Source organism: Schistocerca nitens, chromosome 4, assembly GCF_023898315.1.
Source record: "Schistocerca nitens isolate TAMUIC-IGC-003100 chromosome 4, iqSchNite1.1, whole genome shotgun sequence".
NCBI classification, from domain to species: domain Eukaryota; kingdom Metazoa; phylum Arthropoda; class Insecta; order Orthoptera; family Acrididae; genus Schistocerca; species Schistocerca nitens.
Genome location: NC_064617.1, coordinates 568,780,228 through 568,852,316, shown reverse-complemented (window position 1 = coordinate 568,852,316; position 72,089 = coordinate 568,780,228).

Below are 72,089 nucleotides of genomic sequence, written 5' to 3'. Positions count from 1 at the left end.
ACTTCTACAAATAAATTCATAAATCTTTGTCAGCATGACCGGGAAGGATTCATGATTCACATCCGTAGTAGTTGATGTTCAAAAACATAACAAAATAAATTTTTTACATGTGGAATTTCATTATTTTTTCACTTACTGTTGGCTGAATTTGTTGCTATAGGTACACTTTTCTTCATAAGTCATAGAGATTCTTCGATGAATATTGCGCAGCATACAAACCATACTTACAGGTGTATGAAACTCTAGATTTATTTAATTTATGAAAAAATGAATGAGCTGTTGCATTGTAAACTCCCCCCCCCCCCCCCCCCCCCGGGGGGCCGACCCGACAGCAGTAACCCTAGGTTCGGTGTGGGGCGGTAGTGGGGTGAGTGGACTGCTGTAGGTTTGCGATCACTGGGGGCTACGGCAGGGACGAAGTCTCTCCGTCGTTTCTAGGTCCACAGTTCAATACATACATACATAAGATCAAATAATGCAGAAGGAAATGGCTAATAATCCATCAGAATTCCTAAAATCATTTGGGGAAGTGGCAACAAAACCACTACTCTCGTTGCTGTGTAATATATGAAACTGACGGTATTCCATCAGACTTTCGGAAACACGTCATCCACAGAATTGCAAAGATTGCAAGAGCTGATCAGCGCGAGAATGATCTTACAATCAGCTTAACAGCTCCTCATCAAAGTTGCTGTTAAAAAATAATATACAAAAGAATAGAAAAGAAAGTAGAGGATCTGTTAGATGACAATCATTTTGGCTTTAGGAAAGGTAAGGGCAACACAGAGGTGACATTGTGGTTGCGGGTTTTCAATCAATAGTGAATGAAATGATGTGGCCCTCTACCACGTACCCTCCGATTCAGTCTTGCAATATTAAACATTTTGGCTCGTTTCGTTGTTTAGGGGCTGGGATACGTAGCTGCTGCATTACAGGTCAAATACTGCTGATACGATAATAATACACACATTAATCGAACGGTAGAAGGTTTCTATTACTCGGCAATTGCGAATTATGAATGTAACATATAAATTTATAAATGAAAGATTGCAATTAAATAAAATCTGCAGGTACTACTTAACGTCTTTAAATGATGAGTACGACAGTACTTTTGAGAATGCGATATATTTATGCAAAACATTTATTGGTGTTGATGGTCCAGCAATTAAAGAAAATATAAGTTGAATAACAGGGAAACAAAAATTCCTACCTCACATAATTAGTTATGAACAACAACACAGCTCGCGAGATATTCACTTCTGAACGCATACTACGAGTTCACTGCACAAGCCACGGAAATCACACAAGAGCACAGGTCGGCATTCCGACATATTTCTATCCTCCGCACCACGCGCAAACTGCTCCACTGTCCGAGTCTTTCCGCCGACTCGACGTCGCGCCTTCACGTCCAGCACTTTACGTGCCCTCTGCTGTACCGTCCAGCACTCACAGAACTACCTTCCATCCAGTCTCCCCATTCACGAGCGCTGTGATTGGCTAGAGCGCTCGCGCCATGTCTTCATGCCAACGCGCCCACACAAACATAATGAAACACATTCGAAGTACTGGATTTACATTTAAATAACTTGAAATTAAATAAATATTCCTACTGTTCGACCATAAACACGGTGTTACGCATTATTAGATACATAAACAAATTAAATAAATGTATATCAAAGGAATAGAACAATAGGTAGGCCAGTAGCCTAATGTCTCTGTGCTTTCTAAAACACAGTAAATATTTAACCAATTTCTTCATGAATAGTATATATCGGATATAAACAAAGACATAGATGAATAAATCTATTTATAAGGATGCTGCTACTGTTATTTCATGTAACTGTGGAGTACTTACGGTCTGACGCGATCGATAGTAATCGGCCACTTTGATCTCCAATAACTCATGTACTATTCAAGTTACATGCCTGTATTACATACCAATTTAGGTTTACACTAATAGCTTTCTAAAGATACGTCGATCGACGAAATCGGATGAAGCGTTTACATTTTGTAAATTCGTTGCTGGGTATTACTTGTATAATTTACCGTCAGATACTAAAGTTTAAACTAATAAAGATATTGAAAATCTGATAACATCGTCGTGCAAATAATAGTAATGTACATGTTTCTTTTTGAGCTATCATGATTCTTCTGGCTGATATTAATTTCTATACGAACTGTGAAACGTCTGCCATGATGGTTTCACAACGTCCGCCACCTTTGGCACTCTCGGCATACAAGTCTCTTTCATTGACACAGCGTCACCATGCAATTCCCAGCCACGCGGCTGGACCATGCACTGGGGCTACCCCTCTCGTCCAGCTAACGTTCGCCACCACGTGTTTGCTGTTGGGCCCCGGCTTTGACGAGCGTCCTGTGCGGCCGCTCCAACTCCGAACATACAATATTTCCAAGGCGCCACAACTCGCCCGTTGCCTCACATGGTTGGTAATGGGAGCAAGACTGAAGAAAAACCAAGACCTGCTCGTAGGATTTGAGACTTGTAAAAAGCGAACGACAGTCGCAGATGGTACAAGATGTTCCAAATTCTGAGAAAAATTGGGGTAAGCTATAAGGAAAGACAGGTAATGCGCAGTACGTACAAGAACCAAATAGAAACAGTAAGACTGGAAGATCAAGAGCGACGTGCTCGGACTAAACAGGGTGTAAGCCAGGGATGTTGCCTTTCACCCCCTTTTTTTCAATATATACAACAAAGAAACAACTATAGAAATGAAAGAAAGTACAATAGTTGGATTGAAATGCATTTTAAAGAATATCAGTGATAACATTCGCTGATGAGGTTGCTATCACCAGTGAAAGTGGAGAAAAATTGCAGGATGTGTTAAATGTGAATAGTATCCTAATGTTTACAGAACATGTATCGAAGAAAGACGAAAGTAGTGAGAAGTAGCAGAAATGAGAACAGCGAGAAATTTCACATCAGAATTGGGACCCCGAAATGAACAAAGTTACGGAATTCTGGTAGCTAGGCACAAAGATAACCCATGATGGACGGAGGCTTAAGAGAAGTCTACTAGTATCAAACATGATGAAGAAATTGATGAGCATATACGTTTGGAGCATAGTATAGTATGGTAGTGAAACACTGACTGGGAAAAACGGGACAGGAAAGAACTGAAGCACTTAAGATATGGTGTTACAGAAGAATGCTGAAAATTAGATGAACTGATAAGGTAAGGAGAAGATTCTCCGCAGAATCGGTGAGGAAACGAGTACAAGGAAAACACTGACCAGATCATGCAACCTCTGTTAAGATATCTGGGAACAGCTTCCTTGGTACTACAGGGAGCGGCAGAGGAAGATAGAGATAGGTAATACACCCAGAAAATAAACACGGACGTAGTGTGCAATTGCTACTTTGGGATGAGAGTGTTGGCATATTAGAGAAATCCGTGGCGGGTCACATCAAACCAGTCAGAGATGACTTGAATCAAAAAAAAGTCTGCCTCAGTGGATACTTAAAATAAAGCTAAAATTACAGTTGCAGTTTATTAACAGTAAGAACTCTGCAAAGCCGGTCGCTGTGGCCGAGCGGTTCTTAGCGCTTCAGTCCGGAACCGTGCTGCTGCTGCGGTCGGAGGTTCGAATCCTGCCTCGGGCATGGATATGTGTGATGTCCTTAGGTTAGTTAGGTTTAAGTAGTTCTAAGTTCTAGGGGACTGATGACCTCAGATGTTAAGTCCCATAGTGCTCAGAGCCATTTGAACCATTTGAACTCAGCAAATAATGTCCACCGTAGCTACGGGAGAGTGGGGTAGACGCAAACACTTAATGGAGACTGGAATAAAGTGAAACCAAATACAGTTACAATACTATTTATTACTACAACTTTACTAACAATTTTGCAAAATCAGCGTAGATAAATTTTCAATAAAAAATCAACAGAAAAACAAAACATTGATGTCCGGGGCTACCCTCAGAGCGTGGGTTAGTTACGGTTGGTGTGTAGGTAATCTCGCACATAGTCTAATCATCACGTAAGTCATAGATAAGTGCTGGTGACGTACTTTCACCAATCGTGCAGTTTTCGTGGGTACATAAATTACATTATCAACATTTTATTCGATCTTCAGTGGGGGAATCTTCATACTTTCCTTCACAAAATATGCAATAATACTAATTCTTCGTTGCAGCTTCTTCATTGACCTTTTTCTTCTTGAGTGTTATGTCCTTTTCTAGAACCCTCATCTAAATTTTATCATATGCAAATGCTTGAAAATTCTGCACATCTGTCCTATCTTTAGTGGAACCTACTGTCTGTTCATTTTCTTTCATCTGCCCTTATTGTTTTCTTTCTTCTTTTTCTCTAAAATATCTTTCACAGGAGATCTGGTTATTACAGCTAAATGTTGTTTTCTGACATTTTATTTACGTTTCGGATGCGGCCATTTGGGAACATTAGACCTAACAATGTCTTCAAGTGGAACTGATTTGTCTAAAACAGCTACAGGGGTTACTGGCCTCTGCTGCACATTTAATGTCGATACAAAAGTGATACCTACGCAGCAAACGTCACTGCTCTTTGCACATTTGATGTCAATGATACCCGTGCATCAGCTGCCACTGATGTCACATCTACGAAATGTTCATCAAATTTAGTTGTTTCTATTGGCCAATTACCAGCTGCCCGGGAACCGTTTGCTGCTCTCTTTACATTGCATATGCGACTTAAGGCTCTTGTGCAATGTTCGACAGCGTCGTACCGTGTAATTCGTCGGCCTACATTTGAAGTCATGTACAAGTCGCATTCTCTGTTGTCAGATCCAGTGGTTGCACCCGATGTGATCTATATGGTGTAAGGGATGACAATATTATTCCTTTCTGGTGACAAAGCATATAACAGGCCAGACTAACGTGACGTTCATGATTGTCTAGAATAAGAAGAACTGGTTCTGCAACTGTTGGCTTAACATATGAGATCAAGTGGTGTATCCACTCTACGAATAGGTTCTCGTTCATCCAGTCGGAATCGCTTACTGCTGTTATCATATCAGAATTGCCTCCACACATTAACTGACCATTCATTAGCTTCCTCTTAAAAATAAAAAACAGAGGAACAGACACGTACTTCCCTGAAGCACTAAACGCGCAAGCAATTGTTGTTTTAGTGCCTCTTTCACCACTTGCTATGGGCCCTTGTTTCTGTCCCTTGATGCCAAAATCCTTGTATTTCTTTGGACATTAGAAATTCCGTCTCGTCACCATTGTAAATACGATTAGTATCAAAGTAGTGTTTTCTTGCGAAGTTTGCAAGTTGCTGAAGAACATTTTCACTTCCCTTTTCATTATAAGCTGTAATTCTGTTGATAGAAGTAGACTCGGGTTACCGTAGCGAAATATTAGGAAGCCTTCTTTTAAATCTGTAGAACCAGTCTTTTCCTGTCATTTCGGACGTTTTGTCACAATTATACTTCATATTATTTGCGTCACCAAATTAGAAAGATAGACTCCGCTGCATCTCTATGGTTAACCCATCAAACAGTGAACAGCATTTTAAGATATGTTTTTCTAATTCGCTTTCTTGTTGTTCCGAAAATATAGCCTTACGTCCAGGTTTTGGTTGCTGTGTAACGTCTTTCTTGACATGTTCTTGTATAGTACCTTCTGGAAGATTGGAACTAGCAGTTACTTCTCCTAGTGAATGTGTTTTGTTCTTGACATCCTTAATGACTCTCTGTGAGTAGACTGATCAGTATTTGGTCTCCGTCTTTCTTGGGTAGTGATGGTGGTGGTAAGCTCCTATGGCACCAAACTTCCGAGGTCATCGGTCCGAAGGCTGACATACTACTTAATCTAACTTTAACTTACGGTAAGGACAACACTCACACCAATGCCCGAGGGAGAACTCGAACCTCCGACGGGGGAAGACGTGCGAACCGCAGCAAGGCGCCCCAGACCACGCGGCTACTCGGTAATTTCTTGACATGTAAAACAGATGTAAGTAATTGTGTAGGGCCGGCCGAAGTGGCCGTGCGGTTCTGGGCGCTTCAGTCTGGAACCGCGAGACCGCTACGGTCGCAGGTTCGAATCCTGCCTCGGGCATGGATGTTTGTGATGTCCTTAGGTTAGTTAGGTTTAACTAGTTCTAAGTTCTAGGGGACTAATGACGTCAGCAGTTGAGTCCAATAGTGCTCAGAGCCATTTGAACCAATTGTGTAGGGGTAATTACGGACGGTCTGGATTACACCACCCAAACGTCCGAGATTAGCCAACTCATACGATAAAGGAAAACAATATTTTTATTTGAGGTTACAATCGCATTATGCACGTGGCGACTACGTAAAAGGATTGTTTAATTCGACGTTATTTCTCAAAAAACGGTAACGCTTTTCTGTGTTATACCTAAAATATTATACACCCATTCAAATTTACTCATAGGTTGCATGAAATTTTAAAAAAAATTATGAAGTAAACGTACGCAGTACAGCGAGAGCGCCTTCAGTTCACAGGTGTTCGTTCGGCGATGCGGTGAGGTCCGACTCACCACTACGCGGCTGGGAATATCTTCCATCCTCCTCTATCACAGCAATTACCCACCGTCCATGATTCCCACACCCTCTCCTATTTATTGCACACCTGATAACAGGGAGCGAAAGGCTATTTACAATTTGTACAGAAACCAGATGGCAGTTATAAGAGTCGAGGGACATGAAAGGGAAGCAGCGGTTGGGAAGGGAGTGAGACAGGGTTGTAGCCTCTCCCCGATGTTGTTCAATCTGTATGTTGAGCAACCAGTAAAGGAAGCAAAAGAAAAATTCGGAGTAGGTATTAAAATCCACGGAGAAGAAATAAAACTTTGAGATTCGCCGATGACATTGTAATTCTGTCAGAGACAGCAAAGGACTTGGAAGAGCAGTTGAACGGAATGGACAGTGTCTTGAAAGGAGGATATAAGATGAACATCAACAAAAGCAAAACGAGGATAATGGAATGTAGTCGAATAAAGTCGGGTGATGCTGAGGGAATTAGATTAGGATATGAGACACTTAAAGTAGTAAAGGAGTTTTGCTATTTGGGGACCAAAATAACTGATTATGGTCGAAGTAGAGAGGATATAAAGTGTAGACTGGCAATGGCAAGAAAATCGTTTCTGAAGAAGAGAAATTTGTTAACATCGAGTATAAAGTGTCAGGAAGTCGTTTCTGAAAGTGTATGTATGGAGTTGTGCCATGTATGGAAGTGAAACATGGACGATAAATAGTTTGGACAAGAAGAGAATAGAAGCTTGCAAAATGTGGTGCTACAGAAGAATGCTGAAGATTAGATGGGGAGATCACATAACTAATGAGGAGGTACTGAATTGGATTGTGGAGAAGAGGAGTTTGTAGCACAATTTGACTAGAAGAAGGGATCGGTTGGTAGGACATGTTCTGAGGCATCAAGGGATCACCAATTTAGTACTGGAGGGCAGCGTGGAGGGTAAAAATCGTAGAGGAAGACCAAGAGATGAATACACTAAGCAGATTCAGAGGGGTGTAGGCTGCAGTACGTACTGGGAGATGAAGAAGCTTGCACAGCATAGAGTAGCGTGGAGAGCTGCATCAAACCAGTCTCAGGACTGAAGACCACAACAACAACAACTGATAACATGAAGACTAGTGACACCGACGTTAGCTGTCAACTGAAAGTCGACGTGTAGAATTATTTGCATAACAGCTTGCTTGAATTCCGTGGACAATGCTTGCGCGACTTGGAGTGGCCACTGCTCTCGGTTCGCAGTGACTGGCGACCAGACGCACGCAGCTCGGCTTGTTCCCGCGATCTGCCAAGCCTTGCCCTCGATGTCTGGACATATGAAACAGGCAAACGACATATTCTTTCGTAGTAACTTACACATAAACAATTCTAATAATAAACACTATGCATATGCAGTTTCATCAATAAAATCGACACAAATAAACGAGATTCACCATACATTCAGTCAGCTTCGCTGATAATCTGGTGTCCGTATAAATTTGCAACACTACAATTCGAATCGCCACTACAACATATTCTCAACAAGAAGAAGATTGAAAAACGAAATGTCATCGCCATCTGCTGCTATCATTTTTAAGGAAAATTATTTTATGCGAATTATCGATAATGAAAGATTTTGAAGCTGGTTGGAGAGATATGCGGAATGAATTTTAATCAATAGCAATCGATTTATAGCTTACGTTCTTTCTTACCTGCCCTCGATTCCTTCCCCCTCCCCAAAATGCTACTCATGGAGCGTATTGCTGCTATAACTACTCTCGCCGTCAAAGGTACGTTTCCACGTTTGGATTTTGGTAAAGAAACTATGGCATACGCCTCATACGAGATTCAAGCGATCCTAGTGCCGGAAACTTCGAATTTAGTACACATGAAACTTGAACTCCTCCAATACGTTTAACTAATCTTTGCTTAAATAATGTATCAAAGCACAAAACAAGGTTCAAAGGGCTCTGAGCACTATGGGACTTAACAGCTATCGGCATCAGTCCCCTAGAACGTAGAACTACTTAAACCTAACTAACCTAAGGACATCACACAACACCCAGTCATCACGAGGCAGAGAAAATCCCTGACCCCGCCGGGAATCGAACCAGGGAACCCGGGGGTGGGAAGCGAGAACGCTACCGCACGACCACGAGCTGCGGACGATCAAAGCACATGTAGTTATTGGTATAGTGTTACTAACCCTCTCTACCGGGTATCGTCAAAATAAGGTGCTTTAACATCTTTCATCACTAATAGCCTCAAGACGAAGACTCCATGTTTATCGGAGACGTTGATAAGCTGCAGAAAGGGAAATGAAGTGTGGAGGTGTCGCCGTTGGAAGTTGATGCTCATAGATACCACGAGCGTCTCTTCATTGCCCCTCGGTTTACAGTAACAGTTCAAACATTTGGAAATTCATGCCCATGTACCTGAACGCTCATGTAAATTAGAATCGATAAGCTAAGCTGAAGGCTCAGAAATAGAAATGTAATTAACTACTGTTTGGCTAAGGCCCGTTTCCTGCTACGATCAACGTTCTGCATGGATGCGCTAACCCATAAACGACAGCTTAAAATTTATTTGATCCTCAGTGAAAAACGTTTAACCTGCCGTTCATCGAAGGATGTCCTGTGATCTTCTGAATCAACATTTGTTCACGTATAGACATAAATGGAAAACTACATGTGAAACGTCCCCTTAGAAAAATTATACTTGGCTGTGCTTAAACTGACACACAATATTTTTTAGCGCAACGCAATCTGACTTTCAATAATCCCTACAAGAGAATGGCCCTGACTAAATTAACCTATACGTTTCACAAATCACTTACCTCACAAAAATCTTCGTTACTCAAACTACTGCAATACAGCGAGCGCCCCTACTGCCAGCTAAATAAAAGATTCAAACTACTGAAGGCACTAACTACTGATAGGCATAGTTAGCAAATGAAAGATTTTGATAGAGAACAAAAATGTATTTACCTTAATAGTGTTCAAAAGTCATAAATATATATAGCAGTTCATGACATCCTTTCTTACAAATGAACTGTTTCTGATGGACACACGTCCAGATCACCCGCTCTCAAAAATCCCCCGTCTCACTTCCCCACATCCACCACTGCTGGCGGCTCAACTCCAACTGCGCAACGCTACGCGCTGTTAACAGCCAACACCCCAACACTACAATGGCAGACAACAATGCAAACTAGCCACAGACTGCACACAGCACAGCCAGTGATTTTCATACAGAGCGCTACGTGGCGTTACCAATAAGAAAACCTAAACAGCCTACTTGCACATGTTGTCTGATAATCAGTCATTTTGACTAGATATTAGCATCAAATACTATCACTATTTGGTATGATTCAAGTGCATGCATATTATATTTAAGTCCGGAACTTTTCTGTGGTAGTTTTAAATTTAGAAATTGAGCAGATTTTTTCTTTTGTTTAATATCGTTTACTGCGTCCCAATTACACTCTCAACAGCTGAGTGCTACAAGTAACTTCAGTTAAGAGTTTGTTAGACGCACTAATTTCTTTCACAAAACAAACTTCTTTCCTTCCATGTTTCACTGACACGATCGCAATTAAGCTGATGAGTTTCTTATGCTCTCAGAATTCAACACTTGTTTCGCAGTAGGTTAATTAATCCGTCGGTACCAGAAAGTTGCTTTAGTTTTGATCGAAAATCTTGGCTTTAAGTTCTGATAGTTGAAACAAAAACCTCATTTCACCCCCTCGCTGGATACAGCTACATTATCTAATACCCAGCACCTCTGGCTTCTTTCGTCACACCTAGTGTAATGGCGCTAATTTCAAGATGTAAACCATCGTATACTCAGTTTAATTACAAAGGTGACAACAAATATTTTGCCCATTCGTTTTATCAAAACGCTCTCTGTGAAAAACTGAAATCACACGGTATTATGTATTTTTTTTAAAACGATGCTTTATCTCTTTAAATCAACAAACATACTGTACCAGTTTCTGGATTGTTGCAAGGGGAATCAGTAATTAAACAGAGGTAAATTATTAAATCCGAATACAAAACCGCGATGTTGACATTACTGGTGCGTGACGCGTCGTTCTACATAGCAAATTATGCCTGCTTTCCACGACCATACGCTGTCTGTTTATCAGATCACTACTTTTATGTTTCCAGTCACAGTTGCTTGGTATCATAGTTAGGCATAGCGCATTTGGTTACTGTCGAGCACATGAATTGACGAAAATTATGGGACACCTACAACTATCGTGTCGGACCTCCATTTGACCAGCTTAGTGCTGAAACTCAGTGTGGCAGGGACTCAACAAGTCGTTGGAAGTCCCCTGCAGAAATATTGAGCCGTGCTGCCTCTATAGCCGTGCATAATTGCAAAAGCGTTCCCGGTGCAGTATTTGGTGCACAAACTCACCTCTCGATTCTGTCCCATAAATTTTCGATGGGATTCATGTCAGGCGATTGGGTGGCCGTCATTGGCCTGAATGTTCAAATCAGTGGCGAACAATTGTGGCCCGGTGAGATGGCCCAGTGTCATCCGTAAAAGTTCTATCGTTGTTTGGGAACATGAAGTCCACAAATGGCTGCAAATTGTCTCAGTAGTCGAATACAACGATATCTAGTCAATGATCGGTTCGGTTGGACAGAAGACAGCCCACACCATTATGGAACCACCAACATCTTGACAACATGAGTCCTCGGCTTCATGAGGTCAGCGCCGCGCTCGAACTCCATCAGCTATTACCAATTACCAATTGAAATCGGAACTCATCTGACCATCCCACGGTCATTCAGTCGTCAGGCGTGTGCTGTTAGCAAAGGCACACTCGCAAGGGCCGTCTGCCCCCATAGCCCATTAATGCCGATTTTCGCCGCAGTGTAGTAACAGATACGTTCGTCGTGCGTCCCACATTGATTTCAGGCAGTGTAGCTTCTCCGTTAGTTATGACCATTCTACGAAAACGGCGCTGCTCTCGGCCGTTCACTGAAGGTCGCCGGCCACTACGTTGTCCATGACGTGCGCTAATGACTGAAATTTGGTATTCTCGCCTTACTGTGTACCTGGAAATATTGAATTCCCTAACGATTTCCGAAATGGAATACCGCTTGTGACTGGCTCCAACTACTGCTCGGCGTTCAGAGTCTGTTAATTGCCGCCGTGCTTCCATAATCACGGCGGACACCTTTTCACATGAGTCATTTGAATCCAAATGACAGCTCCGCCAATATTCGGCCCTGTTATACTTTGTATATGCGATACTGCCGCCATCTGTATTTGTGCATATCGGTATCCCGTGACTTCCGTCAACGCAGTGTATTTCGTTTTGACCAGACGCTAGATAAACCGCCGTTTCCACTATGTCCCACTACGGAACATAATACTAACAATCTGTTAAATGTAACTACTAACGTCAGGATACACATGCTCATATTTTTCCCTTACGACATATAAGTGTAATTATTGCATATGTTTTCAAGAGAGCCAGTACAACTTAATTTACCACAATTTCCTATTAAAGATGACACAAAGCGAAACAAAATGTGTACCACGCTTCCTCGAATCAATAGTTTATAAATTTTAAGTTTCGTTACGACAAATGATAATGTCTGTTACAACCCATCAAAGTTGTGGTTTTGAGGGGGTCTCCTCTTTGCGATACATAGACTCATACAAATGAATTGGTTACGGTGACAGTCTTTAGTTGTAGATGACTGGCATCGTTATCGAAATGATAACTTTCAGAATTTCTAACTAAGACATGACAGCTCATGACAGAGGTGTATTCTTGACAATGAAGAAAACTTGATCCGAAGTATTGGAGTACAGTGGAGCCCACCTTAATGTTAAGTGTGTTCCCACTGATGCATTTGGTTGATGCAAAAGTAGTGAAAAACATATAATACGGTTAACTATTAAACGACGTAGAGACAAACAAAAAGTGGTCCATTCTCTGGGTCATGTGCAAATTTCGACAGTATCTCTATGAAAGGCCATTCACAGCTGTTACAGACCATCATTCACTTTCTTGGCTGACAGGTCTTAAGGATCCAACAGGACGACTCGGCAGGTGGGCACTACGTCCTCATGAGTATGTTTTCAAGAGAGCCAGTACAACTTAACTATCTACTTACTAAAGTGGAAGCAAACACCAAGATGCCGACTGTCTCTCAAGAAACCCTGTGCAAGACCATCAAGATTTTGATCAAGGTAGTGACTGTCTCGCTGCACTCCAGGATCTCTCTGCTGAGCAGAAGAAGGACCCCAAGATATCTCAAATTATGCTTGCCTTAAATCGGTCAGAGGATGCGAAAGGACAACTTAAGGTAGTTAATGGATTACTTTACAAGGAAAACTCATCCGTTTGGAAAGAGGTGGCTACCAGTGATTCCTAAACACATGTACTTAGATGACCTACAGAAATTCCATGACCCACCTAAGGCCGGACATTTAGGTTTTATTAAGACCTACGACAGAATCCGCAATAGATTTTTCTGGCCAGGTTGATTTAGGATGTCCGTCACTATGTGTCGCACTGTCGAGAGTGCCAGAGGAGAAAGGCAGTTCCTCAGAAACCACCTGGCCGACTCATACCAATTGGGATTGACCTCCTACGACGATTTTCAACGTCTGCTACTGGCAATAGATGGATTATTGTTTGCATTGACAATCTGACACGCTATGCCACTACAAAAGCCGTGAAAACAGCCGAAGAATCCGAGGTAGCCAAATTCATCGTGGAAGACATTGTACTAAAACACGGTGCCCCATGGTTGTTTATTACGGATCGAGGGAAAGTTTTTCAATCCAATCTTGTGACAGATAAACCATCGGTGCAACATTACTCATCATATGACGATTGCCTACCATCCGCAAACCAACTGGCTTACTGAACGCATTAATAACACTTTGGGCGACATGCTATCAATTTTCGTCAATGCTGAGCAGAGCAACTGGGGTGAGGCACTACCTTTCGCGCCGTTTGCCTACAACACCGCCAAACAAGGCACCACAGGAATTACGCCATTTTTCCGGTGTATGCGACTGAGGCGACTACGACGATGGACACTGTAATATTTTTTTTCATAATGTGGTGCCACGGTCATAATATATATCTTTAAAGTCAGTACCGCCACTAGATTGTTTTTATGTGCAATGTTACATTTACACGATCATGATTTCGGCTTCAAAGTGCCATTATCAAGTGTTTTAATGGTTTACAGTGCCTAAGATAGCAGACTGTCGTATTTAAAATACACTATTACACACATTGTCTATGGGTCAGTATTTACCCTTAGACAATGTGTCTCTTTCATCATACAGACCAAGTACAGAGTCAGTCGTCAGGGCTTTTCGCAGCACATCGGAAGAATATTGTTGAGCACAACCACAGATGAATTTAGCATCAGCTTTTAACAACTCTTGGAGTGGCCTGGCTTTGATTCAAAAGTCTTTGATAAAACGACGGTAATAAGAATATAATCCGAGGAAGCTTCTAACATCTCTAATACTTTTACGAATAGGAAATTCCGCTAAAGATCTCACCTTTTCTGGATCTGGCCGCACATCTTCGTTTGACACAAGGTGTCCAAGTATTTTGATGTCTTCTGCTCCAAAGAGACACTTCCTTGGATTAAGTTTCGGTCCACCTTGTTGGAGAAACTTACGAATGACCCTCAGCCTTTTTATATGTTCATCAAATGTCTCGGAGAACACTATAACGTCATATAAATAACAAAGGCACATTGTCCACTTCAGATGACGTAGAAGACTATCCATCATCCGTTCAAAAGTTGCTGGTGCATTACACAAACCAAACGGCATTACCTTAAACTCATACAGGCCCTCAGGGGAGATGAATGCAGTTATCTCACGATCAGTCTCATCTACTTCGATTTGCCAGTATTCCGAGTACATGCCCATGCTTGAGGAAAACTTAGGCCCCTTCAGATAATCTAGTGTATCGTCAATTCGTGGAAGCGGGTAAACGTCCTTTACAGTTATCTTATTAAGCTTCCTGTAATCAACACAAAAGCGCCAACTGCTCTCTTTCTTCCTGACGAGGACCTTAGGTGACGACCATGGGCTCTGCGAACGCTGAATAATGTAATTCTTCATCATTTCCTCTACTTTATCGCGAATTATTCGACGTTCCGTTGCTGACACACGGAATGCTCTCTGGCTTATTGGTTGATGATCTCCAGTGCTAATTCGGTGCTTCACCGCCGATTTGTCTAATTTGCTCTTCATCTGCGGATTGAAGCATTCAGAAACTCTTGAAGAATGGCAAGTAGCTTCTTCTGTTGTTGCTTAGTGAGAACCGGTGATAGTCGAGCTAGAAGATCTTGTCTCGTAGTGGTAGGGCTAATTTCGCCCACAGACTCGGCATGGGAGGTTTCAATGACGCCCAGCTGTTCTGCAATTAACGGCTCATCGATTGCTACGCACATGCGTCTTGGAAGGATCTGCGTTCCTTGGCGACAGTAAACTATCCACAATTCACCGAATCCGTTCTTAAGCGAGACGACAGAGGCTAGGATGACCAAGTTATTCTTCAGTGGTATGATTCTCTTGCATTCCACCACAAAATCCATGGGTTGATGCGTGGCATGACACTTGACAGTTACCTTTCTAGCGCTGACTGCAGAAATGATCACTTCATGCAGCGCACATAGTCTCCACACACTCGGATACCCATCATCCTACCCACAGTATCTCATCTCGTCTAGCATAATTTTCGAGCGACCACAATTTATAATTGCCTGAGAAGCTTTCAAAAAGTCCCATCCGAGAATGACGTCATGACTACACTCTTGTAAGACCATAAATTCTAAGGGCTGTATATGGCCACTTATACCCACACGAATCACACATCTTTCTGTAGGTTTTACATATTTCCCATGAGCCGCCTTCAGCGCAGATGTTTTGCTGTCGACGAATACGGTTTTATGCAACTGGTGACGGTACTTCTCCGAAATGACTGAATATGATCCTCCAGAGTCCACAAGAGCTCGGGCTGGTCGGCCATCCATGAGGATATCGACGTAGTTTCCTATCATTTTTGTAGTGATCGACGGCTTAGGATTTTTGTCTTCGGCGGTCTCAACTCCAGGGAAGGTCGCATCCCTTAGTTTTCCAGGTTGCGGCGGCTAGGTGATCGGCTGGAGATTCTCAACGGCTATGGAGACCTAGATCGGTTTGTTGGGGAGCGTCCTCTCCAGCGGCTAGCTTGCAGCGATGGTGACCTACGTCGTCCTGCACCCACATCTTCGTGTTCATCTTCGTTGTCCAGGAGCTGGCGTCGGCTAAGATCGGTATGCTGTCTTTGGGCGCGGGCGTCATCAAATATCCGCCGCCTTTCTCGACAATAGCGCACCACATATCTCGGTCGTCCGCAGTGGAAACATATTGGTTGGTTATCCTGGGTCCTCCAGACGTCAGTCTTCCTTGGTGCCCAAACAGGTTCCACATTCGGCATTGTAGGAACGTAACTTCACCTGGGTCTCGACTTTTTCACCGTTTTAATGGGAAATGAAGGACGAGAGATTGGGTTCAATGTCTGTTACACTTCCTCCCTTATGACCTCTTGAAGCTTCCAGTTTTATTTTTTTGCTCGCTGTGCAATCCAAGTTCCTTCTGAACTTCCTCCCTCACTATCTGACGAAGAACACCTGTGAAATCAGTTGCTTCCTCCATCACAGACATCGATACGACGTTTGGAAGCCGTTCAAACTTTTTGTGTGTAATTCTTCTCTGATGAATTGTCTCGAAATCTTGGCACCATTTTATGAAGTCGTCTGCTGTCGAAGCCTCCTTCAGGAGTAAGGCTTGATACATGTCCTGAGCAACACCCTTCATGAGATTTCCATCTTATCTTCCTCCTTCATTCTACGATCCACTATTTTACACAGCTCCAAGACGTCTTGAATGTAGGATGCTGTAGTTTCTCCCGGACGCTGTGCCCTGCACTTTAATTTATCTTCAGCCTTGCACTTTTGTCGTTGTGTGTCGCCAAAATACTTGCCCAGTTCCGCCTGGAATACTTCCCAGCTTGTGAACTTCTCCTCGAAGTTGGCAGTGCCCTCCAAGTAGAAAAATACGAGTACGTGAGCCAATCACACGGTGTCATCCCATTTGATAAATTTGGCTATACGCTCATATACCTTCAGCTACTTGTTTGGATCTTGGCCTTTGCCACCAGAGAATCGGAATGATGTCTTATGTGGTGGCACACAGTTGCTGTCATCGTAACGTCCACTTCTTCGTCTGTCTCCGGTAGACTGCGATCTGACTCGAACTCGGGTTTCTCGCTACGTAAACGGCGGCCCTGTCGCGGCCTGATGGGAGCCACTGTGTCGTCGATAATGTTCCAATGCCCAGCGTCTCCATCAGAATAATGTCACGTAGAAGAAGGTGTAATTTGATGAATGACGAACACTAACTTCTCTTAACGAAGGATTCTTCAGCACTTGCACATACAAGAGCGCGGAGCGAACTGCATCAGGTCGGAACACATCAAGTATATATACAGCTATAGTACGTTCCAGTACAATGATTCTTATGGATATTTCTCGAATGTACTCGAACCGAATATAGAAATCAAAACTGTACAACCCCGATGAGTTTTGAACTGACGACCCTACATGCTACAGTTCAGTAGCATAACCACTACAACCCGGTGATACTCAGCTGCTTTGCGACAATGTTGAAAAGTAATACGCCTTAAACTTAATGTGCCGAGAAGTAGTAACAAGGGTGCAAGGGTGCAAGGTCTACAAGAGGTGCCAAACAGGTGTACTGAGGAAGAACTTCGGTCTTGCCAAACACGCCTTATAGCTCCTGGCTTTATTACATTCACCAATAAAGCAGACTACTGATTCACTCTTAATCGGCGACAGTTCCATGTGGCAAGCATCAGACGATCTACTTTACTTAAGATGAGCCACCAGGACGCGGCTGGTAGAGGCACCAGATTGCCGGCCAATCCAGACGCCTTGCTATGACGGAAGTACCGCCGCCACAAAAAGCAAACAAGCCTCTGCTTCGGGCCCAGGGAACAGGAACGTGCCGCCTGCCACCCAAGCTACCCTGCCAATGCACATCAAAGGGAACAGCAATCTATGCGAATAAGGCTACACACAAGAATGTCTAAGGACTATAAACTCTGAACCAATCCCACAAGCGACTACCGATACAAGTTACAAGTTTAAAACTCCTTAAACTTACTCTTATTCAGAAGCTAAAACATCAGCACCTGCTGATGCAATAACTCAAGCATACACATCCACAAGGTTTGCTTTGCGACCCACACAAATTATGTTACATTTTAATTCCGTCCGCGGAGCTTGTACACTTGCACGGAATATGGCCTCGAAAACAAACTGCGATCAGTAACACTGACCGATGATTATACACTAAATCACTCGTAGACGTATTAATGTAACAGGTTCTATTCCACATAACATAGCCGTGGCCTTACAATACCAAGTATTCGAACATAAGAAAACAAAACTTAAATCCACTAAGATGTGAAAAAGCCGTGACTTGCAGGATTCGAACCAGGGTGTTATTGCGATTAATTCATACTGGCGGTCGTCGAGGTGCCGTAAAATTTAAGTTTGCAGAGTAGGTGGGGAACTTGCCAACCAGGCTGCCCATAACGATCATAGGTCTTCCCGCAACTCGCCCCTACCAGTCGGTAAGCGAGCCGGCGAGGCTTGCCCCCCGACTGATTTAACCATTCGCGCTTCTCGAGACACGCAACTGAAGCTGGAGTCTCCCAAAAGCAAAAACTTGCCAACGATATGCCCTCCAGCCAACTGACTCTCCAGGCCCCGCCAAATCAACAACACACACACCTCGACCAAAGATCTTAGCTTGCGACTCAGGATCAAATCAATATAGGCTACCCAAGCAGTTGGTAGCGCCAATGGAATGCCATGCCGCCAAAATTAGAACCGCCACGGATCAGTATTATCCTTAATTTTGTGGGGTATGAAGTAAGCTGTAAACTGTGCAGTTACACGGTCCAGTCACATTAATGTGACCACTACCTATGTTCGACGACTACATGCAATAACCACTCGGTAGATGGCAGCACTAGCACTAGTCGTGGAGGGTATGTAAAGCATTTCAGGGGAGAGGAGTAGGGGTCAGAGCGGGCGTTGGGGTTGGGGGGGGGGGACGTGTAAAACAGTGCAGTCGTTGTCATAATGCAGAAATGGAGACATTTTTCTGGACCGAAATAGCGTGATCGTAGGCTTTCGAGCCAACGGTGGAAGCATTTCAGAAACGGCTGCGTTTTTAAACTGATCGTATGGCACTGTACTTAAGGTATACTGTGCATGACAAAATGGTGTTGTCCAAAATCAGCGCGTAGGCAACTGTCATCTACTACAGGCCACAGATGAGAAAGGTGAACCACAGCTAAGGAGATGTGTATGGCAGAACAGAGGTGCAACTGTTGAGCAACTAACAGCCCAGATGAAGCAAGGGCTATTAATCGTATCTCCTCAGCGACAGTTCTGCGACTATTGTCATGTATGGACCTTCGCAGCAAGCGACTGGTTCCTGCACCCATACTGACTGCATTTCATCGGAGCCGTAGGCTGCAGTTTGCACGCCAGTACCACAATTGGACGGCCACCAAGTGATAAATGGCGTCCTTTGCAGATGGTAGATGGCCGTTAGCAGTTACGACGAGAAGCGTATGAGAGCAAACACACTGCTACAATCATTGGAAGGCTTTAGGCCACGGCTGGGAGAGTTGTTGTCTGGGCAATGTTCACGTGGTATTCCCTCGGTGATCTCGTCATTCTGGAAGGCACAGTAAATCAACAGATTTATCCTTGCGGACCAAGTCAAAGCCCAAGTGCAGTTTGTTTTCCCTCGGCGCGATGTCATGAAACAGGAGGACAATGCAACGTTTCACACAGCTCGCAGTGTACGTCCGTGTTTCGGAGAGCTCCCAGGTGAGTCAACCGTACTCTCCTGGCCACCAAACTCCAAGTATGTAAAACCAATAGAGAGTCCGGGGGACCACCTCGATCTGGCTGTATGTTGCACGGACCCTCAACCGACAAACCTAGCACAGTTGGCCACGTCAGTGGAGTCGGCCTGGCTTAATATACCTGTCAGCACCGTTCAGAACCTCACTGACACTCTTCAAGCACGTCTTATCGCTGCAAAAGGTGGTTATTAAGGCTTTTGACAGGGGGACCCATTAATGTGACTGTACAGTATAATACGGCTGCTTGTAGCAATGACTGGACTGCTCCATATCAATAGTTAGCAACATTGATGGTTGCAGTTACAAAAGTGATAATGAATGGACATCGATAAAAGAAGGATATTTTACATCAGTAGTAGCCTCAGCCTAGGAACAGCGTCATGTGTGTCGTTTCGTAGAATTTGCAAAATGAAACAATATTTCTGCTATGCGGTATGGAGTTTCTTTAGTGTTCGGAGAGTAGCGCTAACTAGTTCACGATCATAGTCTGCGCCGTAATGTTGTTTGCTCCAGCGCAAGTAGGTTAAGGAAGCGTGCGACAGACTTTGGTATGTAAGCTAAGTTCAACTCTCAAATGACAGCAGTTTAAACTTCTGTCTCTCTGGTGGACACTAATTATTTTTCGCAACAGAGCCTTAATCAGGAATTCTAGTCTTTCCATGTGTTAGACTGTTCTTTGCATTAAATGGTAGCGACGTCCTTCCTTTTCTTCACAAACCGCTTGTCTCTCAAGAGTGCCGCTGTAAATCCTCACAGAAGTTAAGATCTGATCTCCTTTTCTCTCAGACTTGTTATCGCACTCAGACTTTAGCTTACCAAGGTGTTCATTGCTGTGTATGCGTAAAAGAAATGTGAAGACCTCCGATAAAGGGGTCAGTTCATCAAGAAACTGGGATGAATCACCATTTTAAAAATAAAAATCAGATGCTGCCTGTCCAGAAAGGCATTCCTGTCTTTTCTGTAGCGGTTGAAACTTCTAAATATTAATTTTTTAACTTAAACTGAAATAACTGAGTGAAACTGAGTGCAAGTGAACCTTCTAAAGCTGTTGAGTGCAACTGAACATACTGTCACTTTACTTGTCTTTATCGTTAGAACACTGACCTACAGAATTTTCCCTGACAAAACCAGCTCAAAATTATTCTATTCATTAATGACATAAATATACAAATGCAACACAATCTCACTATTAATTAACACAAAAGAATAGCCCTGATTTAGAAGGATTCCTAACAATTACCCATAAATTTCATAACTCACTTACCTCACAGAAAATCTTCATGATACGAACTACAGCAAATACAACAAGTATACAGCCAGCTAAATAAAAAAGTTCTAACTGCTGTAGGCTCTAACTACTAATAGGCATTTGGTTAGCAAAGGAAAGATTTTGTTACAGAGCAAACAATGTATTTACTATATTTTACCTTAATCATGTGACATCCAGTTCCAAAAATTATATAATCGTCAACAATTCCATTACCCACATTTTACAATCCATGTCCAACCAATATTAAAACTCCATAACGGACACATGTCAAGACCGTCCACTCGCGCTAACACTTCAGACCTCTAACCTACATCACTGCTAACTATTACCATCTAATAGCAAGTCCGACCAGCCACAGAGTCTCTTACAGAGGGCGCACAGCGGTGTGTGTGATATTAATGCAGAGCGCTGCCAACATAGAAACAGGCTACTTACATAGCCCACCTGCTCCCCACAAAAAATTTCTGCAGTGGCAAAGACTAATTTGTTAAAAAAAATTATATTAACAATATCAAACAGATCGGATGCCCACAATTAGTAATATCCTGTTGGTCAATAAAGCAAAATTCTCCTCCCAATCCCTAAAGAGAGTCCTAATCATTCAACAGAAGAGAAGACTATGACAGCTTTATGCACAAAGTCTGAGCAGTAAAAGAACATGCGTACATAAGTAATGGACCTCCTTGCAGTCTTGAAGAAGTAGTGTTGTCCTCCCAATGGAAACACAGTGCTGACTCTTGATGTGAAGACATGAAGCTTGGTAATGGGCCACAACAGAGGAGAACCACAGCAGACTCAGTCAAAGTCGTGATAAATATTGGTAGAATTGAGGTCACCACAGAGCAGACCTACAGTATTCCTTGTAGAAGGTTGTAGTAGTAATGTGCTACAAAAGGTGTAGATCCACTGTAGTCCTTGTAGAGATTATGGTAGTGATGGGCACCACAGGTGCAGACCCACTGTAGTCCTTGTAGACATGGGCAGTAACCATCCATTGAGACTGTGCAAAAATCACAATTGAAGAGCCTTGAGCATATTATAGCAAGGTGATGAATCACCACTTGTGCACTCACAGACTTTTTGTAATATCCTTAGAACCAGCAATGCTGTTAACCAGTCCCTTGCTGAATTATCAACATACGTGCAAGCACTAACACAGTCGTGTAACCTATGAGATTTTATGCACATAGTACGACCAACAGAAAAATGTGTGCAGTGAAATGAATCTGTACTACACTCCTGGAAATTGAAATAAGAACACCGTGAATACATTGTCCCAGGAAGGGGAAACTTTATCGACACATTCCTGGGGTCAGATACATCACATGATCACACTGACAGAACCACAGGCACATAGACACAGGCAACAGAGCATGCACAATGTCGGCACTAGTACAGTGTATATCCCCCTTTCGCAGCAATGCAGGCTGCTATTCTCCCATGGAGACGATCGTAGAGATGCTGGATGTAGTCCTGTGGAACGGCTTGCCATGCCATTTCCACCTGGCGCCTCAGTTGGACCAGCGTTCGTGCTGGACGTGCAGACCGCGTGAGACGACGCTTCATCCAGTCCCAAACATGCTCAATGGGGGACAGATCCGGAGATCTTGCTGGCCAGGGTAGTTGACTTACACCTTCTACAGCACGTTGGGTGGCACGGGAATCATGCGGACGTGCATTGTCCTGTTGGAACAGCAAGTTCCCTTGCCGGTCTAGGAATGGTAGAACGATGGGTTCGATGACGGTTTGGATGTACCGTGCACTATTCAGTGTCCCCTCGACGATCACCAGTGGTGTACGGCCAGTGTAGGAGATCGCTCCCCACACCATGATGCCGGGTGTTGGCCCTGTGTGCCTCGGTCGTATGCAGTCCTGATTGTGGCGCTCACCTGCACGGCGCCAAACACGCATACGACCATCATTGCCACCAAGGCAGAAGCGACTCTCATCGCTGAAGACGACACGTCTCCATTCGTCCCTCCATTCACGCCTGTCGCGACACCACTGGAGGCGGGCTGCACGATGTTGGGGCGTGAGCGGAAGACGGCCTAACGGTGTGCGGGACCGTAGCCCAGCTTCATGGAGACGGTTGCGAATGGTCCTCGCCGATACCCCAGGAGCAACAGTGTCCCTAATTTGCTGGGAAGTGGCGGTGCGGTCCCCTATGGCACTGCGTAGGATCCTACGGTCTTGGCGTGCATCCGTGCGTCGCTGCGGTCCGGTCCCAGGTCGACGGGCACGTGCACCTTCCGCCGACCACTGCGACAACATCGATGTACTGTGGAGACCTGACGCCCCACGTGTTGAGCAATTCGGCGGTACGTCCACCCGGCCTCCCGCATGCCCACTATACGCCCTCGCTCAAAGTCCGTCAACTGCACATACGGTTTACGTCCACGCTGTCGCGGTATGCTACCAGTGTTAAAGACTGCGATGGAGCTCCGTATGCCACGGCAAACTGGCTGACACTGACGGCGGCGGTGCACAAATGCTGCGCAGCTAGCGCCATTCGACGGCCAACACCGCGGTTCCTGGTGTGTCCGCTGTGCCGTGCATGTGATCATTGCTTGTACAGCCCTCTCGCAGTGTCCGGAGCAAGTATGGTGGGTCTGACACACCGGTGTCAATGTGTTCTTTTTTCCATTTCCAGGAGTGTATTTACTTACCTCGAAGAACTGGTGTCTATACAACTACAATTTTACAGCATAAGAATACAATTGCAAATGTAAAGAAATCATCATTACAGTAAAGAACATGATACTACAAATAACATTTGTAGTAACACAGTGTGGGGCGGTGGGTGGGCTAATTGTTATTAAGTGTTCCTATTATTTATTTAATGCTTTTGTTTGCCATTCTCAACACTGGCTCTCTAACTACAATATTGGCAACCAGAAAGTGATTAGCAAAACGTGAAGCCTGTAATAAGAATAAGGATTCCTAGTGCCCACTTCATCTGAGAAATACATTTATAGCTACAGCTTATAGCTCTGAGGGATTAGGAGATTGTCTGGTATTCATAATCAAAAACCATTCTCTCTAAAATGTTCACTATATTCTGAAAGTCACAGACCAAAAAGAATCCACACAATCCAACTACCAGAGCAGTTCAGAGTCTAATGCGCTGATGCAACTATAACTGTTCAAATTAAATGTTTAAGTGAATGCTCGCCATAATTTGATGATAATGTTCATCAAACGCCACGCTAAATAATGGTAGAATGTCTGTCCCGCGACGGCACGTGAAAATACGACATACGCAAACTGAAGATAGATCATTAAAGTCATCCCAGAATTAACACTTCACTCGAACACGATTTCATGGTTACGCGTATCCCGAGTAACTTATTACGGCATCCGAGGCTGTTTATAGCAATGATACCGACGCGACGCGACTCCCGGCACAGGTGGTGCGCTAATCAGCGTCTGGAGAGAAATGGGGCCTTTTTCTCTCATGCAGCGTTCTTATACATAAAGCCGCGGTGCGGACGGCTAAGGGAACGCCTGATCAAATCCGCTCTCCCGACTAGCCGCTGGGCTAGTAATGCACCACTTCAAGTTATCGAATAAATCATTGCTTCCTTTGCTGATGGCCGATGAAGCTTTCAATTTAAATGTGCAATCAGCACACAGGTAAGTAATCATAATAAAAGTCTGACGTGGCTAAGTCAAATATTTTGGGCGAGAGAATTAATTTAATTACACTACACGCAGTAGACGAGCTCTGAACTTGCCCTTTTTGGAGATACGCTATCGCTATAGTTTTATAGTTATACAGTTGAAACTTCTCACATCTTTATGATTATAGCGGATCTCCCTTCTACTTAAATTCAAACATCCTAGCTTTATTTATTCGCCTACTTAATCTATCTTGCTTCCTTAATTTCTAAGACAAAGCCCAGAAAATCATGAATTTCAACTAAAATTTTAATTTGTGAGATCCAGAAACTGCTTCTACTAAATTATTATGAAAAAGGAATCTAAATATAAACTTTTAAGTTTCTAGCTCTTTTCTGTTGCGCCAATGATTTTTACAGAATAACGTCCAAATTTCGAAAATGTTTAAAGTTATTGAACTGATATTCAACACATATTGATTCAAAGCGCATAAGCGACATTGCAGGTTGGGGCAGGTGGAGAAATCGGCTGTGGCAGAGCACACACTGAATGAGACCGACACGTAATAAAATTCGCCGACACGGAAGTTCTGGCTGTAGAGAAGCACTATCACACGCGCTTGTTCAGAGAAGCTGTAGAAATACAAAAACACACGAACAGTTTGAACAAGAAAGAGGAAAGCCTTAAGGTAAACGGATCCTGGCTTCCCGTACTGCAGCGAACGACCGTCGCAGGTAGCAAGAGGAGAACCGCACCGGAAATGATCGCGGAGGAGCCCTCCGACGTTGACGCGCCAGGTACATATAGTCTGCGGCCGCGAGCTCGGCTCCAGTTCACCACCGGCAATGGAGGGTGAAGCTTTGATAATGCCAGCCACTCGTGCTGGCGAAACGTCAGAAAAATCATTAGATGAACGTCGGCCGAAGAACCCGAGACAGAAGCCAATAGGCAGTTTGTCAACAAGTGGCCACGAAAGCCTTAACAATTTTGTAATGGAAAGACTGATGTGAATTTTATACGGCGTGAGTAGGCTGCTTCCCTACAACAGGCTTTACAAAAGAATAGAAATAAGCATATACATGAGTATTACAGGAAGTATGACATGAGTAAATAAATGAAAAATGAGAAGATCCTTAGAAACATTAATTTGACACATGAGCATTAAAAGAAAACATAACAGAATAAATAATGTCGGAACATCTTTCCAAACTAAAGAATATGTTACAAAAACAGATTAGCTTTGAGGGTAACAGTATTCCTCATCGTAGTGAATGCAGCTTAGTATTAGAAGGAAAAAAAAATTACCAAATTTATCTTATCGGGTAAATACACAGACATAGGAAGAACATAAACACACAAGGGTATATATAATAATAGAGGAATAACACAAAAGGAAAGTGAGTCGTGCTTGGGTAGCTCAGATGGTAGATCACTTGCCCGTGAAAGACGATGGTCCCGAGTTCGAGTCTCGGTCCGGCACACAATTTTAATCTGCCAGTAAGTTTTATGCTTCTTACTGTAGGAAAAATTCTGTCATTGGTTAACGGTAAAAATGTGCCATGTGTCGTAGTTATCGACGTTCATAAGCAAAGTTCTCCAAAAATCAATGTACTTACTTCGTCACATACAAAAGTACTATGCACATAAATGTCATGGTTATCACATTCAGTGACATGATCTTGAAAGTACTATACTGTATAACGTATTGTTGTGTTATGAAAATGCCGGCCGCGGTGGTCTCGCGGTTCTAGGCGCGCAGTCCGGAACCGTGCGACTGCTACGGTCGCAGGTTCGAATCCTGCCTCGGGCATGGATGTGTGTGATGTCCTTAGGTTAGTTAGGTTTAAGTAGTTCTAAGTTCTAGGGGACTGATGACCACAGCAGTTGAGTCCCATAGTGCTCAGAGCCATTTGAACCATTTTTGTTATGAAAATACCTGTCTCAATTTAGCTATGCCACAAAAGTCATTACCAAAACATGTTTTACTTTGCAGAAGAACGTAGAGAAACTGCAAATGTAAAACATATACAGCCTAAAATCTGTAATGGAAATTGTGGCACTCCTTAGTTGTATCGAAATATAATCATGCAGCTCTCAATCAAACCAAATACTATGTCATCTGTGACCTCTCAGAAGGTACTTAAATAAAAAATGTATTATTTTCAATTAAAACAAAATGTTACAGTAAAGCGTCATTTGCAGTATATGTTCCAAGAATGTGGATTTTACAGACATGACGTAATCGTGCAGCTAACAAGCAGAAATGTAAACACAATGAGACTGTATCGTCTGTTCCTTATAAAAAGGGACTCGTAAAATTACTATGTTAATTGATATTCATGCCAGCTACGTCGTCAGCTTCATAGGAACACTTTGTGGCTGCCTGCAGTGTGAGTCATTGTCTATTATCTCTTTGCTGTCGCGCGTAGTTACTGGGATTTGGAGGTCTAATTTCTACAATGTCAGTTATAGCGTCTGTCGTCAAGTCGTTAATTTCTGAAATTTCTTTCGTGTCGATCACGTGCTGGAGAATCCCTCCCATAATCGTAATTGCGAGGTGGGCTGTTGCGTCTGAAGTCACTTTGACTCCGTTGATAATAATTCTTCTGGTTCCCATAATACCTGTTTCTACTGTTATCTCTGTCACAGTCATTGTTATGGAAATGTGATTTTTCTCTGTAACTATTATTATTCTGCCAATGGTTGTCATACGAGTGGTGTCTGTTTTGATCACGATTTGCTTTATAAGAATGGCCTTGTCCTGTCCGGTTGTTAATTCTGTCGTCACGGAATTGTAATGAATGCGACCTGTAATTGTTGTCGTTTGCCTGTTTTTGCATCACCCGACAGTCTGTGTTGATTTCCAGTTCTTGCAAAAGTCCCTGAAAAGCTTCAATATCATCTTTACAATTTCCTGCCAAAATAACATGTCTCAGATGTTCAGTCAACTTAATTACGCAAATGTGAATGAGTTCCGAAGGGCTGTACGAGTTTGGCAAAAACTGATTCTTGTGCAACTTATCTTCAAAATATTTTACCAGGCTGGAAAATTCCGATTGTTTGAAATGTATCATCATTATAATACTGTGTCTTACATGATCTTGAGTAGCCAATATGCAGAAAGAAAGGTGTGATAGAAATCTCCTTCATTGTAACAGTCGCTAAGAACCGATCGCATCCATACAGTTTGTTCATTTTCTAAATAACCAAACATGAATTCTATCCTATGCACTAATGACCACTTAGCAATCAGGAAAGCAATGACCAAATTAATGAAGGCAAGCTTGTGGATGAATGTCATTCCTGGAATTCTTGAATGTTTTAAATTTACACATAGTGATGAAGAGCTTATAGTCAAAATCATCATGACGGCGAGTTGCAAATCTGTCATTGTTACGTCGTATCGCTGGTCCCGTCTCAAGGCACGCTGCACTTTGTAAACTCCTTTCAAAATCTCCCAAATACCCAGTGTTAATACTTTGTGACGTTTCCGTATTTCTAAATCCCTCTTCCCGTGTCGGAACGCGATTATCGTATTATGTGTGCAACTGATCTTGTACTTCCCGCATTTCTCTTCTGTGTTGCGTATTAATTTTTTTCTGACTCTGTTTGAATTTTCTAATTTCCTCGTACTCTTCTGTGTCACGAAAGGCTACCGCTCTTGTATCATTCAAAACATCATCTACCTTCTTAGATAAATTTGTTAACTGATCCGACAGTTTGGCTACTTTGCTCATAATGATCTAATTTCCTCCGTGTGCTTTTCTGAACCAAATTTTAGTGTGTCCATTTGTGTCGTATTCTTCTCTACTGTGTCTTTTAAGTTTTCCTGATTTTTTACAAGTTGCGTGAACGTATCGGTAGATGCAACTGAGTCAAATTTAGGTTGCAAGGATTCGTGATTTTCGTGAAAAACGATCTGCGGTTCTTTTATGGCTGCTTCGTGATTCTGTAATGTGCCTTCACGTCGCGAAAAAGTACGCTGACAGTGCTCACAAATTTCTGCTTTTACATCTTTAGAAATCATTTGACATTTCGTTTCGATTTTAAGTAGCTCGGCTGTTAAATTTTCACATGTTTGTTCAAGCGTTGTGTATAACTTTTGAAGTTGTTGCTGACTTGGTTGGCAGGAGAGAAAACACCGTGTTACTAGAAGGAGGCCGAAAGGCACGCGTTTTAGCTCACGCAGGCTAGTGTGAGGTCTGGAACAGGATGAGGAAATTAGAATTTAGAAAAAACGGACGTAGCTGGTGGAATACTTAACTTTAATCCATTAATGGTGAACGTCGGTCTGACGGTACATGAATCAATATCAATAGTAACTGATAATGGCGCCTTGCTAGGTCGTAGCAAATGGCGTAGCTGAAGGCTATGCTAACTATCGTCTCGGCAAATGAGAGCGTATTTTGTCAGTGAACCATCGCTAGCAAAGTCGGTTGTACAACTGGGGCGAGTGCTAGGAAGTCTCTCTAGACCTGCCGTGTGGCGGCGCTCGGTCTGCAATCACTGATAGTGGCGACACGCGGGTCCGACGTATACTAACGGACCGCGGCCGATTTAAAGGCTACCACCTAGCAAGTGTGGTGTCTGTCGGTGACACCACAGTTGCTGTGTTTGTTTTTGATTTTGTTCCATACTGTCTAACTTTTGAACATTTTGCTCCATTGTGTCCAACTTTTGAAGATTTAATTCCATTCTAACTTTTGAAGCTGTTGCTGTGTTTGTTTCTGATTTAGTACGCTGAGTTTCATTTGTTGCTGTGTTTGTTCATGATTTTGAATTAATTGCAATAACAATGCATAGTGACTGAAACATGTTCCTCTGTGCTTTCGCCGGCCGAAGTGGCCGTGCGGTTAAAGGCGCTGCAGTCTGGAACCGCAAGACCGCTACGGTCGCAGGTTCGAATCCTGCCTCGGGCATGGATGTTTGTGATGTCCTTAGGTTAGTTAGGTTTAACTAGTTCTAAGTTCTAGGGGACTAATGACCTCAGCAGTTGAGTCCCATAGTGCTCAGAGCCATTTGAACCATTTTGAACCTCTGTGCTTTCCGTCAGTGCGTTTGCACCGGCAATATTCGTATTTTGCAAAGCAGAGAATGAGTCGTGAATGAATTAAGAAAAGGTGAAATGACGCAAAACCTGAATATACGATATTTGCAAGATTTTGTTCTGTTGTTTCGCATTCCTGAGCCGAACAGTTACCGACCGATCGATCGACAATATTTCGCTCTTCACTGATTGTTTCACTGCCTACACCGTTATTTAGTGCCTGGTCCGTGTCCCTACGCACAGTTACCAAATTATTATCTTGGACATTTGTCAATTGATTACAAGGTGGTGTTAACACGCTACGCTCGTCTTCACTGTCATTTCTCAATTTGCTTGGCAGCCTAGTGTTACGCTTTTCACTCGCCATGATGATCACAGTATTTCACTCGATAACACAGAAAAACGCAATCTGAAAAGGAAAATCTAAGAAGTCAAACTAAAATAGCTCTGAAAATAATCAATATCTAATCAGTTGCAAACGCGACTGCGTGATACTTGGTGCAAATCCACATGCATGACACTACAACTACAAAAGAAACTCCATATACAATTACACGCTAGCAGTAAACAATAACCCATTTCTAATCATGCATTAATTATTCAAACCACAAGAAAATCAGAAGATTACAGTGAAGTACCTTGGCTAAGGGTCGACAGGTGAAACCTCTTTATTTCATTCTGTAACTACTGAGTGAAATTGAATGGAAGTGAACCTTCTAAAGCTGTTGAGTGCAACTGAACATATTGTCACTTTGCATGTCTGTATCGTTTGAACACTGACCTACTGAATTTTCTCTGACAAATACAGCTCTTACTTATTCTACTCATTAATGACCTGCAATATACAAACGCAACGCAATTTCACTATTAATTAACACAAAAGAGTGGCCCTGAATTATAATGAATCCTAACAATAACCTATATATTTCATAAGTCACTTACCTCACAGAAAATCTTCATGACACGAACTACAGCAAATACAGCAAGTATGCAGCCAGCTAAATAAAAATATTCCAACTACTGTAGGCTCTAACTAGTAACAGGCATGTGGTTAGCAAAAGAAAAATTTTGTTGCAGAGCAAACAATGTATTTAGCAGATTTTACCTTCATCACGTGACATCCAGTTCGAAAAATTATATAATCGTCGACAATTCCATTGCCCTCATTTTACAATCCATGTCCAATCAATATTATACCTCCATGACGGACACAGGTCAAGACCGTCCACTCGCGCTAACACTTCAGACCTCTAACTTCCATCACTGCTAACTATTACCTTCTAACAGCAAGTCCGACCAGACACAGAGTCTCTTACAGAGGGCGCACAGCACTGTCAGCGATGTTAATGCTGAATGCTGCCAACATACATTTAAACAGGCTACTTACACCGTATACGGAACCAAGTGATTGTGCCACTGTGATGTAGTGTCTTTAAAGCACTGGGAAATGGGTTCTCCCCTCTTTCTGTAAATATATTACCACATATAAAATGTGGAATCTCCCCTCTTACTGTAAATATATTACCTCATATAAAATTTCAAAAAACACAAAATCTGAATCGGACGTTCATCCGCCAGTAGGAATTATATGTTATCAAACTGTATTCTATAGTGAGAGTAGTAAGTGTACTTTTATACAACATAGTGAATGGGAGGGGGGGGGGGGGGGGAGTTCACTACAGCAGCAGCAGCAGCAGCAGCGTAGCAGCGCAAGTAGATTTCTTGTAAATTAACTTTTGACTGGACAGTCATCCAGACTGCTCATATTAACGGTATAAATACTTTGCATATCTGTTCATGAGACATACGTCAGTCATTTCGTAGATAGTTTTAATAGACGCTCACAAGCAGAAAAACCGAAATTCAAAGCTGCAGTCAAACCCGTTGTAAAAGCTTCAGATGGGATAACGTTACCCAGATATCACAGACACCAGCATAGCATATACATCGGTTGATTAATTAACTCTTCCACCCAACGGATTATCCCAGTCGCTGACTCATGACTGTCCTATATAATGGAGGTGTAATGAAACATGTCGCAGCATATTCTCATTACTTTCTACTTGTCGTCCATGGTAATGAACACAGCTGCTCGAGCAGCAATTATGATTGTTATTTCTGATGTGTACAACTGATTGGTAAATGTACTCACATGACGTAGTAAAAATCGTCATGGCCTTGAACACATCTTTACAATGACCTCGAATACTATTTTTGGTCATTATTTTCATGGGTCTTTCCTCTATTTTCAAAACTGTGTTCATAATTTGTGCATTTGTTGCTCACAAAATAATTCCATAGTTAAGAATTAAGTGTACATACGAATAGCAAGTAACTGAAACTCTCTGGCTGCTCAGGACTCTAAGGGCGTAACATACTGAAGACCCTATGGTCATAACATACTGAAAAAATAGTGTTTGCAAGTATCTTTGTGAGTTCACGTCATTTCAACAGAAAATCTGTCCTCATTCCTAGAAATTTCGTGTTTTCGCTACGCAATCTTCGGGTATCACAAACATTTAACAGTGTTCCTCTTCCAAGTGTAATTCAGTAAATTTGTTTCGTTTATGTTTAATGTCACTTTATTGCATACAGACTAATTTTCGAACTTGCTTGAGTGCTTCTTTTGCTTTCTATGCGAGGAAATCTATTTTTTATTCAATGTGTATTATATTTCCGTCGACAGAAAAGAAAGTTGTTCCACGTTATTAACGCTACTGGGAAACTAAAAACTGTCTATCGGCAACAGTATTTGCCCTAACATCCTACACTGAGGAACTATTGTACTAATGTATGTTGTTTCTGATAAGTGTTTCATTGAAAGTTAGACTTATTTGAGGTATGTGTTACCTCCACTCTTTGCACACTATCAGCTAGGTATGACTAGAACCAGTCATTAGCTACACCTCTTACTCTTAATGCTTCTAGCTTATTTAACAGAATTTTATGGTACGAAAAGTCTTAAAAAATTCTAAATGTATGCATGTGACACACTCATCTCTGTTAGGAGCATCAAGTATCCCCTTTGTGAATTCTGCAGTGGCTACTCCCGTACTTTTACCCTTCTACCACTTCAGAAACCAACTGGGAGTAAGTTAAATGGTTGTATTTATCAAAGGAATTATTTTTGAGAATGATGACAACTGGAAAATGGGCTGGTAGTCTCCTATGTGTTCTCCATTACGTTTCTTTAAAAGATCTATAACTCTTGTCTGATTTAAACACTCTGGAAACATCCCTAATGTGAATGACTTATGAATTATATTTGTTAAACAAGCCTATATGATCTCTATGAATTTTTCCAGCACATACACTGGTAGTTCATGTGACTCTATTGACCTTTTATTCTTTGTACAGTTTTACTGGTTTCATGCTGCGTCATTGGAAGCAACATCGTCGTACTTATTGCATAATTATTTACAGGTGATATATTAGTTTTGGGAATTTTTGTTGTAATTTCTTTGCAGTAACTCAAAAATGTTCGTTCACATAGTTTGCTAGGTGGTGTGGATCACTTAGTACTTTATTCTCCTCCCTCATCAAGACGTTATTTTGCGTCTTTTTGTCTCTCCCTATTTCCTTCTCAATGGCTGCCCTCACTATTTTGCCTTTGTTCTCTGCTGTGCATATTATTTTATCCTTAGATGACTTTCTTGCAACCATCAGTTAGCACCTCCCTATAAATCTTTTTGCACCTATGGTAGAAAGTAAAGAACTACAGCTCACTGTGACTTCGTTTGATGCAAATTAGGTACTGAAAGGGTTGTAGAGATATTTTAAAACCTGGTGTTATAGATAATATTTGTGAGACATTTGTATTGATGTGATACTTTTGGAAATTCTTTACAAAGATTGATTTAAATAACACAGAGAATTCAGAGAATATTGAATTTACGCTCTTTCTTTCTTATGCACTTCATCCCAACATGGTTTTCTAGTTCTCTTGGATAAAGTTTCATACGACTTATGATAAATTTCTGTCGTAGACTACACAGTTTAGGGATTTCTTCGATACCACTTTTCGCTGTTGGTATTTGGCAGAAATCATCTGTTAGTTCAAGATCTTTTATAGCTTGACCCCACTTGTCCCTGTCCATATTTGTGGCTACTTTGTCCGTTACTGAGACAATCACTGAATGACCTTCTTTGTACTACTGACGAAAGGGATATGCCCAAACTCTGAAGGATGTTCATGAGGGTGGCACAAGTTTCTTTTATGATATTTGTATTTATGTTTATGTAGCTACAGAAATTATCTTGACCTTTGTACTTCAGTCTTGATCTAGAACTCCTGTTGGTTTAATAAAGAAGTATCCACATTACCCATGGGTGTCTGACACACACATAATATGATTTATTACTTGTCTGTGTCAGGCCCCATCAATTCGTTAGCTGGTATTCGAGGGTATTTGTCTCAACTTACAGTACTAAGGCCAGCTCTTGATTTCATCTGCATTCATTTCCTGGATGATCCTCCATCCTCTGAAACAGTCTTATGGTAAGAGTCTACTACTTCATTCAATGATTACGATGCATATTGGGATTTCTGTGTCACTACACTGTTCACCCATGACACAAACTACTGTGCAGTTCAGAGATTGCTGCTCAATTTCTGCATTTCATTTCTAGATCACCTGTAATGATTGGGAATTATATCTATGCAACATTCCGTATTAACTCTTCCAATACTTTCTTTTTCTTAATGACATGTAGTACGTCATTTTGCATGCTGGAATCTACCTCTTGGGTGATCATTTAAAAAAAAAATTTAGACAGCTAAAGATACTCTTTAGGTAGGGAAAAATATTGATCGGATTTATCCTAAGAAAGTACCTACTTCTCCTACACATAACAACATACTTCCATAAATCAGATGTACCAATTTTCCCTTTCCAGTCCATTTTACGTGTCGGCCATGCCTAGTGAAACCCCATCTGTTGATAGTTTCAGGCAAACTTCCCCAAAGTGGGCTGCCATCAATGCCATTTCTAGCCCCCACATTAACCCATCTCGTAGCTCCGCTAAGGTATAGCCAACCATGACGCCGGTACATATCGACAAATTGCACATTACTGCCTCGATTCATGGAAACTATCTTGACCCATCCTTGTCCAAACTGTTTCCCATTCCATTAGCTATTATTGTGTAGTCTCGTTACGAAACACCCTTGCATAGAGACACTATATTCTCTATCACCTCACTTACCATCGCATTTGGTTTAAAAAAGTTGGTAGCCTGGTCCCCACACCTAATCTTACCTACAAGACAAAGTCAACACTTCACCCATACCTACCATCGAGCAATAGCACTTAGCTCTTCCTAACATTTTTCACATTCCTAGCCTTTCTAATTTCGGTTGTAGTGTGCTGCACATTTACTCTGGCAGTAGTATGTAAGAGTTGATAATTGAGCTATCTACACTCCTGGAAATGGAAAAAAGAACACATTGACACCGGTGTGTCAGACCCACCATACTTGCTCCGGACACTGCGGGAGGCCTGTACAAGCAATGATCACACGCACCGCACAGCGGACACACCAGGAACCGCGGTGTTGGCCGTCGAATGGCGCTAGCTGCGCAGCATTTGTGCACCGCCGCCGTCAGTGTCAGCCAGTTTGCCGTGGCATACGGAGCTCCATCGCAGTCTTTAACACTGGTAGCATGCCGCGACAGCGTGGACGTGAACCGTATGTGCAGTTGACGGACTTTGAGCGAGGGCGTATAGTGGGCATGCGGGAGGCCGGGTGGACGTACCGCCGAATTGCTCAACACGTGGGGCGTGAGGTCTCCACAGTACATCGATGTTGTCGCCAGTGGTCGGCGGAAGGTGCACGTGCCCGTCGACCTGGGACCGGACCGCAGCGACGCACGGATGCACGCCAAGACCGTAGGATCCTACGCAGTGCCGTAGGGGACCGCACCGCCACTTCCCAGCAAATTAGGGACACTGTTGCTCCTGGGGTATCGGCGAGGACCATTCGCAACCGTCTCCATGAAGCTGGGCTACGGTCCCGCACACCGTTAGGCCGTCTTCCGCTCACGCCCCAACATCGTGCAGCCCGCCTCCAGTGGTGTCGCGACAGGCGTGAATGGAGGGACGAATGGAGACGTGTCGTCTTCAGCGATGAGAGTCGCTTCTGCCTTGGTGCCAATGATGGTCGTATGCGTGTTTGGCGCCGTGCAGGTGAGCGCCACAATCAGGACTGCATACGACCGAGGCACACAGGGCCAACACCCGGCATCATGGTGTGGGGAGCGATCTCCTACACTGGCCGTACACCACTGGTGATCGTCGAGGGGACACTGAATAGTGCACGGTACATCCAAACCGTCATCGAACCCATCGTTCTACCATTCCTAGACCGGCAAGGGAACTTGCTGTTCCAACAGGACAATGCACGTCCGCATGTATCCCGTGCCACCCAACGTGCTCTAGAAGGTGTAAGTCAACTACCCTGGCCAGCAAGATCTCCGGATCTGTCCCCCATTGGGCATGTTTGGGACTGGATGAAGCGTCGTCTCACGCGGTCTGCACGTCCAGCACGAACGCTGGTCCAGCTGAGGCGCCAGGTGGAAATGGCATGGCAAGCCGTTCCACAGGACTACATCCAGCATCTGTACGATCGTCTCCATTGGAGAATAGCAGCCTGCATTGCTGCGAAAGGTGGATATACACTGTACTAGTGCCGACATTGTGCATGCTCTGTTGCCTGTGTCTATGTGCCTGTGGTTCTGTCAGTGTGATCATGTGATGTATCTGACCCCAGGAATGTGTCAATAAAGTTTCCCCTTCCTGGGACAATGAATTCACGGTGTTCTTATTTCAATTTCCAGGAGTGTATATGTATTTGATGGGCTATATCAAGAAGAGAACGGGGATTGGCTGTAGACAACAGTGGACAGATGTGCATTATGTCGACGTTAGAACTTTTGAGGCATTGTGACCGTTCGAACAGGAGTTTCAAGGTTAACTCTCGCTAAAGGAAGTGGTTATGCTGAGAGCGTGGTACAACTGTGTTTCGAACGCGCTGTTACATACGTGATAAAATATTGACCTACGAACTCTTGTAAAATGTTTATTAGGGAACTAGTGCATTCATTTACACAGGTTCCAGGTTGATCACACTTTGAGATACAACAAGTTAACTTGTGTCTTGCGCTGTATTGCTAGAGGTACCTTGTAGAGGCTGAGGCCAGACTAGGTTACAATCTGAGTAATTTTGGGAACTGACATGTCGAACGGATGGATGACTGTAAATAATTATTTGTTCGTCCTATGTAAAATGTAATAAATGTCGAGGGACATACAAAAGAAGAATGTAAGAAGCTGTGTATGTGGATATGAATTGGTTCATTTTGTCGCAACGGTCAAGTAGTAACTGTTTTTTTTTCCTTTTTTTAATGGAATGTATCTTACTTGGCTAATTTCCCAGAAACTTTGAATGTAATTTTTGTTTTTATATCGTTCTAAAAGCATACAAATTTTGTACAGACACCTTGGTAATGGATTTTATCAGTAAATACTAATGCCTTTTCATTGATAGAGGAACGCTTCGTACTGTATTTCTTAAAAAAAATTGTGTGGTGGCCTTCTGCTTAATTTATATTTTGGTGGCGAGACTAGTGAAATATTACATAATGCCTTTTAACTGAGTTTTGGAAGCTTTTCAAAAGTATGTCTATGAAATATGATTTTAATGTCTGATTACTAGTTACCTTGTTAGAGAGTCGTATGACTCTTCAGCTAGGGCTATTTTTTGGGCTAGGGTACTGAGTGTCAAGTGTTAAAGTTTCTTTTTGGGCTTCCAGTATACCTTTAGTTCACTCCACTCCACATAAATCTGTATCGCTACCCTGTTTATGGAAGCTAGTCATGATTTGTGGGGACACTGATCAACATCAAAAATGAAAGGGGAGGAACTATATTGGTAAAAACTGTCAGATTGCGTTTTTTAGCAGTATTACATGCCGTGAAATTCCTGGAGGTTAATGGCTTCTAAAAGGAGAGCCTGATGTATTGTAAGCAAACTTTAAATCTTACACTCTATATTTACATACTGTACAAATTACCCACTGTGTGGTATTAATTGATCCTAGGGTGGTACAATTTCAAGTCTACAATATTCCGTATACCTAATAGTTTTCCAGAGCTTGGATACTCTAAGCAATAAGCATTTGTGTGAGGTATACCAATGACTTTATATGGCCCATTATAAACAAACTTAAATTTAGAGATTTCACTGTCTATCTCGCTCGATTTCTCATGATCTTTTACACGTACTAAGTCTCCGATTGCAAACTTAGTAAAACGCGGTTTAGCGTCATGATGACGTATGCGAGCATCGGCTTTTAGCTTCATTACTTCTCGCAAACGATCTTTTTTCACACCAATACTAATGTCAACCCATGGAGGGAATTTGATTATCTCTTCCAATTCACTTTCTACACTTTTGTCAATGCCAAGATTCCTCACGTTACGGCAGTTCAAATTCATTCCTACGTCAATGTCATCCGGCCAGTTAACAATGTGTATAGGCTGGTATTGCCTATGCACACCGTCTCCTGCCTCATCAAAACTAACTACTATTGCTTTATCTTGTGACGTACATGTCAAAGTTTTGCTTTCGCAATTAATCACTGCACGGTACTTTAATAGCCAATCTAACCCGATAATTAGTTCCTTAGTTAAGTCTGGTACGACGACAAACTCTTGTTCAAATCGTGCCCCACATATCTCGATGTTGACAAAAATCTGTTTTGTGACCGGTTTACTGGCCTTCCCAGTAGCACCGATAATTTTCACTCCTGTTACTGGCATAACTACGATACCAGGTCTATCTTTCAGTAACTCAAATATTTTCCCAGATACAGCACTCAATTCTGCACCGGTGTTAATCAACACGTTTAGTTGTAGGTCGTGCATATTAACAGACACTACTACCTGTCTACACTTGTCCTCGACTGTTTCTATATTTTCCCACAGTAAATCCTCGTCTATATTCAGGTCATTCCAGAAAAAACCATTCGGCTTTGATCCTAAATCCGGCTTATCTGGCGGCCTTTTCAGCCTCTGTTAACATACAGTTTTAATTTCAACACGTTTGTCCTGAGGATTAGTCTGTAGCTTCGCCTCCAATACCGAAACCTTTTCCTGTAACTCGTCAACTAGTGAGTGTTGCTTTGCTATCAATTCACTAGTTGTCACCTTCGTTGATTCCTCTTTGGTCAGATCGATCTCATCTGCCAATGTACCTGTAGGAATGTGCCCAGTAGTATCTGCAATTACTTCCTTTAGATCTGCGCAACCCACACTGCTATCGTCTGACCGTATAATGTCAGCTCTAACCTCATACACGCTGTAATCTATGTGCTTTTCTAACAATCGTGTCCAGCTATCACTAAAATTTTCGTAATCTTTCTCCTTAATACTCTCGCAATGTTTAAACTGGAGGTTTGCGTCGGATGGGTCGGCTACTTCTACCACTACAACTTTCGGTAAGGTCTGCCGGTTAGGGCCAGAACTTTCCGTTACTACTTCAACATCTAACTCCTGCGGGAGGAAACACGACGAATCTTGCTCGTGCTCCCCATTAACATCGATTGTTTCTGGTAAAGTCTGCCGGTTAGGGCCAGAACTTTCTATCATTTCACAAACACTATCTTCCTGCGGGACGAGACGCGGAAAATCCTGCACGCGCTCCCCATAAATACTTCTCCCATACAGGCCCCTATAATCTCTTAGTTCGTCGTATAAGCGACCGAACTGCCTTAACCAGACCTCATCCCTCTCTGCATCCCCTCGCTCGATGACGGACGTTTTATCCGACATCTGATCTTCTCTCAACAATTGCGAATCATTCTTAAACTCAATCTCCAGTTCCGCTGTGGGTATTACAGCTGCCACTTTATTATAATCGATTTCCGGAACACTACTTAAATTGTTCTCACTGACAGTGAAGGTACTTTCTACTGCCGTGTATACAGCTGATCTACTACTTGTGGGCGCACTCCTTTCTCTTAACACTAGCACACTCTCCCGCCGTTGATTATTCCATACGGAATTTTCATAACGACGATACCTGGGCCTCCAAAATTTCTCCACGCCCAGTCGGCCCCTCATCGGCGCGGCTAATGGTTTCCCTGTCTCGTCCCAGCAGATACGCTCCCCGGATGCTGCTGAGGCGGCTGATCACACCCTCTCGCGTTATTACTATTCTGCGAAGCCCGTATCACGCTAGTGTGATACTGGTTTCCGTCATTCCTGTTATTATTTGCATTGTACCGATTGTCATTACGACGCAAACCACTATTGTTATTGCTGTCAAGGTTGCGGTATGCATTATTCCCATGGTTATCGTTGTTGTGGTTGTTGTGGTACCCATTGTTGTTACCACGGCCTCTACCACTGTCGCGATTATTGCGCCAATAGTCCTCGTCCTCAACTCTTTCCAGGAAATCATTTATTGTCCTGTAATTGCTTCCTACGTAGCGTTTTGTATCATCTGGAAGCTTCTTGTAGAGTTCCCAGACTATTTCGGATTCCGTGCGGCGATCACGCAAATTTTCCAACTTGCGGATCCAGCCCTCAAAGAACTCCTTCATCGAGCCACGCAAATGCGCATCGAAAGGCCTCGATACGATGAATTCTCGCCAGACACTTTGTTGTTTTTGCTCTGACCAGTATTCAGCCAGAAACAAATTTTTAAACTCGTCAAAAGTCAGGTTCGTAATGTCGAGGTTTAAGCCCCAACGCTTGGCATCACCAGCCAACACGTCAATAACCGCATTAATTTTCCTCTCATTAGTCCATGATCTGGGTAAAACTCTTTCACAATTTTTAATGAAATCCGTAGCGTGTATACCGCCTTTTTTCAAGGGGTCGAACCGCTCCTCTTTCGTCAACAATTCCGAACTACGTGCACATATTGGCACAGGGCTCTGTTTTTCGTCAAGTTTCTTTTCTAATTCCGACCCTCTCGTAATTACTTGGCAAGTGGTTGTCGCAAGCGTTTCCACTTCCGTCTTTTCCTCTTCGCACTTTGGTATCTACTTCGGATACTAAAGCCTTTTTCTCTTCGTCACTTTGGTATCTAATTCGGATACTAAAGCCTTTAAAGTTTCCACCTTCTTTTGATCCTCATTTTTCACTAATTGAATTTGTTCCGTCGCCACCTTATTCTCGATGATCGGAGCAACTCCTATACTTTTCTCGATTCTGTTAATTTCGGAATAAAAACGAGTATTTATGCTCGCAATTTCCGCCTGAACGCCTATAATTTCCTGTTTAAGATTACCGATTTCAGTATTAATCACAACAATATCTTCTTTGATTTTATCAACTTTTGTGTTAACAACTCCAACATTGTTGTTAACAACATTAATAGCTTTGTTCTGATTGTCTAGCTTTCGTTCAATTTTTTTCAGACTGAGCTTCTTGCTTGGCAGCCTGAGCTTCTTGCTTGGCAGCCTGAGCTTCTTGCTTGGCAGCCTGATCTTCTTGCTTGGCAGACAGAGCTTTAATTTCTGCCGATTGACTCTTGATTTCGTTAATCAAAACATTCAATAAATCAGCTAAATTCCAGGAAACTACCGGTTTTACTTCCGTAGCGGCTTCCTCTTTAATTGTCCTCCCGTATTCGTCATCAAGGGATCCAGATTTGATTTTCACTTCCGATTCCGAAACATTTTCTAATGTTTGGAATTCCATTTCTGCTCTTTGTTGCGTTTCGGCGGTCGCGTCTTTCATGCTAGCCGCCAGCCCCTGAACAATGGGTACCGCGGTGCGCGTTTCCCATTGTTCGACCAATTGTTCCGTATCCATATCTACCAAATTTTGGTAATCGTTGCCTTCACTCATTTTAATAATTTTCAACATAAATAACAAATCTCAAATCTAATTAGGATTCCTCCCACTAATTAATTACGCTGACGTAACTACCTGTTCATAACCAATACTTTGTTACGACATTTGCACCATACAAAATTCGTGTCCAGAACAACCTCAAATCTGATGATTGTCCTGTCACCAGGTCGCCACGTGTAACCTCCCCCTCACTTATCGACCTTAATGACAGTGAAAAATTAAACCGCGTGTACCAAATGGAAATTTGGGAAAAAGCAATCGTCACCGAAGTCAATTTGTCGGTAAAAAGGGAGGAAAGGGTTACATCTAAATGAAAGGAAAAATGCAAATGAAACTGGTGGAAATTAATTTTGAGTAGGAGTAAAGTTAATAAAGAAAGTAAATGTGCGGCCGTTACGTTAACAATTAACTAGCGGTAATTAGATATTTGAGATTTGGGGGAAATTAAGGTCGCCTGTCCTAAGGACAATTACTATAGTAACTGAAAAAAGAAAGGTTATTACACATATAATTAGCACTAGAAGCGTGGCAACTGAAGGTTGACACGTGTAGTGTGAAAACTGAAAGTTTGTCAGAAGTAATAAATTTCGCTACACTCTGACTTAATTTAGCAAAAGAATTAATAAAACCGGAAAATCGAAAGTTAATTTAGTGACTGAAGTTAATAGTGAGCTTTCTTTCTAAAGCACATCGAAATTCAGTAAAATACGGTTAGTCTAGGACTACCTCAACAATCATTTCAAAAGCTACTTGAATCTACGCAATTTAGAAATAAGAGATTTAACTTTGAACTTGAATTAAATGATTCTGAACAATTAACAATAGTAAAATTTAGTACGTACCAAGCTGAGCTGCAGTCACAGGTAACTAAAATACGGTAACAAAACTCGCACTCTTAATTTGTGCTTGTGCCATCTAAATATTGTAGCCAGCTATGAATACCTTAACTGAACTTTGAAATTAAAGCAGTGAAATCGAATGATGCTGGCGTTTGAATTTCAACGACACTCGGGCTCATTTCGGAAAAGGAAGGGACCCTGCTTGGTAATGGAATTGGGACAATGAGCAACAAAGGTTCATGCTAAGTTGCTGTATTTTAGTGATGCTAATGGATTAGTTTGAAAAGCTGAGGTCTGCAATACAGTTCTAAAACTTTACGTGCTTCCAGTCTTCCTTGTTGATTGATTGAAGGTTTGAAGTCGTCGGTCGAGGAGGTGGCGACAGTCACTCAATGTCGGCCGTCGCTGGTGCAGAAGCCGGATGTTGGCGCGCCTTCTTCTCGACACTGTCACCAGGCGAAACGGGCTCTTGATGTGCGCCCGCTAATGCTTCCCGTCCGCGACACCGTGTCAGAAACTAACATAGCAAGTCGAGCGCAATTACATGCTGCCAAACCCCGAACGCCCGGCAACTCACGGGAGCGTCACACAACACACCTGCTCCACTGCACTACTCCAGCCCGACTCTCTCTGCTCTGCCCGCGCTCCACGCGGCAGAGTTAACACTACCGAAGATCCTAAACACTTTGGTTCTCCACACGACCTATCGATGTAACGGTTCGATAGCATAGTTTCCCTAGGCCAGACCCAGCGTAAAAATACAAATAATCTTTACACGACAAACCAATTATACATCGACATAAATGCATATATATACAAATAGTAAAACAATTACAATATACAAAGACACAGAAACGTCATATATTCAGGTAACAAAATAAGGAAAAAAAATTATAGTACAATAGATGGAAATACGAGGATATGCATTTCCGGCGTTACAGTATGAGCTTCGAATTCGAGTGAGGATGTGCCAGGAAATGTTGAAGAGGTGGTGCGCCGGCTACTGGTATCAGCTGACCACGCATTTAACATCACGCTAGAATGGAAAGGCAATGTAAGTGCAGGCTTCTCCACTGTAGCAGCTACCCTGGACGAGTTCGGTAGTTCGATGGCATTCTTTTAAGCCTTTTGAAGCATCCTGAGGTCAGGCCAAAAGAGTGCAGGCTCGGTTTGTTCATTGGGAGAATCAGATAAAAGGACTGGAGGCCGTTAAGTTAGTTAAAGAACAGAAAAGTAATAATAAGGAATTAATGAATATGATTGTTGGTCATCATACCAAAGTCCCTAAGCTTTTAGAAGGGGGTAGCAAAGCAGATGAAATCTGTTTGCAGTTTCAACAAGAAGGAATCCATTACGACCATTGCTGCAAAAGATAGTTACTATGGCAGTAGAACCACTTCAACCGTTGAAAGACACATTAACTTCTCTTACTTCTCTGGCCAAAGCGGTGAAATTGAGTAAAGTATATGACATGGGGGATACTGATATATTAAAAATGTTGTATCCATCAAAAAATGGAATATTACCATATCAGATTCGTCAGGTAATTCAAGGAAAGGGTTCTGTTAAACAGCTACAACAAATAATTTGTATGGAATATGTTCCGAAAAGACCAATATATGAACTTGTATACATCAATTATTCGCAGGTTCAGAGCGAATATGAGATGTCTAATTATGTACGTAAGATGAATGCTTGGACTGAGGTATTGTGTATGAATGGGAAAGAAGGACGAAATATTTTAGAAGCTGCAAAACGGAGGGTAGATCCAGAGTGAGGTTTCTTCTTCTTTTTTTTTTTACTAACCAGTGACTTTGACGAAAATGAAAAGACTCTCTACAACACAAACTGAAAGCGTTTGGAGGGCCAAAGACTATAGAAGGCTGGGAGAGAACTGGTACAGAAAAACAGGAAGATAGGCGAGTAATGTCGTGGTAAGGAGGGACAGAGGGTGTATTAGATGTCACAAGGAAGGGCATGTTGTACGTAACTCACTGAATAATGAAGGGGGACGGACCAGAATTATGACTAGGGGAACAGTGTAGCAACAGTAGGAGCTTGTTTCTGATCAAAGAGTGTAATGAAATAGTTGCCGGTAGGTATAATAAGCTGCCATTTGTATGTTCTGATGTAAATGAAGAACCAGTTTGGGCATTGATTGATTCTGGAAGCTCTGTATAATGGGGGCGCAGCGGTGTAAGGAAGGTCTTGGGGTGTGAAAGCTTCCAAAATTACGTAAGGTTAAAGTGAGTTATGAGGCAGTGGGAGGTTCGGAATTGAAGATAGTGGAAGAAATCGTAGTAAAGGTTAATATACAGGGGTGTTCATGAAAAATACTTCCGTTGGTCGCTGAAATTCTATCTAATAAGTAGAAATTAGGCTATGAGTTTGTGCAAGACTTGGAGTTAACTTAGGGTTGGGTGGCAAGGCAGTTTCCATATACGTTCTCCCAGGGAAAGGCGTATTTCTTTTGTGGTCATGTTGATAACAAAAGGGTCTATAAAGTATGAGCAACTCACAATTCGTTGCTGGAGCTGGTCGATGCAGAGAAACTGAAAAGGTTTGTTAAGTCATTAGAAGCTAGAACCGCAAAGCGATGTCATTGCCGCTATATTATGTACGACTAATCTAATTTAGTATCAGATAAAGCTAATGGATCAGGAGCCAGTGAAGCAAATGCCATAAAGGTTGTTGCGTCCAAAAATGAAGGAACGAAAAAGATTATACATCAGTTATTGCAGCAAGGGTTTATTCGACCCTCTAATTCAACTTATGCTTAGCCCATGTTTTTGGGTTATAAACCCGGAGGGGCAGATTTTAGGCTAGTGGTGGACTATGGACAACTAGACAAGAAGGTTATTTCACAGTCAGCACCGTTCATTGATTTGCATACCTGTTCAGCCTGGTTTAAGGGGACTAAGTATTTCACTGTTTCAGACTTAGACCAATGGTAATACCAAATTCCTTTGGCTATCGAAAGAGTCAATGCTTTCAGCATTGATGACATCTTTTTTAATTCCGCAAGGTTCCTTTTGGATTGGCAATAAGAGCTGCTGTGCTCTCCCAATTATTAGATTCCGTGTTAAATGACTTAAAATTTGAATTTTATGTATTTACTTAGATAACGCTATTGTTCAAAGTGCTTCTTTAGAAGAACACTTGCATTATGTAAATCAGGTGTTACAGTCTTTAAGAAATGAAGGCCTTACAGTGAAACCGTGAAACGTTAGTTGAGCACACTCCCAGGTATCATTCTTAGGTCATATCATCTCATAAAAGGTAATGCAGACTGATCTGGACCGAACGTACGCCATTTGTAGATTTCTTCCAGCTGAAACTGCTAAAGGTGTCAATAAGACGTAGACCGATAGAATATCTTCCCAGGAAATTGTCTTGATTATAAATCCTTTGTTTAGTGTATGGATTGGAAATTCTAGCAGTATTATTTGCGATAGAGAAGTTCCATTTCTATCTCGACCAGAAAAATTTTACACTGGAAACTGACAATAAGGTGCTAAGTTGGGTGACGGTGCTCCCACGTAAAACTGGAGGAATTACACGGCGGTCAGTACATATATCAGCAATTCAATGAAATGTTAAACACGCAAGAAGACGTGACAACGCTACTTCCGACAGTTTGTCATATGTTCCAAGAGGAATCTGAGTAAATCAGGAAGAAGAAAAAACGGTAGAATCAGAAGAGCACAAAGAAAATTTAGAGGTAAATAGTACATTGTTGAGTTTACCTGGTCTTTTTAATAACTTTGGTGCATGTCAAGATGACGGTAGTGAATTAAGCGTTATTAAAAGACAATAGGAAAAGAACCGAAAAGTAAATGGATATTTTATTAGGAATCGTGTGTTGTGTTACCGAACACCTAATGATGATAGAGAGAAAGTAGTGTTACCCTAAGGAGTGTCTCGCACGAATATTTGGGTATTATGATGAATCTATCATCGGTGGGCTCTTACATATATACAAGACACGGATGAAAACAAGCAGTGTTTTACATGAGGAGGTATGGAACAGGATATACGGGAATTAGTAAAACAATGGCAAGTTTGTAAAATCAGTAAAGCAAGTAATGATAGAACACAGGGGTGGCTAACATCGGACAGAGATCAGACTCCGCTGGGTGTTTATGGCACAAAATGCTGGTGAGCGATATTTTCCCTGCATTTCTAAAATTTTGTTTTAGTCGCGCCACCATATCCTATCATCCGCAGCCGTCTTTTTTGTAAAGGGTGAACCATAATCACAAGGCTGCGCTGAACGCATATAACCATTAATATCAAACGATATTGGAGCTGTCTGTTCCACGACTAAGCTATGCTGTCAGTATCGCTAATCATGAAAGTTATATACCTTCCCCTTAAGTTGATGCTGGCATATATTATTAATTCAACTTCATCTAAACTACGAGTGATTGATGACTTACTGTCTGAGAAAAATCATCCTTTGATCATCAAAGAAAATTGGCGCATGGCAAGGGCCAGCGCATAAGAAAACGTACAAACCGATAGGCGGTAGGGCCCTCAAGGGTGAAAATTGAGGAGGTTTCCATCAGGTTTTTTGGATTACTTTTCAGAGGGCTCAGGTTCGTGGGTACACATAAATGCATTAAAACGAAAACCCTAGTTTTGTTACAAGATGTAGCATGAGGAAAGATTCTGAAGTGTCATGCACCGTGCCATATCGTCTACTATTTTTTGATCTTATCGGAGACGTATCGAACGACGTTCTCCTGAAGGAATTTTATGTAGAGTGCGGAATATAATCGCTGGATTAAGGCAAGAACGAGTGGAGCGGTCAGTCAGTACCGGTCAGAGAGTGGCCTCTGGTCAGCGACGGCGAATCCCGCTGCGTACAACGAAAGAGCAGTGTGGATAGGGCCTGCAGGCAGGTGGAACAGGCGAGACAGTGCCTGGACTCTCTGTGGGAGCCTACAACGAGTCCGTGTTGTGGCAAGGAAAGCACACGGATCAACAGTCAACGTCTTGGATGAAGAAGATGGGCTGTGGTTCTTGACTACGGTGGACAGATATACGGTATGTCGAGCATGTCGACCTTCCAAGTTTTAAGGCATTGTCGCCGTTCAAATAGAGGTTTCAGGATTTAACTCTCGCTAAGGGAAGTCGTTATGTAGAAAAGCGCGGTACAACTGAATACGAACGCGTTTCTGTTGCGAGTGTGACTTGATATTGAGAAAACCATTGACCTAAGGACTCCTCGAGGTGGTGTTTCAACTACTAGTGTGTTCATTTACACAGCTTTTAACCTGATCACATTTTGCGGAACAGCGAGCCGTCTTGTATCTTGCGGTGTATAGGTAGAGGTATCGTTTTGTCTAAATAGTCAACAACGAGTTGCACTAGAGAAATTTTATTCCTTTACCAGTTTCAGGCCTTTGTGCCCTTCTTTAATTTTGTATTAAATATTTTACGATAAGTTTCATATGATACGGAACAAGTAGAATGTGTCTCTTGAAACATCTTGAACATCTTATTGATTGTGAGTTCTTCAGGTAAATAGAGTTTCTGTGTTTGATTTATGCTGTAATGACTGGACCGTCCTTTAAAAGACTTGATGTCAGCGCAGACGTTCTGCTCTGTTTCTGTTGAATGTTTAAGGACTTTGTTTCCGTTCCCTCATTTATCGACTGACGCCGTGCCTTCATTTTCTAAGGAATTCCTGATAGTTTCTAATATTTTCTTTGAAATACCATACAGTATTTTTGACAAACAGACAATTCAGTCACAGTATTGTCTCTCATTACTGTCACCTTATAATGAAATGTATGATTACTCTAAGGAGCTTCTGTCTCGTCTCTGCAAGGCCTTCGGTACTGTACATTGTCAACAGAAATCTGTCCCGTCAGGTGACAAGTTTCCTCATTCTAGTCCTTCAGCAAATTGAAATTAGATATTAATGTGGACTTCTCTGCATCAGTTCGCAAATCAGTACAATTCTTTTCGCAGCTACAATGCTCTCCTACTTCATGCGACGTTGTTCTAAGCTTTTTAGATACTACTATAGCTCTGTCTTTTTCTAGACTTACCAAACAGCGAGGTCATCGGTCCAGTCGGATTAGGGAAGGGATGGGAAGGAAGTCGGCCGAGTTCTTTCAAAGGAACCATCTCGGCATTTGCCTGAAGCGATAAAGGGAAATCACGGAAAACCTAATACAGGTTTGAAACGCCGTCCTCCCGAATGCGACTCCAGTGTGCTAACCACTGCGTCACCTCGCTTGGTAACTGCGCCAGTGGTGATCACTTAACACACATCAAGTAGTGGCCAATGTTTACCATAGAAAAAACTTATCACGAGTTAACAGACACGTAAAACATGAGAAATTGTACGTGGACAGTTATAACAGGCTTAAAGAACGGCCCCGCAAAATTACAGATCATTAACATCACGTTGCTGCACAGTTCTTGAGAATAAGTTCGAATAAAATAATTTCCTTGAGACAGTAAAGTATCTGTCCAAAAATGTCATCGATTCAGAAAGCATCGTTCGTGGGAAACTCAACTTTCCATTTTCTCGCACAGTATCCCGTAAACCAAGAGACAGGCAAATTCCTAGCTTTCCGGGAAGGGTTAGTGCAGTGCTCAACTGCAGACTGTTAACGAAGATCAGAGAATATGGAATACTTCCCCAGATAACTGAGTGGCACGAAGAATTAATTAATTAATGGAACTCAGTTCATTGTTCTGGACGATCAAAGACAGTGGTAGGGTCAGAAGCGCCCCAGGGAAATATGCTGGGACTATTCTGTTCTCTATACACATAAACGATGTGACGGCTATGATGAGCAGCGATCTGCAATTGTGTGCTAGTGACGCTGTAGCGTATGGGAAATGGCTGCCGTTGAGTGACTGTAGGAGGATACAGGATGAATGGTTCAAATGGCTCTGAGCAGTATGGGACTTAACATTTGAGGTCATCAGTCCCACAGACTTAAAACTACGTAAACCTAACTAACTTAATGAGATCACACACATCCATGGTCGAGGCAGGATTCGAACCTGCTGAAGCGCCTACAACCGCTCGGCCAGAGCGGCCGGCTACAGGATGACATAGACAGAATTTCTGTTTGGTGAGATGAATGGCAGCTTGCTCTAACTGTAGAAAAAATGTTAGTTAATATTGATCACTAGGAGAAACAGTCTTGCATTACGGTATTACTGGTCTACTGCTTGACACAAACACGTTAGTTAAATACGTAGGCGTAACATCGCAAACCGATGTGAAAAGTAATGAGCACGCAATGTCAGTAGGAGGGGGAGGTGAACAGTCGACTTAATTTTATTGAAAAACTTCTAGGGAAGTCAACAGACGTGTAGTATGAGTCGCGCAGGTGGCGTCAGATGCCGGTTTGTATGTAGTTTCTATTTGATCTTGTAAAGGTCACTAGCTGACGGACACTATTGAAGCTGCAGTGAAGATACTGTCATTTTTACTTGCAGTTCTGTTTTCCAACTGTTTTTTAGTTACTACTCTAATTGTGCTTAGTTGTAAGACTGAATGGCGGTGTGAATGTGAAAGAATGTTTTATGTAAAGTTTTTATACCATACATCGAATAATTGGTCCCGTGAGGAATGATCGAGAATGATGTGTGTGTTAGTCATTCGTACCAAATCAAATGTTCAAATGTGTATGAAATCTTATGGGACTTAACTGCTAAGGTCATCAGTCCCTAAGCTTACACACTACTTAACCTAAATTATCCTAAGGGCAAACACACACACCCATGCCCGAGTGAGGACTCGAAAATCCGACGGGACCAGCTGCACAGTCCATGACTGAAGCGCCTGAGACTGCTCGGCTAAACTCGCATTCGTAACGGGGAATTGGTTATACACTATTTCTTCAGTTTATGAAAGTGGGGGAATGAAACTATGATTTCGGTAAAATACTTTTGTTAAGAGGGAAGTAATTTTATATCTGTGGGTTTTCAAAATTTATTTATGTTAATTTACTGTTCGGATTCAGAGACAAATTTTGATTGGTTCTGCATTCCGATTGGCTGCGATCTTTCTCTGCCAATCAGAATTAGCATCTTCGGGCATATTTTTGGAACTAAAAGCTTCTTTTGTGCAGAGATATGAGTAGAGTCGAGGCTTGGCTCTCATACTGATGAGACCTACTGATATGTGCTCCGATGAATATTATTAATATTGTGGTATTTTGATACCAAAATGTTTGAGAAGTGCTGTAAAGTGTGGAAGAGAGTTCGGTTTAATGCCAGGTGTGAAATACAGAACTTCTGGTGACGTTTTAAATAACTAATTTTCACGTGGCGTGCTGCTTAATCTCGAATGTGAACTTTTTGTCCTGTGAGATTGATTATAGCAACAATGGAGCGAGCTACTCTGAAAGAAGCAACCCATTTGTAATCTTATGAATTATGTGTGCTTACAGTGAGGCTTGGTAGTGACTGTTGTATGCAAGTGTATCGTAATGGAGTGAAATTTTACGCACATAAATACTTTCATTTAACTATTCCTTCCACCGACAAACCGACAAAACAATTTTTAGTGCGACTTGTGGTTACGGAGTGTATGCTGTTTTTTCTACAGTTTTTTCCGACTGAGAACTGCATTTCTGTAACCTCAAGGGCGGGTGCGTGTGAGCAGAGATTCACACGAAGTGAGGAATTTTGCAACCCACCGTGCTGGCACAAACTGTAGCTCATCTAGGAAGGAGGACGCTTATAGAACACTAGTGCGAGGTATTCTTCATGTTTGGGATCCCCGCCAGCTCGCATAAAAGAAGGACATATAAACTATTCAGAAGCGCGTTGTTAGGTTGGTCACCAGTAGATTCGTTCAGCATGGGAGTATAACGGAAATGCTCCGCGGACTCAAATGAGAATTCCTAGAGGGGTGACGACGTTGCCGCGCGGGATTAGCCGAGCGGTTTAAGGCGCTGCAGTCATGGACTGTGCAGCTGGTCCCGGGGGAGGTTCGAATCCTCCCTCGGGCATGGATGTGTGTATGTTTGTCCTTAGGATAATTTAGGTTAAGTAGTGTGTAAGCTTAGGGACTGATGACCTTAGCAGTTAAGTCCCATAAGATTTCACACACTTTTTTTTGTGACGACGCTCTTTTCGTGAAACGCTACTGAGAAAATCTAGAGAACTGGAATTGGCAGCTGACTGCTGATCGAATGTACTGCCACCGACGTACACTTCTCATGAGGACCGCGAGGCCAAGACAGAGAATAGAGCTCAGATGGAGACAAAGTGAAAGTATCATTGATAAGGTTGTTCTAAATTAATTATTCAGCAAACCTGCATCTGACTGCGTCTGTGAACTTGTTTCTTGCACTACTCCATTTCCCAGAAATGCAACATGTATTTGACTCAGCAATAAAATTTAAGAGAATAATGCCGTTTGTGCAATGGCATTAAGATGGTACTGGAAAATTAACTTTTGGCCCTGATGTTTACTTGGTTCTTTCATTGGTGGGTAACTGTACTCTACTACTCATTTTCATATTCAATTTAAGCAAAGGACTTGGATTATGATTCAGGCTATTAGATTTAAGCACATTGTTGATCTCAATATATATATTGTTGTAATTTTAAGTCATACACAAAACCTACCGTAGTATGAAACACTCTTAAAAAAAAATTTACCAAACGCTTACTGTGTCGAACCTAGGACATACAAATCCTAACTCCGAATGTTATCTAACAAAAACGATTTGAAATCATTATATATCTTCTCTCATTTACGTGCTGATGTTTGGTCTCGGGCAGCGAGCGCGACCTACCTTACAGCTGAAACCACACGTCTGCTTCCTCCGGGCACCTACTTGCGACCCCTCGGTTTTTTACTGCACGTGTCCGGCTCTCTTAACCATCAAAGAACCTCCTACTCAAAGATATTATACTCGGTCCACCTTGCGGTTGGCAACTACCGACTATATTCTGGAGCTACCCTGATCAGACCTTAGCACATACCTTTCAAAATACCCAGTCGTCTTTCGCTAGCTTCATATGCGAGTGGTCAGGAAAGAGAAAGAGCAGTGGTGGTCCGAATGCACATACGCCTTGCACCGTATGGTAGTTTGTGCTCTGTATGTAGATCTAGAGGAACAAACATTTTTTTGTGAACGAATTGATGCACTCCCGAGTGTACTGACACGAGCTGATGAGAAACTTTCGGATATTCATCAGTGCCATCATGCATCGAGACGATTGGGACAAGATCGAGAGCAACATTCACAAGGGTATCCAGAACGAAATCGAAAGCTGCACCGAGCGAAAAAAGAGAGAGTTTGAAAAATGACGGAAGCAAATAGACAAGTCTCTTCCCGACACGCTACCTTTAATGATTAACCAAAGTCAACGTCCATTGAACTCAAAGGAATCGTCTGTCCTTCCATAAGGACACAATATCGCTATCATCCGGAACATTTCACTCAGAAGCTAAAGAAACTAAAACTTGGACCAAACGACATCTTGTTCAAGCATTTTTTGGAATATGACTGCCAACAGCCGTTAAGTAACGTATAAAATGCATATTCGACCATCTGCTGTTTTTATTTTAAACCCAAATTGTACCGGTTTCGGTCTTGGACCATCTCAAAGGATGAAAGGTTAAAATGGAGTACTGTGGTGCTCTGTATACATTCAGAATTCGGATGTTTGCTTTTAAAGTCCTGTCTCATGTATTTACATTCGTCGCATGCACTATACGTTTTAAGTAATGACTAAAGCAATATGGTGGCTTAAACCATTTTAACCCTTCACCCGTGAACGTGGTCCAAGACCAAGACCGAACGAATTTGGGTTTAAAATGAAAACAACCGATGGTTCAAATATGCATTTTATATACATTTTTCGGGTTTGAAGATGTTTCTGTGGTTAATAAGGTGCCATGCAGCTACTGTAACTACAACCGACCAAGGAATCAGCGTGCGTCTGAGATCGGCAAAGGTCAAAAGGGGCCCGGTGGCATTGTCCGTAGGATACCGCGTATCATGTACACGTTGAAAACTCTGCGGTTGATTACTGGATCACGGAACATAAACGAGATGCGGCAAGTTTGGCTAGATGAAGAACGTTGCCGTGGCGGAGTTCGCACTGCGTGAAACCAGCCACACTAAAAAATTCAACGAAACAGAGATACCCGCTGTACAAAAGAGCTACCACGCCTGCTTGTTAAGTGAAGCCCTAGACATTGACTAATATGACAGCAGTTTCAACAAAAGAGAAGCGAGCCCCAAGGTAAACAGATCATGGATTCCCGTGCTGCAGTGAGCGATCGTTGTAAGTAGTAACTGAAGTACCACAGCGGTGATATTCGGGGAAAAACCCTCAGGCGTTGGCGTAACAGGAACACATAACCACCGGCCACCGGCAATGGATGGTGAACCTCTGACAATGCTAAATAGTCGTCCTGGTCACACGTTAGGAAACTCGTTAAACAAACGTTGGCCGAAGATTCCAGCACGGAGGCCAACATGCAAAACTTCAACAAGGAGCCTTCTAAATCTCAACTATTGAAAAATTTCTGGAATCAAGCCATATACTAGGCTGTTTCTGGTTGTATTTTCTGAGTAAGGTAATGATTTAAGTTTTTCGATGACTTCAAAGGTTAGCCGCGCGAGTTTAGCCGAGCGGTCTACTGCGCTGCAGTCATGGACTGTACGGCTGGTCCCCGCGGAGGTTCGAGTCCTCCCTCGGGCGTAGGGGGTATGTGTTTGTCCTTAGGATAATTTAGGTTAAGTAGTGTGTAAGCTTAGCGACTGATGACCTTAGCAGTTAAGTCCCATAAGATTTCACACACATTTGAACATTTTGAACTTCGAAGGTTACCATTTCTACAAAAGATACCATATTTCGCTACCATTTTTAATTATCTCTATGTCGAGTTTGCTTACATACCTTGCCATCATGTCGTCGGGGCCTCTCAGGCGCCCACAGTTGACATTTTCAGTGTAGCATCGCTCCTTGCGTAGTTTTTCTGAAATGAGCTTCTTCTTTACATGTGAAACAAGCTTATTTTACCGCTGGAAGACAGTTTTCACATGTGTCTCTCAGTTTGCAGAAGCGACGGAATCTAATGTTGCAACTCTGTATGGCTCTGATCCCATTTTCTGACGAAAAAATCTTTTCTCCCAAATGAGTCCTTTAACTTTTGTACTTGCTGACAGCACCTTTACAATGGATCTGTCGTCGCAATCCGATAGTACATTAAAAAAAACTACTTGTACTATTAGAAACTCAGCCGTAGCAGTCATACTTGTCTGTTTCAGTCTCCAAGACTACAAACTTCTCATATTTTCATCATTCTTAAAGTACACATACACTGAAAAGAGACAACATTACGACCAGTCCCACCCCGACATTTTCTTACATCCATCTCATTATTCTGCTATTCATAGTTAAGTGCCTGGCAAAGGGTTCATAGAACCACTTTCAAGCTAGCTATTTCTCTAACGTTCCACTCTCGAACGGCAAGCGAGGGATAAACGCGCTCCTAAATCCTTCTTTGCGACCTCTGATTTCTCTTATTTCATCATGACGCTTGTATCTCCGTGTACAGGTGAGCACCAGCAAAATATTTTCGCAGTCTGAGCGTAAATTTCACGAGGAGATCGTGACGCAACGGAAAACTCCTATTCTTTAATTAAATGAATTCCACCCGGTGGTGTTGTAGACACACCATGTGGCAAAGTCGTCCCCCCATGGGAATTGAAAACGCATGTTGATGAGAAGCTGGTGACGTCGCACTGTGGAATTCTGGGACCATGAGAAATGCGGGCCCTCCCAACGAATTCGTGACGTCACACTAGTCGCCTCGCCCGCCACACACTGATGTGACAAAACTCATGGGATACCTCCTGATATCCTGTCCGACCACCTTTTGCCCGACGTAGTGCAGCATCTCATCGTGGTATGGTCTCAAAACGTCATTGGAAATACACTGAAGAAATGTTGATCCATGCTGCCTCTGTGGCCATCCACAATGGCGACAGTGGTGCCAGTGCGGGATTTTGTGCATGAACTGACCTCTCGATTATGTTCCACAATACTCAATGGGATTTCTGTTGGGGGCTTGGGTGGCCAAATCATACGCTTGAACTGCTCAGAATGGTTTTCAAAACAGTCGTGAACAATTGTGGCCCAGTGGCATGGCGCATTGTCACACGTAAAAACTCCATGGTTGTTTGGCAACATGAAGTTTATGAATGGCTGCAAATAGACTTCAAGCAGCCAAACGAAATTATTTCGTTTCACTGATCAGTTCGGTTAGAGCAGGAAACGCAATTAATTTTATGTAAACAAGCCCACACCACTATGGGGCCACCAGAAGCTTGAACAGTGAGTCCATGATTTCATGGGGTCTGCTCGTTGGCTACCATCAGCTGTTACGAACTACAATCGGGGCTCATCTGACCGGGCCACGGTTTTCCAGTCGTTTGGGGTCCAACCATCATGGTCGCCAGCCCAGGAGAGGCGCTGCAGGCGATATTGTGCTGTTACCAAAGGCAGGCCGGTCGGTGTGGCTAAGCCGTTCTAGGCGCTTCAGTCCGGAACCGCGCGACCGCTACGGTCGCAGGTTCCAATCCTGCTTCGGGCATGGATGTGTGTGATGTCCTTAGGTTAGTTACATTTCAGTAGTTCTAAGTTCTAGGGGACTGATGACCTCAGACGTTAAGTCCCATAGTGCTCAGAGCCATTTCCACCATTTGAACCAAAGGCAGTCGAGTCTGTCGTCTGCAGCCGTAGCTCATTAACGGCCAATTTCGCCGCACTGTCCTAACGAACACGTTCGTCGCACGTCCCACATTGATTGCTGCTGTTATTTCACACAGCGTTGCTTGTATATTAGCAAAGACAACTCTACGCAAACCCCACTTCACTGGGTCGTTAAATGAAGAAGGTCGGCCACTGCGTTGTCCGTGATGAGAGATAATGCATGAAATCTGGTATTCTCCGCACACTCTTGACACTGTGTATCTTGGAATACTGAATTCCCTAACGATTTCTGAAACTGAATGTGCCATGCCTCTATCTCCAACTACGGTTCTGCGTTCAAAGTCCTTTAACTCCCGTTGTGTGATATTACCTACATCTGTGTATGTGCATATCGGTATCCCATGACAATGTCACCTCAGTGTACATAGTGAACGGTCAGCTCCCTGAGGGCCCAGTGGAACCCCGAATGTCAATGAAAAGAATCCCACCAACGGTATTAATTTTTTTGTGTATTATAGAGTGCTTGCCTGTATTTAAACGTGCTGCAGTTAAAGATATTATTAAACTTGTCGGAAATAGTAACTCGCTGCCAACTGAGGCCACTGGCACAAGTTAGACCCACAGCGTCACATGCTGTGACGCACCCCGCAGGACCCGTATATCTTATTGGCCCCAGTGGAATTTCATGAATGAAGAATCTGGCATGTCAGATTTTTGTCTCGTGGAGAGGACCGTGGCTAATCAGACACGATATCGTTTTGCGTCACAAGCAAAACATACTAGCCGGCATATTGTATGGCGTTAAACATCGTATTTGGTGGATTTCCTTTCTCACAGAGTACGTGGTAGGAATGAAAATTGTTTCAAAGCATTAGAAAATTGAGAATCTCTAGAAAATGCTTCGTTTAGGTACGATTCATTATAGTAAACTACGTATTGATCAGTAAAGGCTTTCTGTAGTTGTGCCGGCCGGGGTGGCCGAGCGGTTCTAGGCGCTACAGTCTGGAACCGCGCGACCGCTACGGTCGCAGGTTCGAATCCTGCCTCGGGCATGGATGTTTGTGATGTCCTTAGGTTATAAGTTCTAGGGGACTGATGACCTCAGAAGTTAAGTCCCATAGTGCTCAGAGCCATTTTTCTGTAGTTGTTTTTAGTTTTATAACTTGGGTGCTACGAAAGAACACCGTTTCAGAGCTATACACAATAACAGTCTGCCAAATTCGTCTTTTTGGTAGAATCTGTTTATTAAATACTAAACAATGACATTTGTAGATAGAGTCTTTTCGTAGTCCATGCGTTATACGTAGAACTGGCTGCATTGTCCAAGTCCTAGAGAAGCTGATAGCCTCATTTGAGGTGAGCTATGAGGAGAGGTTAGCAGATTCGTGTCCACATTCTTCCAATCTTTTTTCACCTTATTCTTCTAAAAGATCTGGATATTTCTTATTCATTTAATAGAAGTATTATCACGAAATTCGATGTTATTTATTATAAATGATGTGTTTGCTGCAATTCTCGGTGCAAAGGCCAACTACTGAAGTGTTTCCCCAGTGACCAGAAATATTAACGTGATACAATCTATACACTGAAAGTTTTTGCTATCATGAAACTTTCTGTGAAGTATATACGGCTATCACTTTGAGTATGGAACGGCTCATGTTGTATCTTGCGTTTGTGTCTTGCGCGTCTATATGTTTTTCAGTGATGATGAAAAGCTTCGAAAAACTGCAACATGGAGAATATGGTTATCATGCATATGAAACTGATATTAGACGCTATACTTTAACCATATTGAATTTAAAACCGAAGATGGAATGAAGAGTCAATTGAGTTAATAAATAACTTCTGCTGGCATGTATCTCAGATCGTTGTACAGAAGTGTGTAGTTTTCCTCCACAAGCAATTTGCTGCCTAAGCCATAGACGAGTCTAGAATCTTCTACACGATTTGCTCTGCTCTTCTTCGACAATCGCTAACAGAGTTAACGCAGCTGTTTAACGCGGGTCCATTTTCGTACAGAAACCGTGCGGGTTGTGAGCCAAAGAAAGCCGACAACGGCCGCTGGAGAGCGCTGAGAGTGCAAATCACGTTAACCAGCTCGTCTCGTGTGCCGATGACGCTGTCTCTCGAGAGGCCGAACATCCCGTAAGCGTCCACGTCAAGGTTAACTGTATTGACTGGCAGGAGGATGCCATCAGGGATGTACGAGTATACAAGCTGAATACGGACCAATGGAAAATCTTTACAGCGGCGATACGGACCCGCAAATAGGGAAATACATTATAAACCACATTAACAGGGGTCATATTGTTGTGGCCTGCCTATTGAGAACGAACATCTTAGAAACGACGAAATTGGCCAGCTGTTCGCTGTCGTGAGCAGCTGTGGAAAATGTTTGAGGGATGGTTACTCTCCGCACGATAGAACTTAGAAATCAGAGGCTTGCCCGCTCTGCAAACAAGAACAGGCGGCGATCTCTGACAGATGTGAAGATAGATTACAAGGCTGGTGCAGGCGTAAAGGTTTTGGAGCTGAATACGGACGAATGGAAAATCGTTACAGCGGCGATACGGACCCGCAAATAGGGAAATACATTATAAACCACATTAACAGGGGTCATATTATTGTGGCCTGCCTATTGAGAACGAACATCTTAGAAACGACGAAATTGGCCAGCTGTTCGCTGTCGTGAGCAACTGTGGAAAACGTTTGAGGGATGGTTACTCTCCTCACGATAGAACTTAGAAATCAGAGTCTTGCACGCTCTGCAAACAAGAACAGGCGGCGATCTCTGACAGATGTGAAGACAGATTACAAGGCTGGTGCACGCGTAAAGGTTTTGGAGCACATCGTTCATCTCACGTTATTAAACTCGCAGCTCTGTAGCAGACAACCCTAACGTGTTCCCATATTGACCAATAAAAGTCGTCAGCTGCGACGTGATTGGTACAGGGAGATACGGAAAGCTTTCACTTAGATGATAGTGGTCAGACACAGATTCAAAAATCAGATACTGCACTGCAAAACACACGCAGGACACGATACAGAGTCAAACCATAATTTGGTAATGATGTCGAAGTTCAAGAGACTAATCAGAAAGAATCAGTGCGCAAAGATGTGAAATATGAATGTACTAACGAACTAAGAGATACACTTGATGATCTCTGAGGCTATAGATACTGCGGTAAGCAATAGTTCAGCAGGCAATTCAGCTGAAGAGGAATGGACATCTCTAAAAAGGGCAGTCACAGAAGTTGGAAAGAAAAACATAGGTACAAAGAAGGTAACTGCCAAGAAACCATGGGTAACAACAGAAATACTTCAGGTCGTCGATGAAAGAATGACAAAAATGCTCAAGGAAATTCAGAAGCACAGAAATACAACTCATTTAGGAATGAAATATATAGCAAGTGCAGGAAAGCTAAGGCTAAATGGCTGCATGAAAAATATGAATAAATCTAAAAAGAAATGATTGTCGGAAAGACTGACTCAGCATGTAGGAAAGACAAAACAACATTCACTGAAATTAAAAGCAAGAGTGGGAAAGCCCACCGTGCAGGTCCCCGGCACGAATCCGCCCAGCGGATTACTGTCGAGGTCCGGTTTGCCGGCCAGACTGCGGATGGTTTTTAAGGCGGTTTTCCGTCCACCACGGAGAATGTGGGCTGGTTAACCTTATTCCGCCTCAGTTACACAATGTCGGCGATTGCAGCGCAAACACTGTCTGCACGTACACCATAATTACTGTACCACGCAAACATTTGGGTCTACACTCGTCTGGAATGAGACGTTCCCGGGTGGGGGTCCGTTGGGGGCCGAACCGCATAGCAACCCTTAGTTCGGTGTGGCGCGGCGGAGGGGTGGCTGGACTGCTGTGGTCTATTGTGGGGTTGTGAATCACTGAGGGTTACGGCGGGATGAAGCCTCTCCGTCGTTTCTAGGTCCCCGGTTTAAATGCACAATACACAGTACACAAGGGTGGGAACATTAAGAGTGCAACGGGAATTCCACTGTTAAATGCAGAGGAGGAGCGGGTAGATGGAAAGACTACACTGAAGGCCTCTATGAGAGAGAAGACTTGTCTGAGACAAGATAGAAGAAGAAGCAGGAGTCGATATGAAAGAGAGAGAGGATGCAGTACTAGAATCAGAACTTAAAAGAGCTTTGGAGGACTTAAGAACAAATACGGCAGAACGGATAGATAACATTCCATCAGAATTTCTAAAATCATTGGAGTAAGTGGCAACAAAACGACTATTCGCTTTAGTGCGTAGAATATATGAGTCTGGCGATATACGAACTGACTTTCAGAGAAACATCATCCACACAATTCCGATGATTGTAAGAGCCGGCAAGTGCGAGAATTATCGCACAATCAGCTTAACAACTCATGCATCCAAGTTTTTTACAAGAATAATATACAGAAGAATGGGATTGAAAATTGATGATGTATTAGATGACCATCGGTTTGGCTTTAGAAACGGTAAAGGCACGACAGACGTAATTCTGACGTTGCGGTTGATAATGGAAGAAAGAGTAAAGCAAAAAGAAGACACATTCATAGGATTTGTTAACCTGCAAAGAAAGTTCAGAAATTTCAAATGAAGCAAGATGTTCGAAATTCTGAAAAAAATAGTGCTGAGTTGTGGGTAAAGATGGGTGATATACAGTATGTACAAGAAACAAAAGGGAAAAATTAGACAGGAAGTCCAAGAACGAAGTGCTCGTATTAAAAATGGTGTAAGACGGCGATGGTCTTTTGCCCCTACTGTATAATCTATACATCGAAGAAAGAAGAACGGAAATAAAAGAAAGATTCAAAAGTGAAATTAAATTTCAGTGTGAGAGGATATCAATGATAAGATTCACTGATGGCATTGCTATCCTCAGTGAAGGCGAAGAAGAATTACAGGATCTGCTTAATGGAATGAACAGTCTAACGAGCACAAAATACGGCCTGTGACTAAATCGAAGAAAGACGAAAATAATGAGAACTAACCAGACAGAGAACAGCGGGGCAAAAAAAATCAGGACTGATGATCACGAAGTAGTGTCCATATAATAGAGGAATTCTTCCTAGGTATTTCTGTAACACGGGCTGCATATTGCTTTTGTCTGTGCCCTACTCATTTACTGACCTGTCAAGTTCTGGAAGCATCACTGTCTCATTAATTTTTCCTTTTCAGCTTCCTTTCTCCTTTGGGACACTTTATCTCGACCATGCCGCTCTTTGATATACTTCATTTATATAGCTGAGACTTTTTCTTCTTTGATGATTCTCTTTGACGCATCGGATTCTATCTCTACCGATTTTTACTTCTTTGAAATATAAAACGCAGTACCTTCTTCTTACGACCTACATTGTCTAGACGCCTGTTGATGTTACACCTATTCATTCTATCGAAATGTCTCTGCACTTTCTGTTAATTCTATTGCAAGCAACACATTTAATTTGTGTTAAAATTAATTATTTTCCACAATAATTTCAACAACAAATTACAGGTTTCACCAGTCACAGGCTACCTTCTGATCATAAGAAGGAAGCTGTAGTTCAGCGCCAAGCAGTTCATGATAATCATACTGACAATGTTATTCTTTCGCAGTTCTTAGGAAGAGCTAACCTCATCGTAATGAAGAAGAATGACTCTACAGAACTGTGAATAGAATAGACGTTCATTTATACTATTCAAGTTGTTTATCTTTTGCTTGTTGCAACGTAGCGAATCCCTTAACCAAAAACATGGATCATCTTTTTCTTATTTTTAACGCACTTCCATTGGGAACTGTGAAATGTAACCAGTTTCATTTGTTGTACAAAACTTTTTATTTGTAGTTGTCCAGCAGTTGATACCTCTGCTCTATGTGAATTGAAGTGGTGTTTACAGTTAATTTTTATTTCATGTACCCTGCGGATATTCCCGCTTGATGAAACGACTGGTTGGAAACAGCACTTTCGTTTTGTGGCCATACAGTTTTAAATTGCACATTTTGCGTTCTATCGTGTTTGTTTTCGTGTTATACGTCATTTAGAACTTTTATCAGTCGGTTCAGCATTGGTTTCCTCAATTCTAACTGAAGTGATGTAATGAGACAGTGAGCTCGGTTTTCCTGTTATCAGTTTCTAGTTTATGTTTTCAACTTTTTGTCTCACACATTTATGCTATCCCTCTTTCTGTTGTGAGTTGGAGCACGTGGGCAAGCGTCTATCTCTCTAAAAATTGTTCAAATGGCTCTGAGCACTATGGGACTTAACATCTTAGGTCATCAGTCCCCTAGAACTTAGAACTACTTTAACCTAACTAACCTAAGGACATCACACACATCCATGCCCGAGGCAGGATTCGAACCTGCGACCGTAGCAGTTCCACGGTTCCGGACTGCAGCGCCTAGAACCGCACGGCCACCGCGGCCGGCGTCTATCTATCTCTCTCTCTCTCTCTCTCTCTCTCTCTCTCTCTCTCTCTCTCGATCTCTCTCGTACAGTTGTTCCCTATCTCTGTCGTTATGTGTGTGTGTGTGTGTATTTGTGTGTGTGTGTGTGTGTGTGTGTGTGTGTGTCTGTGTGTGTGTGTGTGTGTGTCTCGATATGAGAAAGAAAGAGAGCATATACATTCTGTATTGCGTGAAATATATGAACTATTTTTGTAGTGAATCTTAATGTTATTTACCTAATTTTATGTTCAAACTACAATTTGAAAAGTATTTGATTCTAATTTCAGGTTAGTCGCTTTTAATTTTTTTAGGATCTCTGTGTTGTCAAAAGGTATACAGAGCTTGTGGTAGTGTGTTAACAGTTATATAAATGAAGTTACTTAGAAGAAGTCTGTGAATGCTACATATTTCAAAAAGTATAAAACATTTTGTCTAAAAGAAAACACACTTTTGTACTTCTTTGATATTTGTACCTACCAAACACCTCAAAACAAAATGTTTTTGGCTCACCTTTATTCCTTGACTTTCAAGCGGAAGACCTGTAGATCTTCCTCTTCCAAGCAATCGTCGCAACTCACAAAATATCATGAATGTGCCACATTGTCTTCCTGTTGTTAGACCACAGTAAAATCATATTCGACCACTGTCTTACTCTGAGAAGGTAATGTTGCAACTTGTGTTTACACTAATGTGTATGTAATACAGCATCAGCAAGACTTTAATTCAAATATTTTCTTTTGCCATCCATATATATCTTCAAAATTGTTGATGATCTCAAACAAGAGTTTCACCGCCTTTTCCGATATAAGTCATTCAAAAACCTCTAATTAGGAAGCTGTAAACACTATCTGCTTAATTCTACTCCAAAATACCGGCTTTTATGCAGAGAATAATTAGAACCTTGTTTAAAAATAGCCACTACCCTTGACAGTGTCAGACTACTTCTCGCATAAAGGACCTTTTTACAAAAACTTACCGTGTTTATACTTTTCATTTTAGTTCTCTGCTCATACAGTAAGTATTTGGCGTGTTTCATGCATATTAGCTTCTGGTTTGACCTTTTTTCAGTTTTTATATGAGACTGTAATTAGTAATCAAAGAGTGAAAGCTTATTACTTTGTCTTTTTACATTACCGAAGAACGGATAGCATTACAGTATCTGTATTTAGCCGGCCGGAGTGGCCGTGCGGTTCTAGGCGCTACAGTCTGGAGCCGAGCGACCGCTACGGTCGCAGGTTCGAATCCTGCCTCTGGCATGGATGTGTGTGATGTCCTTAGGTTAGTTAGGTTTAATTAGTTCTAAGTTCTAGGCGACTGATGACCTCAGAAGTTAAGTCGCATAGTGCTCAGAGCCATTTGAACCATTTATCTGTATTTAAGACAATATATGTTTTCTGTTCTTTTCGACATTCTCAATTAGCTTTGTATATACATATTTTTCTTTTTTAATAATGGCATACAACAATTCTAATCCTGTTAAGCGCTTCTACCGACAGTGGTTTGTTAACCAAGTCTTAATGAGTTTCGGTGATGAGAAAGATCTTTCTTCTGTTGCAGGTTGCACAGTAAGAGAAGGAATAATTAATATTAAAGATCTAATGGAAGGGAAAATTTCTGGAGTGCAAAACTGCAAGCTGCATACCCTGGTAGAGTTTTGCTTTCATCTTCCCTTTTCCACTCTGTCTCCCATAAAGTTTTTTCTTCATTCATATTACAAATGCACTCACTTTCTTCCTACCCAATTACCTTGTAGCCAAAGTTTCTAGACCTCCAATCACTGACCCTGAGTGGGGTCTGTCAGATCCCTCTCATATCTTTCTACGTGTATGACGTCGTACACAACGGTGAGGAGAGACGGGCTGCTGGGTTAGTGCGGCAGCTCTTGCCGTACGAAAGCTGCTCAGGAGTAGAAATGATTAGCGAAGAAGTTAACACGGTAAACTGAGATCTACTTGACTCGCATTTCTCCAAGTGCATGAAGACTCATTGCAAATAATGCAGCAAGGAACAGAGTCCAGCTGTTTCAGTGTCAACAACGATGAGGCTCGCTGAAGTAAGCACGAGTGATGGAGTTGGAGCTACGACTGGGCGGCACCTGTGTAGAGTCCCATAGTGAAGTGGCTCTGAGCGCAAATGGACTGAATGGCTGCCGCCGGCCGCAGCAGAGGGCGCTCTTAGTTCAGAGCTGACGAGGGCGTGGCTCAGTGGGTGTGCACCACTGGGTCTGCCAGATCCCGCACGACCCCTATCGGCGTCAGTCAGAAACTTTCAATTCCGTTGCTGCGACGCCTGTGGTGTGGTTCGGTACGTGGTACCATACTTTCATAAAGTGTTCATAGGCTTTTGCTATTTGCTACATATCTGCGAATATAACCAAAGTCTCAGAAGGAAGTGTGTCATTGAATTCCTTAGGTTTGCATGTTTGGTAAATGATAATCTGGGTACGTAATCCTGACTTCCTTCCTAATCCTGCTGATATGAAAATTCCATCCAACAAAAGGTGAAAAACTCTTTGTTTAATAAAAGGAACATGGCAAGATGCTGACATTTGTCCCATTAGTTGGGTCATCCACTTGTTGTAATTAAAACTTGGTTAATATTGGTTTCGACCAGTAATTTGAGTGTGAGCCTAGAAAGAGCAGAAATAATTGGACTCACCCTTGTAATTAGCTGCTTGTAATAGAATTTGATATTCCTCTTAACAGGTAAACGAACAAGCTGGTCCGATCTTACTGAATAATAGTTTTTCATTTGTATTCTAACATTCTGTGTGGTTTCTGTTTGTTCCAAGTCGTGTCTCCCTACCACTTTCGCGCAACGACGCTCTGAGCGTGTTTTTTAGGGAATTGACTAGTTTGAACCTGGGACCTGTTGCTGGTAAGGAGACGCCAGACCACACATGACATGTAGAGTTCAGAAGAGTTCAGTGAGACTAGCGATGATATAACCAAATACTTAATGATTTCAGCGTCAGCTCCACTACACTCCCTGTAAAAGAATCTTAATACTAACTAAATTTAGTGGAAGGGGTTCAAGGCTTTCCTATTTTTAGTTAGCTGGTAAAATAACGTCGAAAAAGCAGTTAAGTTTACCATTGGAAATTTTATTCTACTCACAAAACATTGTTTATAAATTGCACTATTGATAAAAGGAAATGTTTTAATACAGGATGATAAAAACCAACTGCGTTCAACAAAAATGTGAACGAATATTCCCTGAATGGGTTTCCAAATTCTACAATGGATCGAAGGATGACCTATGCCATATCACATCTATAATCTAGGTTTAAATTAAGTTTCACAAAAGAGCAAACTATCAAAATGGTCTACAGTGACCCTCAATTATCTTTAATTACTTATCTAACTTGTCGTAAATTACAGTGCCTGATGTGGCTTCTCAATAATTATATAACAGAAAAATCATCGCATTTCGGATTTTAACTTACGTAGCACATGTGAATACCATGAGCTTCAATTGACGATCGACACTAGTATTACGTAAAAAGGGGATGTAACACATGAGACTTCTGCAGTTCTGAGTGAAGCCTTATGCGCTCAAAAATGCTGCATCGCGTGCGTTCATCACCTTGTCGGTGTTCGTCATGGGGCGGCGGCTGGCGCAGCTCCATCCAGCTCCCCGTCTCCGAAGCAACTCCTTTCTAACTTCTCCTTACTACAATTTACCGAAGTTGGTTTAAAAAAAACTATCTGGCTGTGTTTTCATCTGACCAACCAGGGTCTCGATGTTAACCTTAAGCTCTGCCTACAAAAATTCTGTCTATCCAATGAGAAACGTTATACTTTTCGTGGTGGGGCAATGTTTTTAAAGTTTGCAACGTAACAGAGACGCGAAAAAGTCTCACGCTAAAACTTGCAGCTGATGTGGCCCTTTTTGTGTTACCGTAAGATCTATACTGTTCTTCTGGAGGGCTCTATCTTTTAACATGAGCTGGGGGGTGGTCCTGTCGGTTAGCTGTCGACGTGGGTGTCCGTCCCTTATCGTAGGGCCTTCTAGCTCAACATGGTTCTGCTCTCGGCTTCTGTTCTCCTTTCTCCCCTCGGAACTGCGTCTGTCTCACGGTGGGAAGGTATCACATGAATTTAGGCATTCTTGTGTTAGTCTGTGGTATTCCATTTGCTCACTCGTTACTCGTATTACTTTGGTTAATTTAATGTCACGATTTATTCGGAGCTAGGTGACATACTACTGGATTTGCTTATCATGTCAGGGTTTTCATGGAAGGTGTTGGATTTGCCTGACACCTTACAGTATGTGGTAATGTTCGGATGGTTCAAATGATTCAAATGGCTCTTAGCACTATGGGACTTAACTTCTGAGGTCATCAGTCCCCTAGAACTTAGAACTACTTAAACCTAACTAACATAAGGACATCACACACATCCATGCCCGAAGCAGGATTCGAACCTGCGACCGTAGCGGTCGCGCGGTTCCAGACTGAAGCGCCTAGAAACGCTCGGCCACCCCGGCCGGCAATGTTCGGATGGCCGAGTTTCATACGCGAGTTGTGTGTCTCATAGGGCAGAGCGGCGGTCTCTTGTATGTCTCAGTTAATGCAGAACCTTCGCATTAAGTATTCAGAGGAGGCTCTGCTTTGGACATCCACTTTTCAAACGTCTCAGTGGTCCGTCACGCCAACATTCTAGAGGAATGTGCTTTGGTGAAGAGTCTTCCGATTAGCGGTGGGGTATGCGTTTTGCAGACGCAATAGCACCAGTCTAAATTAGACATCTAAAAAAATTACGACTGTTTGCACCTCCAAGCGACTTGCTGGCGTCAGTCGTAAGTTGACCGCCTTCTTATTCATTAGGAAGTTACGTCTACTGCATATATACCGACGCCAAAGTTGTTTACCAAAATTGTGGGAAGAGCGAAGACACTCACGAAAAATAAGCGGAATGCTAGGAGATAAATGTGCATTTCCTCGTCTCATTGACTAAAGCGAAGACTAGAGATCTCACTGCGACCTAGTATGTGGCATGGTTCCTTCTGCGCTTCATAAGACGAGAGAAGTGTAGTCGTGTGGAAAATTCTCTCCCTTCTGGTAAGTAAAATAAATAAGCAGGAGCTCTGCTTGGCTGACGCGGGGTTTGGTGTTATTATTGTTAGTGACATTCTGTGGTTAATGAAACGAAAAGGGCAGGGAGCATTAGGTTTCGGAGAGCAAAAGAGAGAACATTCTGATCTGGAGGATGGTGGAGAAAACATTCTGCTTCGGAGAGTAGCAGAGAGCAGAAGCTTTCCGATTCTGAGGTCGATGGAGAGCAGTTGGTATACGTTCTGGATCCGAGGCAGCAGCCACGATGGTGACTATTCTGGTCCTCTTTAACTTGCTCGCTACATGTATTAATTCTGATGCATGTCTAACCTCTCCTTAATACCGTGGGTATTTGCAGTTATTTCCGGCACATCATTAAAAGTCGAATCAGTCACGATATCTTGAAGTAACGTCTCTTTTGCACTGTATTTCCCAGTACTTTGCAGACTCATAATACGTGCTTTACTTGTAACTGAAACAGTTTAATACCTGAAGTATATGCCATTATTTTTGAACGAAGATGATGTTTAGCTTTTCCCATATGTGTAGATGTTTGTAAAATAAATGTGTAATAATCGAATCCCTCTTAATATTATTTCTATAGTTAACTAATTTCATGTCACTTGAATTTGAATTAGTCAAGGCCATCAGCCATACATATATATGGGGACCAGTGCTGCTAATGACAAGTCTGTGGTGCAAATTTTCTTTTGAATAACAGATAGCTTCTGTTTAGCCTATAGGCCACAGGATGTTTTCCTTTATTTTGTATTACTAATTTCAAAACTGATAAAGTATCGGGTAAGAACTTAATTGCTTTGGTAACATCAATAGCCCCTTTTTGGAACAACCTACTGAGAAGTAATGTTTAGCTGATCGCGTAAACAGAGCATATTGGACTTAAGATGAATTCTCCATTGCTGATTGCGAAATTTTCTCAAAGGATGACACGATTTTCTTGTATGTTTTTTTTTAGAAAGGACGCTATAGACAGATGTCGTCCTACATACATTGTTTCGCAGATGGAGACTAGCTGGTTACCTACGTACTTTATGAGTATAGCACTTTTTTCCGAAGCTGTAAAGAAGGAGACAACCTCTTTAATGATCCCAGTTGAGTTTCACACTAACTGCTCTCAGAAATACACAATTTTAAAGAAAGATTAAAATAATGGATTCGTTCAGCGTTATTACATCCTTTCTTTATTATAATTACTGCTTCCACAACCTCGGAACTCATGACAAAGCAGCAATCTGTTGCAATACCATTGCATTTACTAAGATCGAGATTACCGCTTGTCATAGTATTGAACACAGTTTTACTTCATGTAACTGCAGTCATTCGGGGATCTTTATCCTCTTCATCTACTTTCTCTTTGTAACAGACAATCGCATCTTTGTCATCTTCAAGTGACTCCTGTTCATCACTGTTATTTTCAAAAGTTGAAAATAAATCTTCGTTTCCCTTACGACAGTAGTGAACTTTAAGAGCTTCTTACCGCGGTTTTTTTTCTAGCTTTCGCGGATTGATAAAACCTATTAAATCTTCTCTGATCTTGGTAAATTTATCACAGAAAAATTGTCATCTGAATTTAGTGACTAATATCAGTGATCTGTTCAAACCCGAAACTGCACAATGGTTTTCTTGTGTTTTGTGCAGTATTTGCGATATAATTTTTTCCTACAGCATTCACTCAAGTCATTTTGTACAATATTATTACGAAATGTATCACTTTTACTGTTGTTGTGGTCCTCAGACCAGAGACTGGTTTGTTGCAGCCCTCCATGCTATTCTATCCTGCGCAAGCTTCTTCATCTCCAAGTAACTATTGCAACCTACATCCTTTTGAATCTGCTTAGTGTATTCATCTCTTGGTCTCCCTCTACGATTTTTACCCTCCACGCTGCCCTCCAATACTAAATTGGTGATCTCTTGATGCCTCTGAACATGTCCTACCAACTGATCCCTTCTTCTAGTCAAACTGTGTCGCAAGTTCCTCTTCTCGCCAATTCTATTCAGTACGTGATCTAGCCATCTGATCTTCAGCATTCTTCTGTAGCACCACATTTCTAAAACTTCTATTCTCTTCTTGTCTAAACTAGTTACCGTCAATGTTTCACTTCCATACATGGCTACACTCCATACAAATACATTCAGGAAAGACTTCCTGACACTTAAATCAGGAAATCTGCCTTTCAAGCCACTGTCCATTCCATTCAACTGCTTTTCCAGGTCCTTTGTTGTCTTTGACAGAATTATAATGTCACCGGCAAACCTTAAAGTTTTTATTTCTTTCCCATGGATTTTAATTTCTGCTTCAATTTTTTCTCTTGTTTCCTGTACTGCCTGCACAATATACAGATTCAATAACATCGGGGAGAGGTTGCAACCCTGTCTCACTCCCTTCCCAACCACTGCTTCCCTTTCATGCCCTTGACTCTTATAACTGCCATCTGGTTTCTGTAAAAATTTTAAATAGCCTTCCGCTCCCTGTATTTGATCCCCGCCACGTTAAGAATTAGAAAGAGAGTATTCCAGTCAACATTTTCAAAAGCCTTCTCTACGTCTACAAATGCTAGAAACATAGGTTTGTTTTTCCTTAATCTATCTTCTAAGATAAGTCGTAGGGTCAGTATTGCCTCACGTGTTCCAACATTTCTACGGAATCGAAACTGATCCTCCCAGAGGTCAGCAGTTTTTCTATTCGTCTGTAAAGAATTCGTGTTAGTATTATGCAGTCGTGACTTATTGAATTGATAGTTCGGTAATTTTGACGCCTGTCAACACCTGCTCTCTTTGGGATTAGAATTATTATATTCTCCTTGAAGTCTGAGCGTATTTCGCCTGTCTCATACAGCTTGCTCACCAGATGGTAGAGTTTTGTCAGGGCTGGCTCTCCCAAGGCTATCGGTAGCTCTAATGGAATGTTGTCTACTCCTGGGGCCTTGTTTCGACTTATCAGCCCAGCAAGCCTCTTTTACTATAAGAGGTGTACAGCGTCGCTAATTCAGTATCTCCACATTCTTCCACACCAAATTTAACCAGTTGCTTAACGTTAACTTCATTTGAAAGTCTGGGTTTTTTGAGGTGGCTTCTAATAGGTATGTTCTGTTTCCCAAGAAATACAAAGTTTTGCAAATAAAATGAAATTTTTTTCTGTTCCATTTTCCTCTTCTACGTCTGCACGTGTCCACCTAATTTGCGATGGATTTAGACTATTTTTGTAAGAGCTATAAAATCATTAGCACGTTCCAAAGTTGTGGCATTCTAAGTCACCATGTTTTCCTGGTAACTTTGAGAAATTTGCTAGGGATGCGATCTCTAGTCTGTTTAGCATCAGTCCTCCATGACGACCTTCCGTAAGTGCAGGCCCAAGAAACTACATACTTTGTAAACGAGGCTATGTTTTGGTTGTGACGAAGCTAACATAATTTGTATTTGTAAGTGCTCTTCTTTTATAACATCGTTTTTCAGCCTACTTTCCCTTATTGCGATTAAAATGTGAAATTTATGTTCAATAGGAGTTTCCAATAACTTTGAAGTATGGTGGGAAGTACTTTGTCTGAAGGCTTAGCCCCAACATGTAGACCAAAGTCGTTTCCGTAACTAATGCTGAAGCATAATCTTTAGGTAATAAAGCTGAAGAGCAGCTGAGCTGACCAGCTAGGACCTGCGATGAATCGCTTATTGGACGCTCTGAATACTTAAGATGTTCATCTGGTCTGGAACCTGCAAAGCATATGTAGCACTAAAATCATAAACGTTATGTGTTTAACCGTTAGTTAGTTAGTTAGTTACGTATTCCATTGATCAATAGCACGGAAAAAACGTTATGATGTGAAATATGTCAAATGCACAAGAAATGTGCACAGGAAACAAGTGTTTTTTTTTTTTACATTGTAATGTTCTACCTAAATATTTCTATTATCTATCCCATTCCCTTAATGGCACACGATGCATATATTATATCTCCAGATTTATTTACTCATATTCAAGAATTCATCTACGTTATAGAAGGAGTTTTCAAGGAGGTATGATTTCAATTTGTTTTTGAAACTATTACCGCTGTGTGTCAGACATTTTATTTCATCTGGTAGTTTATCAAAAAGTTTTATAGCAGCATTTTTACCCCTTTATGTGCCAAAGATAGGTTAAGTAAAGGATAGTGTAGGTCTTTCTTTTTTCTGGTATTGTAATCATGAATGTCGCTGTTGATTTTAAACTGGTCCATGTTCTTGAGAAAAAATTTCATTACTGAGTAAATGTAGTGTGAATCAGTTGTAAGAATTCCTAACCTTTTAAACAGATGCCTACAAGATATGCTACTATGAACCCCACACAATATTCTAACTACTTTCTTTTGAGCAGTGAATACCTTTTGCCTAAGTGTTGAGTTGCCCCAGAATATTATTCCGTGTGACATGAGAGAGTGGAAGTATGCAAAGTATGTTAGCTTACTAATTTCTACATCCTATATCTGATTGCAAAAGTTTCTGAGCCTAGTCGCTTTAGGAGATCCTAAATATGACTTTTCCAGTTAAGATTCTCATGTGTATGTACACCCAAAAACTTAGTATGCTCTACCCTGGCTACTGACTTCTTTTGATGTGTTATATTTATTGAAGGAATTATACTTTTTGCAGCAGAAAATTGGATGTACTGTGCTTTTTAAAAGTTCAGAGCAAGACCATTCGCAGAATGCACGCAGGCATTCATGTGCAGAAAAGTTAGCACGCCCTACTAGCTATT